A 72089-nucleotide genomic window follows, 5' to 3' on the forward strand; every position below is an offset into this window, starting at 1 on the left:
TGTAAGAAAAATAAAATAAAACTTATGTATATTCATCCCTACAATTTGGGCAGCCTAGGGATGGTTAGGGTTTGATGAATTTACTTGAAGTAAAGTGTTTATGAGCTGCCCATAGCATGAGATGAGTGATTGAACATATAAGAGTAAGTGAAATGCAAGTGTGATGCATGAATAAACCTTGAAAATGTGGACACTTGAACAACATTAGGGTTTGCTCATGTGATAGTTCATTAACCTTGTAATGGTCAATTAGTGACCATTTGAATGTGTATGATAAGGAATTGAAGTGAGTTGAGGCTTGGCATTTATGTATGGGTGAGCTGCCTTGGCTGACCTGCAGGACTGGGCATGAGTCTGGCAGGTTTGGGCAATTATAAATGGAGTTGTAGAGGTTCAATTGGTGTAAGACCAATTGGATATGAAACTAGACACATAATGGCACCACTTTCATGGAGAAACCCTTTCCAGAAAACTAAACTAAGTTGGCCTAAAAATTGCCCTAATCCGAGTGACTTGCATTCTACCTGGGCAAAATAACCAAATGAACAGTGTTTATTCATTTGGTCATAATGTAGCACCCTCATTGTAGCAATTACATACATTCTACTGTTCCTGTGACCGATGTCGGTCCGTACAGCTAGAACGTTTGGAAAAAATATTTAAACTAAAGTGAGGAACCATAAATAACTCAAATAATAATAAGAAAAATTTAGTAAAAATTTTAGAAATAAAATACAACCAAGTTAAACGAGCCGGTGCCCAAGCGATGGGTAACCAGAGGGAAGCTGCGGTTCTCGCAACGAGGAGCCCTAGACCTGGGAAAAAATTCATAAAATAATTTTTGGGACTCCAGAGAAGAGTCATTGAGGTTCCTATGGCATTAGAATGCCAAGAAAATATTTAGAAAAATTTTTCAATCGGTACAGACAATTTTGACCCGTTAAGCCAAACGGAGGGCATTTTTGTCATTTCGCCTTCAGAGGTAATTTTTGGCCGACTTGTCCAGTTGAGTAAATAATTAATATGATATAAAATATGAATAAACATTACTAAAAATTGAATTGAAAATGAGTAGAGAAAAGAAGAAAAGAAAATGAAGGAAAATGCTTAATTATGACATATGATGATGTCATTTAAAAGCCCCCTCCAATCACCATTTGACAAACCAATAAAAAGAGATAAAAATGACTTAAAATGAGAAAAAAAAACAAAGGAAACCAGCAGTTTCCTTCTTCATACGGGCTGGAATAAGAAAGAAAGAGAAAGAAAAAAACAAAGGGACCTCCATTGAAGCTCTTGTCTCAAGCTTGATTCCCTTCACTCCCCACCATAAAATCCCTTCTTCTCTTCATTAAAACTTGTCCACTCATCTTGGGAAAGTATTTGGCAGCCTAGAAAAGGAAAGAAAAAGAAGTTTGAGCTTGGGAAAATCTGCCCTACAAGAGGTTAGTGCACATATATACCTTAAACCCTTTATTTCTATGTTAGAAACTTGAAATAGGTAAGAATTTGTGAATTAAATGAACCAAATATATGTGTATGAATTTCGGCAGCCCTAAGGAAGGAACAATGATGGAGTGTTTTTTATGGTTTTAATGGACTTAAAATGAATTAGAGATTATGTTTAAGGTGTATGTACACATATAGAATGAATGAAAGTGCTTAACTAGGTGTATGGGTGAATTGAAAGGGAAAATTAGGGTTTTGGGAGTGAAAAATTGGACTTGGCTTATGAAATGATTAATGGACATTCTAATGGTCAATTAGTGACCATTTGAGGCAAGTTAATTATAATTTGAAGTGAACTAATGCATGGCAAAGTGAATGAGTATGCTGCCTAGTGAGTGCAGCAGGGTGGCTGAGATTTCAGCCCAATTAGACAGCCATAACTTTGGCTGTGTAGGTCCAATTGGTGTTTGGCCAATTGGACATGAAACTAGACTTATAATGGCACATTTTTACTGAAGAAACCATGCCCATAAGACCAAAGCAAGAGGACCAAAAGTTGGCCCCAATCCGGATACCCTACACCCAGAAACTGCAAAATGACCAAATGAATAGTAACTGTTCATTTGGCCATAACTCACTGTAGAAATGGTCAATTGACCTGAAATCTTTACAGCAATAAGTTAAGACATAGAAAAACAATTTTCATGAAGAAACCTACCCCATATTATGACCAGAACTTAATCAAAATGGCAGTCACTTTCACTGTTCATGGTACTGTAGATTTGGTAAATTCTGCAGAATTAAAATCCGGCCAGCTGTGGTTTTTAGACCATATCTGGAGCTACAAAACTCCAAATGGAATGATTCAAAAAAGGAAATTCAACTAGTCAAAATAAGGAACAACTTTCATGTTTACCATTTCCTTAAATTTCCACTGTAACAGTCCTTAATAGAACAGTAAACTTATGGTACAAAAATTGAAAATTCTGCCACTTAGTGTTAGGCTTAGAAATGGTAATGGTGATCACTTCCAACAAGTTTTAAATGCAAAATGTGGTATGTTTGGAGTGTCAAAACCAATGTACCTATTTTCTATCCAAAAGTCAACATTTTTGTTGACAAATGAGGTGAATAGTGACACCAAAACTTGAAATTCAAATGTGAAATTAGAAATGCATTTAGGGGACTTTAAATTGCAATTGGCAATTAATACTAGCAAATGTAAAACTCAAAATGTGGGATCTTAGTGTAATTAGAATTAATATATCCATTAAGTATAAAAAAGTCAACATTTTGGTTGACTAGTAAGGTGAATAGTAATCAAAATGATTAGTAAATTAAAATGAAGACCTATAACCAATTCTAGGCTTAAATGCTTAGAATTGTATGACAAATGTGGACTATGCATCCTAGTCAAAATTGTTAAAAAGAAATTAAGGCCATAAATTTGAAATCCATGAAATATTTATGGATTACTTGAAACATGAAAAATAAGTCACCTAATTGATATGAATAGATAGTTAGGGCTTATATGCCCATCACAAATGGAATTCATAAAATATTAATAACTCAACTTGAAATATAAAATTTGCAATTACATAAGTAGATTCTTGAATGTATAAATGAGAAAAGGAAAAATGTTTTGAATACAATGGTACATGTGAACCATATTAATGTATGAATGAGACATTAGTTCTCATTATTGTAGAAAGGAGAAGTATTTTGAGTACAATGGTATAAAAAGGATAATTGATGTGAATTGTGATCATATAAATGATCAAATAAATGTATGAATTATAATTGAAATTTATTATGAAATAATGAAGTCATAAAACACAATATATTAATGTTTAATGATATTATGTGCCCTTGTATTGCTTAGACATATGTGTCAGATTGGATAGTTTGGCATGCCAATAGGGTATTGTTTTAGCAATACTGCGAAAGGCTTTATGCCTGTATTCATGGCTTTATGCCCGTATTCATGGCTTTATGCCCGCATTCATGGCATTATGCCAACATTCATGGCTTCTACGCCCGATTATGTGTTATCATGGCTTTCTAGCCATACTGACTGCATACGTGGTTGACGTTCTGCGTCCTATGGTATGACGGCCCGAGGCACCAAGGTGTCCAGTGCCAACGATCCGTTATCCAGTTTAGTCAGCCTGTCATAGGTTACTTGGGCAGTGAAATTTATTAAGATAAGTTAAGAATATTAGCAATTTAAAATATTAGAAATTAAATAAAATAAATGAGTAAGATGACCTAAAATAAATTAGAATAGTTATTTATTAGAAAGAATCGAAATGAACTGGACAGATATTAAAATTTACTTATTATGAGATAATCTGAGACAACCTAGCAAGTATTGGGAAAATACTAAAAGATTAGCAAAGAAAATTATAAAATAAATAAATATTGCAAATGAGACTTATATAATAATATAAGCATAAATTTATTATTTTCAGATCATTTTTTTTTCTTGTACATTATTACTGTACATTGGCGAAATAAACACTTCCAAAGAAGACTAAATTAGGATAAAACATATTAAATTTTAGAAACCGCATGTGAAGTATAAATAGATCTTAATTATTTGAATGATGTTTTATTTCTATCTTTATTTGTATATTATTTCCTTGTTATATTATTGCACCACTAAGCAGCAATGCTTAGCGCGATGGAATTGTTTCCTCGCGCAGGTACTGAAGCTAGAAACCACTGGACGTTTGAATGGAAATTTTGAGAGTTCAGATCTGCAGAGTGACAAAGGTTGTCACCTCCTCAGCAATGTATGTAGATAGGGCTCACATTAAGCATATCATGTATTTTGTGTATGTTAATTATTTCTTATATTGTAATATAAATTAGCAAATTGTAATTAATTTGTATATCATGTAAATTATGAAATTTTGTAATTATTTTGTAAATTATGTAAATTAAGGAAATTTGAAAATTTTGCTTATGTAAATTGAGAATGTTTACATATGAATTAAGTACGAATGGAAATGTATGGAAATGATTATGAAATTGAGTTATATGAATGAGATGTGAATTATGAGATGAATGATTGAGAAATGAAATTGAAAAATGTTGAGATTTGATATTGGAGTTTGAGAGTGATGAGATATAAATATTGGAAGTGTTTTTCACAGGTTCCGAAGAACTGTTTTCTCCATTTTTAGCCAGTACTCCGCCGGATATTCTTTAAAATTTTCGGAACCTCAAATAAATAATAATTTTGATAAATGGCTTAAATAAATTATATTCCATAAACTATATTCAAAACTATGACAAAAAAAAAATAATTAAGGAAAAAAATAGAGTGTGCCGGTACACCGTGTGACATATCTTACCCGGATATACTGTAGACGGGTAAGGGGTGTCACATTTATTGGTATCAGAGCGCGGTTTAGGCTTTCCTAGGCATAGACAGATAGAATAAGATTGTGTGCATGACATGCATTGCATTCATATGAGTCGAGGTGACACTAATGCAGATCTATTTTCTTGGTTATTTTAGGTTAAGGTATGGACTCAGAATCGCAGAGGGCAATAGAAGAAGAAGTAGTAAGCCGTATCCCGACTGGGAGTGATATTGGAAATTGGGGAAATCCTGCTCCACCAGTGCAAGAGGTGCCTGTACAACCCCAACAGGCCTTGTTTGAGCAGATGACTGAATTCTTTCAACAGATGACTGGGGTTATTCCAGCACTGCCTCAGCGAAAATCACCTCTAGGAAAAATTAGGAAGTATGGAGCTGTAGATTTTAATGGTAGAAAGGAAGACGATTCTTCAGCTGCTGAGTATTGGTTAGAAAGAACTAGAAGAGTCTTGCAGCAGCTCCATTGCACACTAGAACAAAGTTTGGAGTGTGCAGTTTCATTGTTACAAGAAGCTGCATATCGGTGGTGGGATGTTGTAACCAAGGTAGTGCAACCAGCCGACGTAACTTGGGAATTCTTTCTGATAGAGTTCAGAAAGAAATATATTAGCTGTGTTCATAAAGAGGAACAAAAGAGGAGTGGTGATCAGCAAAAGAGGAAATTTGGACAATCTAGTAATAAGAGGCCGAGAGAACAGTTAAGTCAGACATCTGATCAAAGTAGGAGATCTAGACCTAGAAGAGATCAACCAGAAACACAAGTAGTGAGTGCGCCAAGATTAGCAAGAAAATGTGGCCATTGTAAAAAGTGGCATAAAGGTGAATGTAGGAGATTGATTGGAGCCTGTTATAGATGTGGGGCCATAGGCCATCGTCTGAAAGATTGTCCTAAGAAGAATTTACCACGGACCCAGACAGAGGTCGTGGAAGGACCAAGTACAACAGTAACACCACTTCCAAATGTTACCCAAGTCGGAGAGGAACAAGAAGCCCCAGATGTGAATTTGAGGTAAAGTATTTCCTTTATGATATGCCTAAGTGTATAATAATAGATTCAAAAAAAAAAAAAAACTAAATAGTACCATATATACAAAAGAAGTAGACAGATGGAGTAATAGAAAGGTAAAAGAATTATCTCAGAATCCAAAATACCCAGTAAATTTCGAGGACGAAATTTAAATTAGAGGGGAAGAATTGTAACACCCTCATTGTAGGAATTACGTACATTCTACTGTTCCGGTGACCGGTGTCGGTCCGGACAGCTAGAACATTTGGAAAAATATTTAAACTAAAGTGAGGAACCATAAATAACTCAAATATTAATAAGAAAAATTTAGTAAAAATTTTAGAAATAAAATACAACCAAGTTAAACGAGCCGGTGCCCAAGCGATGGGTAACGAGAGGGAAGTTGCGGTTCTCGCAACGAGGAGCCCTAGACCCAGGGAAAAATTCATAAAATAATTTTTGGGACTCCAGAGAAGAGTCATTGAGGTTCCTATGGCATTAGAATGCAAAGAAAATATTTAGAAAAATTTTTCAATCGGTACAGACAATTTTGACCCTTTAAGCCAAACGGAGGGCATTTTGGTCATTTCGTCTTCAGAGGTGATTTTTGGTCGACTTGTCCAGTTGAGTAAATAATTAATATGACATAAAATATGAATAAACATTACTAAAAATTGAATTGAAAATGAGTAGAGAAAAGAAGAAAAGAAAATGAAGGAAAATGCTTAATTATGACATATGATGATGTCATTTAAAAGCCCCCTCCAATCACCATTTGACAAACCAATAAAAAGAGATAAAAATGACTTAAAATGAGATAAAAAAACAAAGGAAACCAGCAGTTTCCTTCTTCATACGGGCTGGAATAAGAAAGAAAGAGAAAGAAAAAAACAAAGAGACCTCCATTGAAGCTCTTGTCTCAAGCTTGATTCCCTTCACTCCCCACCATAAAATCCCTTCTTCTCTTCATTAAAACTTGTCCACTCATCTTGGGAAAGTGTTTGGCAGCCTAGAAAAGGAAAGAAAAAGAAGTTTGAGCTTGGGAAAATCTGCCCTACAAGAGGTTAGTGCACATATATACCTTAAACCCTTTATTTCTATGTTAGAAACTTGAAATAGGTAAGAATTTGTGAATTAAATGAACCAAATATATGTGTATGTCCACCATGAATTTCGGCAGCCCGAAGGAAGGAACAATGATGGAGTGTTTTTTATGGTTTTAATGGACTTAAAATGAATTAGAGATTATGTTTAAGGTGTATGTACACATATAGAATGAATGAAAGTGCTTAACTAGGTGTATGGGTGAATTGAAAGGGAAAATTAGGGTTTTGGGAGTGAAAAAATTGGACTTGGCTTATGAAATGATTAATGGACATTCTAATGGTCAATTAGTGACCATTTGAGGCAAGTTAATTATAATTTGAAGTGAACTAATGCATGGCAAAGTGAATGAGTATGCTGCCTAGTGAGTGCAGCAGGGTGGCTGAGATTTCAGCCCACTTAGACAGCCATAACTTTGGCTGTGTAGGTCCAATTGGTGTTTGGCCAATTGGACATGAAATTAGACTTATAATGGCACATTTTTTCTGAAGAAACCATGCCCAAAAGACCAAAGCAAGAGGACCAAAAGTTGGCCCCAATCCGGATACGACCCGAAGCGCAAAATGACCAAATGAAGCGATCGCTCATTTGGCCATAACTCGCTGTAGAAATGGTCAATTGACCTAAAATTTTTACAAAAAAAATTTAAGACATAGAAAAACAACTTTCATGAAGAAACCTACCCCAAATTATGACCAGAACTTAATCAAAATGGCAGTCACTGTCATTGTTCATGGTACTGTAGATTTGGTAAATTCTGCAGAACTGAAATCCGGCCAACTGTGGTTTTTGGACCATATCTGGAGCTACAAAACTCCAAATGGAGTGATTCAAAAAAGGAAATTCAACTAGTCAAAATAAGGAACAACTTTCATGTTTACCATTTCCTCAAATTTCCACTGTAACAGTCCCTAATAGAACAGTAAACTTATGGTACAAAAACTGAAAATTCTGCCACTTAGTGTTAGGCTTAGAAATGGTAATGGTGATCACTTCCAACAAGTTTTAAATGCAAAATGTGGTATGTTTGGAGTGTCAAAACCAATGTACCTATTTTCTATCCAAAAGTCAATATTTTTGTTGACCAATGAGGTGAATAGTGACACCAAAACTTGAAATTCAAATGTGAAATTAAAAATGCATTTAGGGGACTTTAAATTGCAATTGGCAATTAATACTAGCAAATGTAAAACTCAAAATATGGGATCTTGGTGTAATTAGAATTAATATATCCATTAAGTATAAAAAGTCAACATTTTGGTTGACTAGTAAGGTGAATAGTAATCAAAATGATTAGTAAATTAAGATGAAGACCTAGAACCAATTTTAAGCTTAAATGCTTAGAATTGTATGACAAATGTGACTATGCATCCTAGTCAAAATTGTTAAAAAGAAATTAAGGCCATAAATTTGAAATCCATGAAATATTTATGGATTACTTGAAACATGAAAAATAAGTCACCTAATTGATATGAATAGATAGTTAGGGCTTATTGCCCATCACAAATGGAATTCATAAAATATTAATAACTCAACTTGAAATATAAAATTTGCAATTACATAAGTAGATTCTTGAATGTATAAATGAGAAAAGGAAAAATGTTTTGAATACAATGGTACATGTGAACCATATTAATGTATGAATGAGACATTAGTTCTCATTATTGTAGAAAGGAGAAGTATTTTGAGTACAATGGTATAAAAAGGATAATTGATGTGAATTGTAATCATATAAATGATCAAATGAATGTATGAATTATAATTGAAATTTATTATGAAATAATGAAGTCATAAAACACAATATATTAATGTTTAATGATATTATGTGCCCTTGTATTGCCTAGACATGTGTGTCAGATTGGATAGTTTGGCATGCCAATAGAGTATTGTTTTAGCAGTACTGCGAAAGGCTTTATGCCTGTATTCATGGCTTTATGCCCGTATTCATGGCTTTATGCCCGCATTCATGGCATCATGCCAACATTCATGGCTTCTACGCCCGATTATGTGTTATCATGGCTTTCTAGCCATACTGACTGCATACGTGGTTGACGTTCAGCGTCCCATGGTATGATGGCCCGAGGCACCAAGGTATCCAGTGCCAACGACCCGTTATCCAGTTTAGTCAGCCTGTCATAGGTTACTTGGGCAGTGAAATTTATTGAGATAAGTTAAGAATATTAGCAATTTAAAAGATTAGAAATTAAATAAAATAAATGAGTAAGATGACCTAAAATAAATTAGAATAGTTATTTATTAGAAAGAATCGAAATGAACTGGACAGATATTAAAATTTACTTATTATGAGATAATCTGAGACAACCTAGCAAGTATTGGAAAAATGCTAAAAGATTAGCAAAGAAAATTATAAAATAAATAAATATTGCAAATGAGACTTATATAATAATATAAGCATAAATTTATTATTTTCAGATCATTTTTTTTTCTTGTACATTATTACTGTATATTGGCGAAATAAACGCTTCCAAAGAAGACTAAATTAGGATAAAACATATTAAATTTTAGAAACCACATTTGAAGTATAAATAGATCTTAATTATTTGAATGATGTTTTATTTCTATCTTTATTTGTATATTATTTTCTTGTTCTATTATTGCACCACTAAGCAGCAATGCTTAGCGCGATGGAATTGTTTCCTCGCGCAGGTACTGAAGCTAGAACCCACTGGACTTTTGACTAGAAATTTTGAGAGTTCAGATCTGCAGAGTGTCAAAGGTTGTCACCTCCTCAGCAATGCATGTAGATAGGGCTCACATTAAGCATATCATGTATTTTGTGTATGTTAATTATTTCTTATATTGTAATATAAATTAGCAAATTGTAATTAATTTATATATCATGTAAATTTTGAAATTTTGAAATTATTTTGTAAATTATGTAAATTAAGGAAATTTGAAAATTTTGCTTATGTAAATTGAGAATGTTTACATATGAATCGAGTACGAATGGAAATGTATGGAAATGATTATGAAATTAAGTTATATGAATGAGATGTGAATTTTGAGATGAATGATTGAGAAATGAAATTGAAAAATGTTGAGATTTGATATTGGAGTTTGAGAGTGATGAGATATAAATATTGGAAGTGTTTTTCACAGGTTCCGAAGAACTGTTTTCTCCATTTTTAGCCGGTACTACGCCGGATTTTCTTTAAAATTTTCGGAACCTCAAATAAATAATAATTTTGATAAATGGCTTAAATAAATTATATTCCATAAACTATATTCAAAACTATGACAAAAAAAAATTAATTAAGGAAAAAAATAGAGTGTGCCGGTACACCGTGTGACATATCTTACCCGGATATACTGTAGACGGGTAAGGGGTGTCACACATAACTCAATGTATAAAGGTACAATTGACCTGAAATTTTACCAGCATAAAGCTAAGACATAGACCTACAACTTTCATGAAGAACACAAATCCAAATTCTAATCATAACCTAGTCAAATTTCCAACAAACTTAGGTTACCAAATCTGGCAGAACCAGTTTTGCCCAAAATTTTGGATTCTATCCAATCCGGCCAGTTATGGTGTTTAGGCCATAACTTGAGCTACAAAACTCCAAATGGAGTGATTCAAAAAAGGAAATGTAACTAGACAAAATAAGGAACATCTTTCATCAAGACAATTTTGCCAAATTCCTACTGTATAAATGACCAATGGAACAGTAAATATGAGGCTTGAAATCTGAAAATTTTGAATAACTAACACTAAGCTTAGAAATGGTATTGGCAACCCATACCAACAATTTTAGAATGCAAAATGTGGTATGTTGGGAGTATTAGAACCAATGTACCTATTGTCTATGCAAAAGTCAACATTTTAGTTGACTAATGAAATGAATACTAACACCTAAACTTAAATTTCAAGAATTGTACAATTTAAAAGTGTAACATGCCCTAGTACACCTAGAAAGATTGGTTTGGATAGGTTGGCATGCTAATTGGGTTCAGTTAGCAGTACTGCATATGGCATTATTCCATTCTATGATTTTATGGCTTTTAGCCATTCTGACATTGTGTTGAGACTTGGCCTTGTGCCTAATGTTATTACAGCTTATTAGCTGTTCTGTTGCACACCGCGAGACACATATGTGACCGATGGTGTAACGACCCGAGGTACTAGGTACCCAGTGCTAGTAAATCCATTTATTCAGTCTGGTCAGTGTATAGGCTACACGGGTAGTTAATTTAAGCACTATTAAATTCAAGTAGCTAAATTCAGTTTACTGACATACAGCACCACCAAAATTAGTAAAAATGAATTGTTAGCAAATAAAAGTAGAAACAACAACTGCAAAGAATATCGATGTCATAAATTCATAAACAATTCATTTATTTTATTTTAGTGTATATTTCTTTATAATTGGCACCACTAAGCAGAATTGCTTAGCGCATTGCTTTTGCTACGCATAGGTATTGGAGACACAGCTGGGGAGCCCAGCAGACCTATGACCGGGTGAGACATTAGATCTGCACAGGAGTCCAGAGTCATCTGCACTATACTGCATACATGGTAGGACTTAGGATCTTGTGTAATAACTATCAGTTGTATTTTGATATTTTGTTATGTAATTTGTATATTCTAAAATTTTAAGGTTTGTAATAAATTGTACATATTAAACTCCTATGGAGAGTGTTTGAATGAATATAAATTATGATGAACTGTATTTTGAAACTGTGAAATATTAAGACTGCAAAATAGTTGAGATTTTGATAATATTATATTGAACTATTTTTAACAGGTGAAAAAGACTGTTTGTCCAAATTACATACGACACTTTGCCAGATTATGGTTAAAAATTTTTCAACACCAAATTTTATTAAAAGATACAAATATAACCAACATGATATGAATTTTACATAAAGGCTTCTTAAACCAAATTGAGTATTCTGAAAATAAGATAATCACAGACTAGGTGCTCTGGCAAGCAGTGTAGCACACCTTCCTTGGCGACACTGTAGATAGTTGAGGGGTGTTACATTTAGTGGTATCAAAGCATGGTTTAGGCATTTCTGGACCTAGATAGATTGCATATCATGCATTGCATTGTAAGTGTTAAGATGACTCTAATACAGATCTTTTGATTTGTTATTTTGATCAGAATATGGACTCCACATCACAGAGAGTGGTCGAGGAGGAGGTGGAGAGTCATTCTCCATCTATGACTGAGCCTGGAGATAGGAGAGAACCTGCTCCACCAGTACCAGAGGCACCAGCCACATTTCAGCAAATGGCTGAGTTCTTTAGACAGATGGCAGGAGTTATGCCACCACGACCACCTCCACATCAAAAATCCCATTTGGAGAAACTCAGGAAGTTTGGAGTAGTGGATTTTCTAGGCAAAAGGGAAGATGATTACATCACGGTGAAGCTGGTTGAAACCAGCAGGAAGAGTTTTGAAACAACTCCACTGTACTCCAGAGCAGAATCTAGAAGCTGCTGCATCACTACTGCAAGATGATGCATACCAATGGTGGGATACAGTGACTAGTAAGGTGCCACCAGAACAAATAACTTGGGATTTCTTTCTCACTTAGTTCAAAAAGAAGTATGTGGTGTGACACCCCTTACCCGTCTACAGTATATCCGAGTAAGATATGTCACATAGTGTACCGGAACACTCTATTTTATCTCAATCATTTTTATTCTTCCTTAATTTATTTTTATCATAGTTTTGAATATAATTTGTGAAATATAATTCATTTAAGTCATTTATTGAAATTATAATTTATTTGAGGTTTCGAAAATTTTATAGAAAATCCGGCAGAGTACCGGCTAAAAATGGAGAAAACAGTTCTTCAGAACCTATGAAAAACACTTCCAATAATCATTTCCAATCATTCTCAAACTCCAATAATCATCAAAATCTCAATATTTTTCAACAACATTTCCATTTCTCAATCATTCATTTCTCATGGTATTCATATATAAGCAATAAATAAATACTCAATTTTCCATTCATAAACACAATTTCCACTATTTACATTAATATCAAAATACATTACATAAGTCTCAATTACACAAGAGAAAATAAAAGTTAGTTATAAAATACCAAAATGAAACCTAGTGTCCTACCAATGCATTGAAGATGGTGAGGTGACACGGACACTATGCAGAGCTACAGGAGGTCTCACCCAGTCTGTGGTCTACTAGGCTCTTGGTCAGTATCTCCAGAACCTACGCGTGGCAAAAGCAACGCGCTAAGCAATAATGCTTAGTGGTGCCAATAATAAAATAAAAAGAAATAACAGAAAATAAATATGCAGTGAATGTATTGATGTCTCATTTCAAATAAATTTTCGATGAGTATTTGTAGTCGTATTTATTTTGTACTGGTTATATTCATTATTTCATTAAATTTATCCACTTTCATTTTTGGTTGCAAGTAACCTATACTGGACGACTGGACTGGATAAACGGGTAAACTGGCACTGGGTAACAAGTATCTCGGGCCGTTACACCATCGGTCACATATGTGTCTCCCGGTGTGCAACAAAACAGCTAATAAGCTGTAATAACATTAGGCACAAGGCCAAGTATTAACATAATTTCAGAATGGCTAGAAGCCATGAAATCACAGAATGGTATAATGCCATGTGCAGTACTGCTAACTGAATCCTATTGGTATGCCAAGCTATCCAAACCAATTTTGTTAGGTATACTAGCGCATTTTACACTTTTGAGTTTTACAATTTTTTTTTTGAATTTTAAGTTTTGATGTTACTATTCACTTCATTAGTCAACCAAAATGTTGACTTTTGCATAGACAATAGATATATTGGTTTTAATACTCCCAACATACCACATTTTGCATTCAAAATTTGTTGGTATTGGTTGCCAATACCATTTCTAAGCTTAAAGTTAATTGAGCAGAATTTTTAGTTTTCATACCTTATATTTACTGTTCCATTGGTCATTTTTGCAGTGGGAATTTGGCAAAATGATCAACATGAAAGTTGTTCCTTATTTTGTCTAGTTGAATTTCCTTTTCTGAATCACTCCATTTAGAGTTTTATAGCTCAAGTTATGGTCCAAAAACCACAATTGGCCGGATTGAAATTTTTCTGGACTGACCATATCTACAGTACAGTGAATAGTGAATGCAACTCACTTGTTGGATAGATTATGATCATAATTTGGGTTATATTTCTTCATGAAAGTTGTTGGTCTATATCTCAGCTTGTTGCTGGTAAAATTTCAGGTCAATTGGACCATTCTACACTGAGTTATGGCCAAATGACCAAACACTTATCATTTGGTCATTATGCAGAAATAGACTGCAGGTCACCCGGATTGGGGCAAGCTTTTGGTCCACTTGGTTTGGTCTTATGGGCATGGTTTCTTCACCAAAGTTGTGCCATTATGTGTCTAGTTTCATGTCTAATTGGTTTTACACCAATTGAATCTCTACAATTCAAGTTATGGCTGCCCAAACTTGCTGGACTCATGTCCAATTCTGCAAGTCACCTAGGGCAGCCACACTAAACCTAAATCCCATCACTAAACACACTTCATTTCTTGTTTACCAATAACCAAATGGTCACTAATTGACCATTAAAATGTTCCTACACCAACATAGGAGCTAAACTCCAATTTGCTCAAAACCCTAAATTCTCAATTTCTCTACTCTTCCATTAACCTACAATTCAATGTGCTAAATATTAAGTTCATATCAAGGGCAGCTTATATACTCATTTAATCCAAAGAAATCATCAAAACTCTAATAAATCCATGGCTGCCAAAAATATAAAGTGAGTACATCAAAGGTTTTCATTTGAATTTCTTATAAATTTCAAGTTAAATCAACTTTCTAGTCATGAATTTAAAGAGAGAGGAAGATATTGGACACTAACCTTATTAAAGCTCCCACTTGAGCTTGTCAATCTTCAAGATTTCTCCCTCTAATGGCTGTCTAAATATGATTTAGGGTGTGAGGATAAATTTTAGTGAAGTGAGAATGAGGTTTTATGGTGTAAAGAGTGAGATTTTAGCAAGAAAAAGAGAAAGTTTTAATGGAGATAGTGAGGGAAAGAGAGGCTGCCGAAAATTAAAGGAGATGAGCAGAAATTTTTTTCAATTTTTAACTTCTTTTTGTCCTTTTTAATTGATTTAAAGGTGCTTATAAAAAGATGATTGGTGGAGCTCTTTTTAAAGATATCATATGATGTCATAATTAAGTATTTTCTTTTATTTTCTTTTCTTCTTTTCTCAACTCATTTTCAATTCAATTTTTAGCAATATTTATTTACATTTTATATTATAATAATTATTTACTTAACTGGACAAGTCGGCCCAGTGTTACCCATCGTTAGGGCACCGGCTCATTTAACTTGGTTGTATTTTATTTCTCAAATTTTTTTCTAAATTTTTCTTATTAATATTTGAGTTAATTATGGTTCCTCACTTTAGTTTAAATATTTTTCCGGATGTTCTAACTGTCAGGATCGACACTGGTCACCGAAACAGTAGAATGTACGGAGTTGCTACAGGGAGGGTGTTACAACTCTTCCCCTCTAATTTAAATTTCATCCTTGAAATTTACCTGATGCAAACAGTTGAGGGAACTGTTGCCTCATCGTCTCTTCACTTTCCCAAGTTGCCTCCTCGGTGTTGTGGTGCCTCCAAAGCACTTTGACTAGTGGAATCAGCTTATTTCTCAACTCTTTCACTTCCCGAGCCAGGATCCGTGTGGGTTCTTCTTCATATGTCAAATCCGGTTGTGCTTCACTTTCTTTCATGGAGATGACATGTGAAGGATCTGAGCGGTATCTTCTTAACATAGATACATGGAACACATTGTGAATCTTGTCCAGCTCTGGAGGTAAAGCTAGCCTATAGGCCACTGGACCCACACGTTCAATAACTTCATATGGGCCAATGAACCTACGGCTTAACTTACCTTTTCTTCCAAACCTTAGTACCTTCTTCCACGGTGACACCTTGAGGAACACTTTATCGCCAACCACATATTCTATTTCTTTTCTCTTCAGGTCGGCATAAGATTTCTGTCTATCTGAGGCAACCTTCAGATTGGCTTTGATTAGTTTTACTTTCTCCTCAGTCTGTTTCACCAGGTCTGGCCCTACTAGTTTGTCTTCGCCCAATTCAGTTCAGCACACTGGCATTCTACATTTCCTCCCATACAGTGCTTCATACTTGGCCATTTGGATGCTAGCTTGGTAGCTATTGTTGTATGCAAATTCTGCCAGTGGAAGATATCTATCCCAACTTCCCTCAAACTCAATGACACAACTCCTCAGCATATCCTCAAGGACCTAACATATATTTCACATTATTATTACCATTTCAGTTCAATATGTGTATTCGTTTAATTGGTTTCAATTGTTTACCTGGATTACTCTTTCTGATTGCCCATCCGTCTGAGGATGGAAAGCTATGCTGAAGTGGAGTTGTGTACCCAAGGACTCATGCAACTTCTTCTAGAATCTTGATGTAAACCTTGGGTCTCGATCAGATATGATGGAAAGTGGAATTCCATGCAGTCTAACTATCTCACTGATATACAATTCTGCTAACTTCTCGAGTGAGTAGTCAGTCCTAACTGGCAGAAAGTGTGCTGACTTTGTCAATCTATCTACTATCACCCATACTACATTATGCTTCTTCTGGGTGAGAGGTAGACCACTTACAAAATCCATGGTGACCCGATCCCATTTCCATTCAGGTATGCGTATAGGCTGTAGCAAACCGGATGGAACTTGATGTTCTGCCTTAACTTACTGACATGTCAAGCATTTAGTCACATAGTCAGCTATATTCTTTTTCATACCAAGCCACTAATATTGAAGCTTCAAATCATGATATATTTTGTACTTTCTAGGTGCATAGCATAAACACTGGAATGTGCCTCTTTCAGAATACTGGCTTTCAATTCCCCATTATCTGGTACACATACTCTTCCTTTATAGTATAGACATCCATCTGCTTTCACCTCATAGTCAGTTGCTTTTCCCTCTGAGATTTTTCTCATAATAGCCATTAACTTTTCATCTGCCTTTTGCCCATCTAAAATCTACTGTAGCAGGTTTGGCCTCACTTGCAACTCAGCCAAAATAGCTCCATCTCGAGCCGAAGATAGACGGGCATTCAATGATCTCAAAGCTGTGATGGATTTTCTGCTTAAAACATCAGCAACTACATTTGCCTTCCCAGGATGGTAGTCAATCACACAATCATAGTCCTTCAGGAACTCAATCCATCGCCTCTGTCTAAGGTTGAGCTCCTTTTGGGTTGGCAAGTATTTCAGGCTTTTGTGGTCTGTGCAAATGTAGCACTTTTTACCATACAAGTAATGCCTCCATATCTTCAGTGTGAAGAGAATTGCTGCAAGTTCTAAATCATGGGTAGGGTAATTCTGTTCATGTGGCCTTAGCTGCTTGGAAGCAGAAGTGACCACCTTTCCCTCTTGCATCAATACACACCCTAACCCATTATGAGAGGCATCACTGTAGACCACAAAGTCCTTTCCTGACACTGGCTGTGTTAACACTGGTGCCTCTGTCAACATAGCCTTTAACTTCTCAAAACTAGTATGACACTTGTCATTCCAGTCAAATCTGACATTCTTATGTAACAATTTGGTCATTGGAGCAGCTATTAAGGAAAATCCCTTCACAAATCTCCTGTAATACCCAGCTAGCCCCAAGAAGCTTCTGACCTCAGTTGTATTTCTGGGAGGCTTCCATTCCATCACTGCTTCTATTTTCTTGGGATCCACCCTAATCCCATCAGCTGACACTATGTGTCCAAGGAATGCAATCTCATTCAACCAAAAGTCACACTTGGAGAACTTAGCATACAGCTTCTTTTCTCTCAGGGTTTGCAGAACAATCCTTAAATGCTCATCATGTTCTTCACTGGTCTTGGAATACACCAAAATATCATCAATAAAGACCACTACGAACTGATCTAGGTATGGATGGAAGATACGGTTCATAAGGTCCATGAATGTTGCTGGTGCATTTGTTAGGCCAAAGGGCATCACCAAAAACTCATAATGCCCATACCGAGTCCTGAATGCAGTCTTTGGCACATCTGCATCTTTCACCCTCAACTGATGATACCCTGATCAGAGATCAATTTTGGAAAATACTCCTGCTCCCTTCAACTAATCAAACAGATCATCAATTCTAGGTAATGGATACTTATTCTTCACAGTCACTTTATTCAACTGCCGGTAATCAATGCATAACCTCAAAGTCCCATCCTTCTTTTTCACAAACAGCACTGGAGCTCCCTATGGTGACACACTGGGGCGTATGAACCCCTTATCCAGCAACTCCTGTAACTGGATTTTCAGTTTCTTCAATTCTGTGGGCGCCATCCTATAAGGAGCAATAGAGATTGGTGTTGTACCCGGCAGTATCTCAATAGCAAATTCAACTTCCCTTTCTGGTGGTAAACCAGGCAATTCTTCAGGGAACACATCTGGGAAGTCTTTGACTGTGGGTATGTCACACAGATCTGGCTTAGCTTGCCTAGTATCCACCACATGTACTAGGTAGGCTTCACAGCCTTTTCTCATTAGTTTTTTTGCAACTGTGACTGAGATGACATTGGACAAGAAATCTGTCCTTTCTCCCATAACTGTAATCTCATTACCCTCAGGAGTTTTCAAAGAAATTATCTTCAATTTACAATCAACTATTGCCTGATGACGTGATAACCAGTCCATTCCCAAAATCACGTCAAACTCATGGAAAGGCAACTCAATCAGGTCTGCCAAGAATTCATACCTGTGAATCCTTAACGGGCAACCTTTGTACACTTTGTTCACCACTACATTGTGGCCCAATGGATTAGTGACTAGAATGTCTTGGTCACTCTCTCCTACTAATATCCCCCTCTCTATGGGTAGGTTGATGCAGATGTATGAATGAGTGGATCCTGGATCCACCAATGCATGCACAGATGTATTGTAAAGGGAGAACATACCCCTGATGATGTCTGGGGCATCTTGCTCCTCCTGATCTCTCATGGCATAGGCTCTGGCAGGTGGTCTGCCCTCAAGCCTCTCTGCTGGCTCAGATGCAGGCCTCTGTGATGGTTCCACTGCCTCAGATTTGCCAGATTTCCTACCCCTTTGTGGTGCAGGAGCAGGTCTATCTGCTTGTGTTGGAGCAGCTATAATAGTTCTGCATGGACATGGTTCACAGTGATGCTCACGACCCCACACCTTAAGGAGACTCTCCAACACTCCCCCTTATGCCATTTCGGACAATGTGGACATCTGAGAAGATCTTTGGGCTGGTCCCTAAAACCCGTCCACGAGAGGCGCCTTGATGGTGTGGATCGTGACACCCTTACCCGTCTACGTATAGCCGAGCAAGAAGTACCACATTCGGTTGGAGCACCCTATCTTGTTTTATCTTATCTATTGTAAACTTTTTTTGTCATTTATTTCATGTATTCTATGTGTAGAATTTTTTTTTTTTTTTATCTTATTTACGTGGAGACCGATGAGCCTCCCTTATTTATTAGCATCGCGGATTCCACTAATCATCATTAACATGTTCATATTCATTTTACACATTTCCATATCATATTCTCATGTATCATATCATTTACAATTATTTATGAGATCTCAAAATGAAGTATTATCTATTGCATTCATATAGAAATTCATAGATAATAAATTACAAGTTTTCATTTCAATCTCAAAGTTTAATTACAAGTCCAAAATGAAATACATCATAAACTAGTAATTATATCATGACTAAACATAATGAACCAAAATACTAGTCTATACATGGGCCCTACCAAAATACAACAGACCGGTGAGGTGACTCTGGACAATGGCAGATCTGATCAAAGCTCTGTCAGTGTACTCTTAGTCTTTGCTGCTTCTTTGGTGATCTCCAGTACCTACGCGATGGAAAACCAACGCGCTAAGCATAACGCTTAGTGGTGCATAATTTATAATAACAATAATTTAATAATTTGAAACTTTGAAAACTAGGGTTTGTGTAAATGTTGAGGACTTTGTGTAAGATGTTGAAATTGATCTATTGGGATGAGATTGTTGCTTATAGAAGTGTATTGCATGCAAATTGAAGTAAGGAAGTTGGAGGAGATTGAGTTTTGGAAGTGTCAATTTTCTGCAGGTTGTGTTTGTTGAGGGCAGTGTACATTTTAGGCCATAAATAAAATTGTGTGACCCCAATTGGTATGAGGCCAATTGGAGGTGAAACTAGACCCAAAATAGCCCATTTTCCATGAAGAAACCATGCCCCAATTCTGTCCAAAACTTGACCTAAATACTGCCCAAATTCGGATTTCCCTGCAACCCAACCCAGAAAATGACCAAATGAACAGTACGTGTTCATTTGGTCATAACTCTCTCTATACTGGTCCAAAAATCCTAAAATTTTAACCATGGAAAGTTTAGACATAGGGCTACACTTTTCATGAAGACCACTTAACCCAGTTTTGCCTTTAACCAAATCAAGAGCGAGGAGACGATGAGGCAGCAGTTCCCTCAGCTCTTCACATTAGGTAAATTTCGAGGACGAAATTTCTATTAGAGGGGAAGAATTGTAACGCCCTCACCATAGGTAGTCCGTACAATTTACTGTTCCGACGACTCATATCTATTCGGACAGTCAAAATGTCTAGAACTACACTTAAATTATAGTAAAGAGGCATAAATTAATGAAATAAATAAAAAAAAATATAGGAAAAATTTTGAGAAAAATAAATTAAAGTTTAGAGAATTTATAAATTGGTATAAAATAATAAAAATAACCCGATGAGTACCATGAAAGGCATTTTGATCATTTTACCCCTAGAGGTGAATTTTGACTTAAATGTCAAATTAAAATTTGGAAATAGAATAATTAACATAAATTAATTTTATGAATTTGAATTTGGAAAATGGAAACGGGAAGAAAAGATTTGGGCCATATATGTGGGAGTCTTCCTCACCTGGTCAGCGCGCTTTTGGGAATGAAACCTCCCAAGGGACAAATCCGTGAGGCCCATGGACCAAAATGGACAATACTAACTGGAGAAGGATCGGGCTGTTACAGACTGACCTCTCTTAGGGGTGAATTGTGGCCTGGGCCCCTGAGACTGACCCTGACCTTGTGGTTGAACTGAACTCTGTGCAGGTGGACCTTTGAACTTCTTCCTAAGTGCAAGAGATGAACTAGACTGACCCAGGCCCCTCTTCTGCTGTCTCTCTCTTCTGGTCTGCTCACTTATTCTAACCCTTTTAACTTTTATTGTAGCTTCCACTAACTTGGTGAAGTCGGTGATTCCCAAGGCAGTAATCATGATCTTTATGTTGTCATTTAATCCCTCTTCAAATCTCTTACACCTTTCAGCCTCATTAGGGACTATCTCCCTTCCATAGCGGCTCAATCTGATAAATTCCTTTTCATACTCGGCCACTGTCAGCTGTCTCTGCCTCAGGTTAATGAACTCTCTTCTTCTCTCTTCTAGGTATATACTACCCACATATTTTTTCTTGAATTCTGAGAGGAAGAAGTCTCAAGTTGTTACTTCTGGTTGCACTTCACTAGACATCGTATCCCACCATTCATATGCATCGTCTTGCAACAGAGATATGGTAGCTTCTAGGTTTTGCTCTGGAGTGCAGTGGATTTGCTTTAAAACCCTTCCTGTTCTGTTCAACGAATTTTCAGCTGCAACAGAATCATTTTCTCTCTTGCCAAAGAAATCCACTGCTCCAAATTTTCTTAGTATTTCCAGGTGTGATTTCTGCTGTGGAGGTGGTGGTGGTGGTGGCAATACCCCAGCCATTTGTGAACACGACCTGTGGAGGCTGACCAGGCTCTGCTGGAGTTGGTGGAGCAGGTTCTCCCCTACCCCCAGTCTCAGCTACTGCAGGTGGAGCATGACTCTCCACTTCCTCCTCAACTGCCCTCTGAGATGTGGGGTCCATATCCTAATCAAAATAACAAAGACAAACAGATCTGCATTAGTGTCACCTCGGCTCTTACAAATGCAATGCATGGTATGGACTCAATCTAGGCCCAGAAATGCCTAAACCGTGCTCTGATACTACTAAATGTGACACCCCTTACCCGTCTACAGTATATCCGAGTAAGATATGTCACACAGTGTACCGGAACACTCTATTTTATCTCAATCATTTTTATTCTTCCTTAATTTATTTTTATCGTAGTTTTGAATATAATTTGTAAAATATGCAGAAATAACAGAAAATAAATATGCAGTGAATGTATTGATGTCTCATTTCAAATAAATTTTCGATGAGTATTTATAGCCGTACTTATTTTGTACTGGTTATATTCATTATTTCATTAAATTTATCCACTTTCATTTTTGGTTGCCCAAGTAACCTATCTTTGACGATCGATCGATAAACGGGTAAACCGCACCGGGTATCAAGTACCTCGGGCGTCACACCATCGGTCACATATGTGTCTCCCAGATGCAATAGACGACTAATAAGTCAGATAACATTAGGCACAAGGCCAAGTATCAACATAATGTCAGAATGGCTAAAAGCCATGAAATCACAGAATGGCATAATGCCATGTGCAGTACTACTAACTGAACCCTATTGGCATGCCAAGCTATCCAAACCAATCTTGTTAGGTATACTAGGGCATTTTACACTTTTGAGTTTTACAAATTTTTTTTTTTTTGAATTTTAAGTTTTGATGTTACTATTCACTTAATTAGTCAACCAAAATGTTGACTTTTGCATAGACAATAGGTATATTGGTTTTAATACTCCCAACATACCACATTTTGCATTCAAAATTTGTTGGTATTGGTTGCCAATATCATTTCTAAGCTTAAAGTTAATTGAGCAGAATTTTTAGTTTTCATACCTTATTTTTACTGTTCCATTGGTCATTTTTATAGTGGGAATTTGACAAAATAATCAACATGAAAGTTGTTCCTTATTTTGTCTAGTTGAATTTCCTTTTTTGAATCACTCTATTTGGAGTTTTGTAGCTCAAGTTATGGTCCAAAAACCACAACTGGCTGGATTGAAATTTTTCTGGACTGACCATATCTATAGTGTAGTGAATAGTGACTAAAACTCACTTGTTGGATAGGTTATGATCATAATTTGGGTTAGGTTTCTTCATGAAAGTTGTTGGTCAATATCTCAAATTGTTTCTGGTAAAATTTCAGGTCAATTGGACCATTCCGCACTGAGTTATGGCCAAATGACCAAACACTGTTCATTTGGTCATTCTACAGAAATAGACTGCAGGTCACCCGGATTGGGGCAAGTTTTTGGTCCACTTGGTTTGATCTTATGGGCATAGTTTCTTGACCAAAGTTGTGCCATTATGTGTCTAGTTTCATGTCCAATTGGCCTTATACCAATTGAACCTCTACAATTCAAGTTATGGCTGCCCAAACCTGCTGGACTCATGTCTAATTCTGTAGGTCACCTAGGGCAGCCACACTAAACCTAAATCCCATCACTAAATATACTTCATTTCTTGTTTACCAATAACCAAATGGTCACTAATTGACCATTAAAATGTTCCTACACCAATATAAGAGCTAAACTCTAATTTGCTCAAAACCCTAAATTCTCAATTTCTCTACTCTTCCATTAACCTACAATTCAATGTGCTAAATGTTAAGTTCATATCAAGGGCAGCTTATATACTCATTTAATCCAAAGAAATCATCAAAACTCTAATAAATCCATGGCTACCAAAAATATAAAGTGAGTACATCAAAGGTTTTCATTTGAATTTCTTATAAATTTCAAGTTAAATCAACTTTCTAGTCATGAATTTAAAGAGAGAGGAAGATATTGGACACTAACCTTATTAAAGCTCCCACTTGAGCTTGTCAATCTTTAAGATTTCTCCCTCTAATGGCTGTCTAAATATGATTTACGGTGTGAGGATAACTTTTAGTGAAGTGAGGATGAGGTTTTATGGTGTAAAGGGTGAGGTTTTAGCAAGAAAAAGAGAAAGCTTTAATGGAGATAGTGAGGGAAAGAGAGGCTGCCGGAAATTGAAGGAGATGAGCAGAAATTTTTTTCAATTTTTAACTCCTTTTTGTCCTTTTTAATTGATTTAAAGGTGCTTGTTAAAAGATGATTGGTGGAGCTCTTTTAAAAGACATCATATGATGTCATAATTAAGTATTTTGTTTCATTTTCTTTTCTTCTTTTCTCAACTCATTTTCAATTCAATTTCTAGCAATATTTATTCACATTTTATATTATAATAATTATTTACTTAACTGGACAAGTCGGCCAAAAATCACCTTTGAAGGCGAAATGACCAAAATGCCCTCCGTTTGGCTTAACAGACTAAAATTGTCTGTACCGATTGAAAAATTTTTCTAAGTATTTTCTTCGCATTCTAATGCTATAAAAACCTCAATGACCCTTCTCTAGAGTCCCAAAAATTATTTTATGAATTTTTCCCTAGGTCTAGGCCTCCTAGTTGCGAGAACCGTAACTTCTCACTAGGTTACTCATCGTTAGGGCACCGACTCATTTAACTTGGTTGTATTTTATTTCTAAAATTTTTCCTAAATTTTTCTTATTAATATTTGAGTTAATTATGGTTCCTCAGTTTAGTTTAAATATCTTTCCGGACGTTCTAACTATCCGGACCGACACTGGTCATCGGAACAGTAGAATGTACGGAGTTGCTACAGGGAAGGTGTTACATGTGGGCAGTGTATACGTGGAAGAGAGGAGAAGGGAATTTATTACCCTATGCTAGAGACAGCTGACAGTGGCTGAATATGAAAGAGAATTTGTCAGACTAAGCCACTATGAGCAGAAAATAGTCCCTAATGAGGCCGAGAGATGCAAGAGATTTGAGGAAGGACTCAATGATAACATTAAAGTAATGATCACAGCATTGGGGATTACAGAGTTTGTCAAGTTAGTGGAAGCCGCACTAAAGGTCGAAAAAGTTAGAATAAATGAGCAGAGCAGAAGGGACAGACAACAGAAAAGAGGTCAGGGTCAGATTAGTACATCTTCTACCCCTAGTAAGAAATTTAGAGGTTTGCCTACTGAGAGTTTCAGTAGAGCACCAAGTCAGGGTCAGTCACAGAGGCCTAAATCTCAGTTTACACCGAGGAGAGGCCAGTCCACGCCTTCAGTGGCTAGCTCTTCAGGAACAGGGTTCAGGGGACCAGCCCCAATAGTATCTGTTGCTTGCCCACATTGCCAAAAATGGCATAAGTGAGAATGTTGGAGAATGATAGGTGTTTGTTTACGGTGTGGGTTTATAGACCACCTAATCCGAGATTGTCTGCGCAGAACTGCTACATCTACTTTGGTATCAACTGTTAGGCCTGGCCCTCTAGCTCCAAAGGGTAGAAAGCCGGGTAAGGTTGAGGCAGCCGGTACTTCATAGAGACCTGTATCAGAGTCTATGGAGAGAGCAAAAGGTAGAATACTAGCTAGAGCCTATGCTATGAGGGCACAGGAGGAACAGGATGCTCCAGATGTCATCAAGGGTACGTTCCTCCTCTACAATACTTCTGTGCATGTATTAGTGGATCCTGGATCTACTCATTCATATATTTGTATTAAGCTGCCCGTAGAAAAGGGAATACCAGTAGAGGAAAGTGAGTAAGACATCCTGGTCACAAATCTGCTATGCCACAATGTGGTAGTAAACAAGGTATATAAGGGCTGTCCATTGATAATTCAAGGGAAAGAGTTTTCGGCAGACTTAATCTAACTGCCTTTCCATGAGTTTGATGAGATTTTTGGAATAGACTGGTTATCCCATCATCAGGCAATGGTAGATTGTAAATTAAAGAGAATCTCTCTGAAAACTACTGAGAATGAAGAAATAACAGTTGTGGGTGAAAGGACAGATTTCTTGTCCAATGTCATCTCAGCTACAGTTGCAAAGAGATGGATGAAAAAAGGGTGTGAAGCCTATCTGGCACACTTGGTTGACACAAGGCAGGGTAAATTTGACTTGTTTGACATACCCACAATAAGGGATTTTTCTAAGGTATTTCTTGAGGAATTGCCTAGTTTACCACCAGAAAGGAAAGTTGAATTTGCTATTGAGATTATGCAGGGTACAGCTCCGATTTCTATTGCTTCGTATAGGATGGCACCTGCTGAATTGAAAGAGTTAAAAATCCAGCTGCAAAAATTACTAGACAAGGGGTTCATACTCCTCAGTGTGTCACCGTGGGAAGCTTCGGTACTATTTGTAAAAAAGAAAGATGGGACACTGAGATTATGTTTTGACTACTGGCGATTAAATAAAGTAACAGTGAAGAACAAGTATTCGTTGTTTAGAATTGACAATCTGTTTGATCAGTTGAAGGAAGCTGGTGTGTTTTCTAAGATTGATCTCAGATCAGGGTATCATCAGCTAAGGGTTAAGGATGCAGATGTGCCTAAGACTGCATTCAGAACTCGGTATGGGCCTTATAAATTCCTGGTGATGCCATTTGGGTTAAGAAACGCTCTAGCAGCATTCATGGACCTTATGAACCGTATCTTCCATCCATACTTAGATCAGTTCGTAGTGGTCTTCATTGATGACATCCTGGTGTATTCTAAGGATAAAGCAGAACATGATGAGCATTTGAGAATTGTTCTACAGACTCTAAAAGAGAAGAAACTGTATGCTAAATTGTCCAAGTGTGAGTTCTGGTTGAATGAGATTGCATTCTTTAGACATGTAGTATCAGCAGAAGGGATTAGAGTGGATCCCAAGAAGATTGAAGCAGTGATGGAATGGAAGCCTTCCAGAAATACAACTGAGATCATAAGTTTCTTGGGGTTAGCTGGATATTATAGAAGATTTATGAAGGGATTTTCCCTGATAGCTACTCCAATGACCAAATTACTACACAAGAATATGAAATATGACTAGAATGACAAGTGTCAAGCCAGTTTTGAGAGGCTAAAGGCTATGTTGATAGAGGCACCAGTGTTAACACAGCTAGTGTCAGGAAAAGACTTCGTAATCTACAGTGATGCCTCACAAAATGGGTTAGGGTGTGTACTCATACAAGAAGGGAAAGTGATCGCATATGCTTCTAGGCAGTTAAGGCCACATGAAAAGAATTAGCCTACTCATGATTTGGAGTTAGCAGCAATTATCTTTGCATTGAAGATATGGAGGCATTACTTGTATGGAGAAAAATGCTATATATACACAGACCATAAAGAGTCTGAAGTATCTGCCAACCTAGAAGGAACTTAATTTGAGACAGAGGTGATGGATTGAATTCCTGAAAAATTATGATTGTGTGATTGACTACCACCCTGGGAAGGCAAACGTAGTCGCTAATGCGTTAAGCAAAAAATCTATTGTAGCATTAAGATCTCTGAATGCCCAATTATCCTTAACTCATAACGGAGTTATTTTGGCTGAGTTACAAGTGAAGCCAAATCTGTTACAACAGATACAGGATGGGCAGAAGACAGATGAGAAATTAATGGCTGTTATGGGCAAAATCACTGAGAGAAAGGAAACTGAATATGAAGTAAAAGAAAATGGGTGCCTGTACTATAAAGAAAGAGTGTGTGTACCAGATGATAAAGAGTTGAAAACTAGTATTCTCAGAGAAGCACATAATAGTGTGTATGCTATGCACTCAGGAAGCAGAAAAATATACCATGACTTGAAACTTCGATACTGGTGGCTGGGTATGAAGAAGGACATAGCTGACTATGTAACTAGATGCTTGACATATCAGCAAGTCAAAGCAGAACATCAAGTTCCATCAGGTTTGTTACAGCCTATAAACATACCTGAATGGAAATGGGGCCGAGTCACTATGGACTTTGTTAGTGGTCTACCTCTCACTCAGAAAAAGCATGATGCAGTATGGGTGATTGTGGATAGGTTGACCAAATCAGCACATTTTCTACCAGTCAAAATTGACTACTCACTGGAAAAGCTAGCAGAGTTGTACATCAGTGAGATAGTTAAACTACATGGAATTCCGCTTTCCATTATATCTGATAGAGACCCGAGGTTTACATCTAGATTTTGGAGGAAATTACAAGAATCCTTGGGCACACAACTCCATTTTAGTATGGCTTTTCATCCTCAGACGGATGGACAATCAGAAAGAATAATCCAAGTAAATTTTGAAACTCATTGAGTTATTGCAAACAATAAATTGAACTGATAATGATGATAATAACCGAACATATGTGATAGGTCCTTGAGGATATGTTGAGGAGTTGTGTTATTGAGTTTGAGGGAAGCTGGGACAAATACCTTCCACTGGTAGAATTTGCATACAACAATAGCTATGAAGCTAGCATACAAATGGCACCCTATGAAGCACTGTATGGGAGAAAATGCAGAACACCTGTACGTTGGATTGAATTGGGTGAAGATAAGTTAGTGGGACCAGACCTGGTAAAATAGATAAAGGAAAAGGTGAAACTGATAAAGGCCAATTTGAAAGTTGAGTATCTGTCACACCCTACTCCCCTGTAAGATGTAACATGATCCCGTAGTACACCTAATGAATTACCGTCGTTCGCCTACCGATAATCCATTAAATATACTACAAGGGATTTTAAAACAATTTTCATGAATTTAAATCATCGATTAAAATCTAGTGTTATAAAATTTTTTTCAAAATTTCGGCAAAGTGCTGGTTGTATTTTGAGAAAACAGTTCTTCAAAACCTGCAAAGAACACACTCCCAATATGTTTTCTCAATTACAACTTCAATAACTTCATTTGAACCCATAATTCAAATCTCAATAATCAAATCAATCTCCTCATAAAAGAAACATTTCATTGATTACAAGACTCAAAATTAATATTACAAAACTATTCAGATAAATGAAATCCCAAATTTACCTTTACAATAATTTACATTTAATTACATACCAAAATATTTTACAAGAGTTTTTATACAACTGCTCAAATAATTTACATACATATTATTACATGCATACATCAAAACTTGTGTACATGGGTATACCTATGATATACCTGGAGCTGATCTGAACGTGTCTTCAAAGAAACTTACTCACTGCTCTATGCTCTTCTTACCTGCGACAGCATACAAAGCTATCGCTCAGTGGTGAACTCAGTGGTGCACAACTATAATTTAAAACATAGTACAATATACATTGACAAATTTTACAGCAAAAAATTTGGAAATCTGAATACTCATCAAATTCCAAAACTCAAAATATTCATTGCCAATAATGGAAATCATTTGTATGAAATGACTTTGATAACGAAATTCAATTTATCAAATCATGACTAACCATTTAAGGTAGTTCCAACAAAATCAAATATACACAAATCATAACTGAAATCACAATTCTTTACTATTCAAAAACATTATGTATCTCAAAAACCATGCTGTATCTCAAAAACCATGCTGTATCTTAAAAATCATGCTGTATCTCAAAAATCATGCTGTATCTCAAAAATCATTCTTTATCTCACTAACTATGCAAGACTAATCCGAAAGGGCCATATTCGAAGTGATTCTAACTCCCTATGGTCGGGGAGGTCGAATCAGATTCTAACTCCCTATGGTCGGGGAGGTCGAATATTCGTGCACAGTACACATCACAATAATGAATCTTCCGCTAGGGCCATAATGATAAAAAAACTTAGATCTAACCTCAAATCAGAGGAAAATCTAAGCCTGTGCACGTACCATGGTAATCAAAACACAACTAACTCCATTGTCTTCTCAACAAATGAGAGAGACGGGTAATAACCTAGTCAAGCATCTATAGTGAGACATAAAATAATATCACAATCCTTTTAGTGAGCATAAATCACAATATAATTCGATTCAAATTCAATTCTAATATCCAATAATTTTTATGCTCATCACAATTCAAATCATAAATTTGCATTTTTCCATGAAAATTACCATCACAATTCAAAACATGTTCTATCACAATTTTCCAAAACATAATTTATTCAATCCATAACAATGCTTAATACTTGTGGAAATACCATTTCACAAAGCTAAATTCATACATACTATAACAATTTCAATAATCATTGAATTAAATCCAATGCTTGTTAAACATAATACATAAGAAAAATATGTCATTTAATCATATGAAATATTCAAAACAAAATCAGTTAAAAACTAGTTATGCACAAACCTCTGATAACTGTCTCTTGGCTCTGACTCAGTGTTTTCTTCCCCATCCCTGAGTCTTTGCTAACTGAGAAACACAATTTGAAGTGTTTCAGTACTCATTTAAACAGTCTCTAACGATAATGCTTGATAATTAATTCACTGAATTTTATTATTTGCTTAGTCAACCTAATATGTCGACTCTCGATGCATTCTAGGTAAATTAGGTTTTAATGTTACTAATATGTCACATTTGTAGCCTTTTAAGGTTGGTACATATTACCAAATTTATTTCCATGTATTTTGCGTTTTATTGCAATTTGCTGGATTCCAGGATACTAGTTTGACCTAGCCGGACGACCTAGTTCCCTCAGTTTTCGGGTTTCGGTCAAAACTACAAACTTGTAGATCTATGTCTTATTGCATGCGGGGTAAAATTTCAGGTCATTCTAAGTTATGTAGACCAAGTTATGGTCATTTTACTATTGCTGGTCAAAATGCATCAAAATTGGTCACTTTAGGTCATTTTAGGTCATTTTAGGTTCGGCCAGTTTTTGGACCCGAACTTGTGCAAGCCTTTTGACTTGCTTATGGTCATTTCTAGGCTTTGGTGTCTTCATAAGACTTGTAGATATATGTCTTAACTATTCATGGTAAAAAATTCAGGTCAATTGGACCTGTTTTGAGTGAGTTATGGCTAAAATACTAACTGCTGCCCAAATGGTCAATTTTCAGGCCTTAAATGCACTAATCCGGATTTGCTCACTTTTCAAGTTACCTTACAAGTAGAATTTTGGTAAGCTTCCTTCATGAAAGTTGGCACATTTTGTGCCTAGTTTCACCTACAATTGGTCTCATACCAATTGGAGCCACACACTTAAGGTTCTAGGCCCATAACATAAACTGCCCTATTGCATTTTATTCATTACTCATCAAAGGGCACTTTTAACACTTACCAAACTACACATTCATGCCAATTCTGGTTTGTACCATAACCTAAACACATTTCACAACATATTGTTGATCATTTTGGTAGCTTATAATCACACTCAATATGCACCATATAGTACAGAATTTTTCAAGCTCAAATTACAACAATTCAATTACCTAACCTAGCTCATTTACATGTCTAACCTCACACCATCATACATATACACAATCTGCCATAACAAGTGCCACAATTCAACATTAATATTCCATAAACCAAACATGAAATAACATCTTTATGGTTCACCAAACCAAGCTGCCGATTCATACATTACAGTCCATTAATTTCCAAGCTTCCAAATTCAAGTACACATTCACATATACTAAGTATACATCACCCAAATTAATTCGTACACACATAAACATTTAATCAACCCTTTAATCTACCATTTACAAGCAAGAATAAACTGTCCTTATGGAGTTTCCATGGCTGCCAAAAATAAACATCTCCCTTAATACATCAATCTCCAAAAATCTTTCCACAATTCATCTACCCATAACATCCACACAGACTTTAATGAAGCAAGCATTAAAAATACCTACTTACCACTTTTGAAACTCTTTAAAACTTCACCAAAACTTAATCTTCTTGCTGGCTATCTACTGCCCAAGTGGCGTAGAACAACTTTAGTGAAGGAATCAAGTGGAAAAATGGCTTGGAGATGAGAGAATGGAGCTTGCATGGAGCTTGGAAGCTTTGGCCATGGAGGATTCTTTCAAGAGCATTTCGGCTGGACTTTGGGAGGTTGAAGAAGATGGACTATTTCTGTCCAAAATGAAGGTTAATGGTCCACTTAAGGGAGCTAGTAGACCACTAAGTGAAGTTTAATATTTATTTAATCTTAAATTCCCAAATTCCCACATTTAACCCCTTACTTTTGCTATTTAATTAATGTACCACCAATTTAATTTTTCATGACATTTTCCAAGTGTAATATCATGTATTTTTAATGGACATTAAGGTCAAAAGACAACTCTAGGTGTCAAATGACCACAATGCCCCTGTTCCGGTTGCATTCCCGATTTTTCGGTAACACCGGGTTTTGTCCGTTTTTCAATTTCTCACTTTTCTTTGTACTAATTAATTAATTTTTCTTTAATATTTATAATAGTATTTATACTTCAATAGGTGTCTATCTAAGTCCTAAAAATAATTTTCAGGGTTCCCCGCAGTCCAGGGCTAGTCAACAGTCCATGCCGTGACTTCCCGGTGCAGTCACCCATCGCTAGGGTTCTCGACTCGCTTAACTTGGTTATATTTCTTTGCTATTATTTTTCCTTTGTTTTTCTTGTATTTTATTTTCTTGTATTTCATTATTTTATGTCTCCTCACTCATATCGAAGTGTAGTTCTAGGCATCCTAGCTGTCCGGACAACACTGGTCACTAGAATAGTAGAACGCACTACCGAACTTCGGGGCGTTACAGTTCTCCCCCCCTTAAAATAAATTTCGTCTCGAAATTTTACCTGGCATTAGTTTCTAAACAGCTGTGGGTGCTGTCTCCTCATATCCTCTTCACGTTCCCAAGTAGCTTCCTGGCCTGAATGATGGTTCCACAGCACTTTAACCAGGTATATCTGTTTGTTTCTCAGCTGCTTCACTTCATAAGTCAAAATTTCTATGGGTTCTTCCTCATAGGAGAGGTCTGGATTTACCTCAATCTCTTCAACTGATAGTACATGAGATGGGTCTGATCTGTACCTCCTTAACATGGACACATGGAAGACACTGTGTATCCTTGCTAACTCCGGAGGTAATGCCAACCGATATGCCAAAGGACCCACTCTTTCTAGAATCTCATATGGTCCGATGAAACGAGGACTCAGTTTCCCCTTTCTGCTAAATCTCATAATCCTCTTCCAAGGAGAAACTTTGAGGAATACCTTATCACCCACTGCATATTCAATATCTCTCCTCTTCAGACCAACATAGGACTTCTGATGGTCTGATGCAGCCTTGAGTCTATCTCTGATCAATCTGATCTTTTCCTTTGTCTGCTGAACAATTTTTAGCCCAATCATCTTCCTTTCACCTACTTCATCCCAACATAGGGGAGTTCTGCACTTTCTGCCATACAAAGCTTCATATGGAGGCATCCCAATGCTTGATCGGTAGCTGTTGTTATAAGCAAACTCAATCAAAGGCAAGTGTGTATCCCAACTACCTTCAAACTCAATCACACAAGCCCATAGCATATCCTCCAATATCTGAAGTATCCTCTCAGATTGGCCATCTGTCTGTGGGTGGAATGTTGTGCTGAAGTTCAATCTAGTTCCTAGGGCTCTCTGAAGACTACCCCAGAATCTAGAAGTGAACCTAGGATCTCTTCCTGATACAATCAATACTGGCACTCCATGCAGTTTTACAATCTCATTTATGTACAATCTGGCCAATCTTCCCAGGCTATAGTCCATCTGGACTGGCAAAAAGTGAGCAGACTTGGTTAGTCTATCAACTATAACCCATACTGCATTGTGACTATTCTGTGTCCTTGGAAGTCTCATCACAAAATCCATAGTTATCTGTTCCCTTACAATGTTTCATAGGGTGCCACCTGTATGCTAGCTTGACACTTATTAATGTATACAAATTCTGTTAGTGGGATGTATCTGTCCCATCTCCCCTCGGATTCAACAACACAAGTTCTCAGTATATTCTTGAGGGCTTATCACATATTACAAGTTATTATTATCATTTCATTTCATTATTTATAGAAACTCAATGAGTTTCAAAATTTACCTGAATCACTTGTTTCGACTGTCCATCCGTCTGAGGATGATAAGTCGTACTGATATCTTTAAGCTTATAGCAATTACTATGGTACAGGTAATTCACATTAATGTAACCGAGTCATTGACTCTAGCTACCTTACAAGTGTAGTCGTTTGATAGGCTAGTTCTAAAGTTTTAAATTTCTGACTAAAATTTTCACATTTATTTCCAGTAATAGTACTTTATTCGGGTGCAACTATATCAATTTATAGATTATTTACAAATATTCTTAATTTATTGTATCACGAGGAAGCACGTAGCTCTACACAATAATCCCGTGTCGGTACTGTAATCTGTAGCTTACAATACAAACATCAAGAACATTGCATACTCACTACGTTTTAACCTCATGGACTAGGTTTTCTAACATCTTATCTTTCTCGAATCCACTAATATCCTAAATCGATTCTGATTACAATTTCCTTTGACAATTACTAACAGTAACTTCTTTGCCCTCATCTAGAGCAATTCCATTACTATAACTTACTTTTAGGTCCTCTTGCCTTACATTAAGTAGGCACACCAATTAGCTTTATAATTTATGGTGTTTTAGAAAATACTTTTAGCTAACAATTCTTCCAAAATTAATGTCAATCATACTTGTTATTATAATTTTTATCCTAAAAAAAACTAGTCACTAACGCATCAAAATTTATTCCCCTGTAAAGTAATAGTAACAAAACATAGAATTCTAACACTAACATATAAATAAGTAGTACTGGGATCAAATAATAACTCATTGTTTCTTTCAAAAATTAAGAACTTACCAGCAGCTACACCCGAAGTTTCTGCTCTTTCTCCTTGGCGCTTAGCGGACGCTCTGACTGGTGCGCTACTATATTCGGGGTGATTCACTGTGTTATAGTGGTAAGGAGTACCAACTCTATTTCTATCTCGACTCTGACTGACGGTCTGTGGACTCTGGAGAGCAGATCGAGGTGCTCTGGTACAATCTTTAGCAAAGTGTCCAAGTTTTCCACAATTGTAGCAGGCTCCAGAGGCCTTACGACAAATACCTCCCTGTAGCTTACCACAAACATAGCAGAAATGGGAAGAATAGGAACTTCTGGTTGTTCGATAACTAGATCTTGGTGTTCTCTGCCCTAATGATCTGCCTCTGTCATATCTCTGAGCTCGGGGTTCCTCAAATTCTTTTCTCTTCCCTAAATTACTGCTCGAGTTCTGACCTGTAGATTTCTCCCTCTTCTCTATTTCACACTGCCCTTGTGGGGGTTAGGTCTGTACTTGGGCTTGGGCTGACAGATTATCAGCCATTTGTTGGAAGAAAGTGGTCATTTGTTGGGCCATTTGTGCAGTAATTTGTATTGGTAAAACTAGTATAGTCCGGCCTTCGACACTTTGTGGAGTTGGGGCCTCAACTTGTACTTATGCCATCACGAACTGTTCTATTGTCTCATTCTTTTCTTCCATATCTTTTCACAAGATTTTCTATTCCTGTACAACCAATATAAGGAGATTCCTCTCCATTAGTTCATATTTATGATGTAAATATACCATATGTATCAAACATTTGAGCAGTTGTAGTTACCGACAAAAAGATTTAAAATTCACAGTTTGAAATTTACTTTAAAACCATTGCTCTGATACCACAAAACATGTCACACCCTACTCCCCTGTAAGATGTAACATGATCCCGTAGTACACCTAATGAATTACCGTACTTCGCCTACCGATAATCCATTAAATATACTACAAGGGATTTTAAAACAATTTTCATGAATTTAAATCATCAATTAAAATCTGGTGTTATAAAATTTTTTTCAAAATTTCGGCAAAGTGCCGGTTGTATTTTGAGAAAACAGTTCTTCAAAACCTACAAAGAACACACTCCCAATATCTTTTCTCAATTACAACTTCAATAACTTCATTTGAACCCATAATTCAAATCTCAATAATCAAATCAATCTCCTCATAAAAGAAACATTTCATTGATTACAAGACTCAAAATTAATATTACAAAACTATTCAGATAAATGAAATCCCAAATTTACCTTTACAATAATTTACATTTAATTACATACCAAAATATTTTACAAGAGTTTTTATACAACTGCTCAAATAATTTACATACATATTATTATATGCATACATTAAAACTTATGTACATGGGTATACCTATGATATACCTGGAGCTGATCTGAACGTGTCTTCAAAGAAACTTACTCACTGCTCTATGCTCTTCTTACCTGCGACAGCATACAAAGCTATCGCTCAGTGGTGAACTCAGTGGTGCACAACTATAATTTAAAACATAGTACAATATACATTGACAAATTTTACAGCAAATAATTTAGAAATCTGAATACTCATCAAATTCCAAGACTCAAAATATTCATTGCCAATAATGTAAATCATTTGTATGAAATGAATTCAATTTATCAAATCATTACTAACCATTTAAGGTAGTTCCAACAAAATCAATTATACACAAATCATAACTGAAATCACAATTCTTTACTATTCAAAAACATTCTGTATCTCAAAAACCATTCTGTATCTCAAAAACCATGCTGTATCTTAAAAATCATGCTGTATCTCAAAAATCATGCTGTATCTAAAAACTCATTCTTTATCTCACTAACTATGCAAGACTAATCCAAAAGGGCCATATTCGAAGTGATTCTAACTCCCTATGGTCGGGGAGGTCGAATCAGATTCTAACTCCCTATGGTCGGGGAGGTCGAATCATTGTGTACAGTACACATCACAATAATGAATCTTTAGCAAGGGCCATAATGATAAAAAAACTTAGATCTAACCTCAAATCAGAGGAAAATCTAAGCCTGTGCACGTACCATGGTAATCAAAACACAACTAACTCCATTGTCTTCTCAACAAATGAGAGAGACGGGTAATAACCTAGTCAAGCATCTATAGTGAGATATAAAATAATATCACAATCCTTTTAGTGAGCATAAATCACAATATAATTCGATTCAAATTCAATTCCAATATCCAATAATTTTTATGCTCATCACAATTCAAATCATAAATTTGCATTTTTCCATGAAAATTACCATCACAATTCAAAACATGTTCTATCACAATTTTCCAAAACATAATTTATTCAATTCATAACAATGCTTAATACTTGTGGAAATACCATTTCACAAAGCTAAATTCATACATACTATAACAATTTCAATAATCATTGAATTAAATCCAATGCTTGTTAAACATAATACATAAGAAAAATATGTCATTTAATCATATGAAATATTCAAAACAGAATCAGTTAAAAACTAGTTGTGCACAAACCTCTGATAACTATCTCTTGGCTATGACTCAGTATTTCCTTCCCCATCCCTGAGTCTTTGCTAACTGAGAAACACAATTTGAAGTGTTTCAGTACTTATTTAAACTGTCTCTAACGATAATGCTTGATAATTAATTCACTGAATTCTATTATTTGCTTAGTCAACCTAATATGTCGACCCTCGATACATTCTAGGTAAATTAGGTTTTAATGTTACTAATATGTCACATTTGTAGCCTTTTAAGGTTGGTACATATTACCAAATTTATTTCCATGTATTTTGCATTTTATTGCAATTTGCTGGATTCCAGGATACTAGTTTGACCTAGTCGGACGACCTAGTTTCCTCGGTTTTCGGGTTTCGATCAAAACTAAAAACTTGTAGATCTATGTCTTATTGCACGCGGGGTAAAATTTCAAGTCATTCTGAAATATGTAGACCAAGTTATGGTCATTTTACTATTGCTGGTCAAAATGCATCAAAATTGATCACTTCAGGTCATTTTAGGTCATTTTAGGTTCGGCCAGTTTTTGGACCCGAACTTGTGCAGGCTTTTTGGCTTGCTTGTGGTCATTTCTGGGCATTGGTCTCTTCATAAGACTTGTAGATATTTGTCTTAACTATTCTTGGTCAAAATTTCAGGTCAATTGGACCTGTTTTGAGTGAGTTATGGCTAAAATACTAACTGCTGCCCAAATGGTCAATTTTCAGGCCTTAAATGCACTAATCCGGATTTGCTCACTTTTCAAGTTACCTTACAAGTAGAATTTTGGTAAGCTTCCTTCATGAAAGTTGGCACATTTTGTGCCTAGTTTCACCTACAATTGGTCTCATACCAATTGGAGCCACACACTTAAGGTTCTAGGCCCATAACATAAACTGCCCTATTGCATTTTATTCATTACTCATCAAAGGGCACTTTTAACACTTACCAAACTACACATTCATGCCAATTCTGGTTTGTACCATAAACTAAACACATTTCACAACATATTGTTGGTCATTTTGGCAGCTTATAATCACACTCAATATGCACCATATAGTACATAATTTTTCAAGCTCAAATTACAATAATTCAATCACCTAACCTAGCTCATTTACATGTCCAACCTTACACCATCATACATATACACAATCTGCCATAACAAGTGCCACAATTCAACATTAATATTCCATAAACCAAACATGAAATAACATCTTTATGGTTCACCAAACCAAGCTGCCGATTCATACATTACAGTCCATTAATTTCCAAGCTTCCAAATTCAAGTACACATTCACATATACTAAGTATACATCACCCAAATTAATTCCTACACACATAAACATTTAATCAACCCTTTAATCTACCATTTACAAGCAAGAATAAACTATCCTCAAGGAGTTTCCATGGCTGCCAAAAATAAACATCTCCCTTAATACATCAATCTCCAAAAATCTTTCCACAATTCAACTACCCATAACATCCACACAAACTTTAATGAAGCAAGCATAAAAAAATACCTACTTACCACTTTTGAAACTCTTTAAAACTTCACCAAAACTTAATCTTCTTGCTGCCTATCTATTGCCCAAGTGGTGTAGAACAACTTTAGTGAAGGAATCAAGTGGAAAAATGGCTTGGAGATGAGAGAATGGAGCTTGCATGGAGCTTGGAAGCTTTGGCCATGGAGGATTCTTTCAAGAGCATTTCGGCTGGACTTTGGGAGGTTGAAGAAGATGGAATATTTCTGTCCAAAATGAAGGTTAATGGTCCACTTATGGGAGTTAGTGGACCACTAAGTGAAGTTTAATATTTATTTAATCTTAAATTCCCAAATTTCCACATTTAAACCCCTTACTTTTGCTATTTAATTAATGTACCACCAATTTAATTTTTCATGACATTTTCCAAGTGTAATATCATGTAATTTTAATGGACATTAAGGTCAAAAGATAACTCTAGGTGTCAAATGACCACAATGCCCTGTTCTGGTTGCATTCCCGATTTTTCGGTAACACCGGGTTTTGTCCATTTTTCGATTTTTCACTTTTCTTTGTACTAATTAATTAATTTTTCTTTGATATTTATAATGGTATTTATACTTAAATAGGTGTCTATCTAAGTCCTAAAAATATTTTTTAGGGTTCCCCGCGGTCCAGGGCTAGTCTACGGTCCATGCCGTGACTTCCCGGTGCAGTCACCCATCGCTAGGGTTCTCGACTCGCTTAACTTGGTTACATTTCTTTGCTATTATTTTTCCTTTGTTTTTCTTGTATTTTCTTTTCTTGTATTTCATTATTTTATGTCTCCTCACTCATATCGAAGTGTAGTTCTAGGCATCCTAGCTGTCCGGACAACATTGGTCACTGGAACAGTAGAATGCACTACCGAACTTCGGGGCGTTACAGTATCAACATGGAAAAAAGTGTTGAGATTCGGGAAGAAGAGAAAATTAAGCCCTAGGTTCATTGGCCCATATGAAGTTATTGAACGTGTAGGACTAGTGGCCTATAGACTAGCCTTACCACCTAAGCTGGACAAGATTCATAATGTGTTCCATGTCTTGATGCTCAGAAGATACAGATTAGATCCTTCACATGTCATCTCAGCAGAAAAAATTGTTGTACAACTTGACCTGACATATGAAGAAGAACCGATTAAAATCTTGGCACAAGAGGTAAAGGAGCTCAGAAACAAGACAATTTCACTAGTGAAAATCCTATGGAGGCATCACAACACGGAAGAGGCAACATGGAAGAGCGAGGAGACAATGAGGCAACAGTACCCTCAGCTCTTCACACTAGGTAAATTTCGAGGACGGAATTTTTATTTAGAGGGAAAGAGTTGTAACATCCTCATTGTATGTAGTCTGTACATTCTGCTACTCTGGTTACCTATTGTCTGTCCAGACAAGTCAGGATGTCTAGAACTACATTCCAGTGACAGTAAACAGACATATAATGATGAAATAAATAAAAAAGAAAATACAAGAAAAATTTAAGAAAAATAAAAGAGAGAAAATGAAACTAGGTTAAACGAGCCGGCACCGTAGCGATGGGTGACCGCACCGGGAAGTTATGGCGAAGGTAATTGCTAACCCCAAGACTGCGGGAAACCCTCAAAATTAAATTTTGAGACATAATTAAAGGTTTATTGAGGTGTAATTAACACTAGAAATATCAAAGAAAAATTAATAAATTAGTATAAAGAAAAATAAAAAATCGAGAAACAGACAAAAATTGGTGTTACCAAAAAAATTGGGAATACAACCCGAAGAGGGGCATTTTTGTCAATTGACACCTAGAGTTACTTTTTGACCTCAATGTCCATTAAAAATAAATGATATTACACTTTGAAAATATCACGAAAATTAAAATGAGGTACATTATATTAATAATGAAAGAAATGAGGCATAAAATGTAAATTATGAAACTTTGAATAATTAAACAATAAAAGTAACCTAAGTGCTCTACTAACTCATGAATTGGGACACATATATGAGACTTTGGAACAACAGATTCGACTAACCTCATCTTCTTCTTCATTCTTCTTCTTGCCGAAATGAAGCTCTCAAACAAAATCATCCATGGCCGAACCATGCATGAAGCTTTCTCTCTCCGTCATCAAGCCATAATTTTTACAATTGTTCTTCATTACAGTTGATCTACACATCTTGGGAAACCTATAGGCAGCAAAAAGTAGAGAAAATTCCAAGGTTTTATCAAGGTCAAGTTGAGGTAAGTGTCCATTTCTTCTTCCTTTTTTTAGTAAACTTGATTATTAGGTTGAGGTAAGTTGAATGGTTAAGAGAATGGAAGGATTTGTTGAGTTATTGAATTATTCAATTTAGGTAGCTATGAGAACATAAGTTGCTTGAGTTTTTTTTTACCTCTAATGGATGGAAATTAATGTTGATTTAGTCAATCTAAAGTGTAGTAAATTAGTTTCCATGTATATATATTTTGAGTACTTGAATTTAAGGGTTTGGAAAGCAAATTGAATACCTTAGCAAACTGCCACTTTTGGCAGCCTTTAAATTCATGAATTAATGTTTGGTTTCATGAATTTCTTTGATGAATTGTGGTGAAGATGAACTGAGGGCAGTGTATATGAAGTAATGGTTGGGAAGTATATGTAATAATTAAGTGATTTCATGTATATGTTATGTTGAATTTAACTTTGTGAATTAGGGTTGTATAATGTACATGGAGCACTTGTATATTTTTCCCAAATGGACATGATTGAGATATGATGAATGGTATAGAAGTGTTATGAATGTATAAATGTAGTTTTGGGAAGAGGAGAAATGCCAATTGGGAGTGTTCTTTTATATGTAGGTTGTGTGTGTTGAAGGCAGTAGGTAAATTGAACCATAAGTGAAAATTGGTGACCCTAATTGGTATGAGGCCAATGGGTGGTGAAACTAGACACAAAATAGGCCAACTTTTATGTAGAAATGTTGCCAAAATTCTGCCTAGAAACTGACCTTAAAAATGACCTAATCCAGAATTGGTAATGTGCAAACCCAGATTTTTGACTATATGAACAGTAGTCACTAAAATGACCATAACTCTCTCAAAACAGGTCCAAATGACCTCAAATTTATACCATGGAAAGCTTAGACATATAAATACAATTCTTGTGAAGACACCAAAGCCCAGAAATGACCAGAACCAAGTCAAATTGCTTGCCCAAGTTAGGATACCAAAACTGCCAGAACTGAATTTAACCTAAAATTGACCAAATTTTGCACTAAAGATGCAATCTGTCCAGTTTTAGTAAATTGACCATATCTTGGTCTATACAACCCAGAATGACTTGAAATTTGTGCTAAAAGTTCAATAAGACATAGAGCTACAATTTTGCTTCTTTGACCAGAAGTTAGAAACCAAGAGAAATAGGACATTAAGCTAGACCAATCTAGTATACTAAAACTGAAAATTTGACATTAACATACAATGAAGCCTTGAAGTAATTTGGCAATAAATGCCAACTTGTGAGAATTGTAAATTGCACTATATTGGTAGCATATTGAAATGCAAATTGTGACATGTTGATACTAGAATCAACTTATCCATGATGTCTAAAAAGGTTAACATTTTCATTGACTTGTGAATTGCATAATAACTAGTAAACCCTAAAAATAAAGAATTAAACAATCAATTTGTAATATGCCCTAGTTTGCCTAGTTGACTAGTTTGGATAGGTTGGCATGCCAATAGGATTCTGACAGCTGTTCTGTAAATGGCTTTATGCCATATTGTGTTTATACGGCTTATTATGCCGCACTGTGATTTTAATAGCTTACGGCTATATGAATTTTATTATTATACTTGGCTTATTGCCTGATTGATTATATGGCTTTTTAGCCACACCATTTGCACACCGGGAGATACTTTGTGACCGATGGTGTGACAGCCTGAGGTACTAGGTACCCAGTGCTAGTAAATCTATTTATCCAGTCTGGTCAGTGTATAGGCTACACGGGCAGTTAATTTAAGCACTATTAAATTCAAATAGCTAAATTCAGTTTATTGACATATAGCACCACCAAAATTAGCAAAAATAAAATGTTAGCAAATAAAAGTAGAAACATCAACTGCAAAGAATATCGATGTCATAAATTCATAAACAATTCATTTATTTTATTTTAGTGTATATTTCTTTATAATTGGCACCACTAAGCAGAATTGCTTAGCGCGTTGCTTTTGCTACGCGTAAGTATTGGAGACACAACTGGAGAGCCTAGCAGACCTACGACCGGGTGAGACATCAGATCTACATAGGAGTCCAGAGTCATCTGCACTACACTGTATATATGGTAGGACTTAGGATCTTGTGTAATGACTATCAGTTGTATTTTGATATTTTGTTATGTAATTTGTATATTCTAAAACTTTAAGGTTTGTAATAAATTGTACATATTAAACTTCTATGGGGAGTGTTTGAATGAATGTAAATTATGATGAACTGTATTTTGAAACTGTGAAATATTGAGACTGTGAAATAGTTGAGATTTTGAGAATATTATATTGAACTATTTTTAACAGGTGAAAAAGGACTGTTTGTCCAAATTACAGACGGAACTTTGCCGGATTATGGTTAAAAATTTTTCAATACCAAATTTTATTACAAGATACAAATATAACCAACATGATATGAATTTTACATAAAGGCTTCTTAAACCAAATTGAGCATTCTGAAAATAAGATAGTCACAGACTAGGTGCTCCGGCACATCATGTAGCACGCCTTGCTCGGCTACACTGTAGACGGGTGAGGGGTGTTACTTTTTGGGTTCTGGTCAAAATTTCAATATTGTAGGTTTATGTCTTATTGAACTTTTGACACTGATTTTAGGTCATTCTGAGTTATATAGACCAAGATATGGTCAATTTACTAAAGATGGACAGATTGCATTTTTAATGCAATTTTAGATCATTTTTAGGTCAAGTTCAATTCTAGCAGGTTTGGTATCCTAACTTGGGCAAGCAATTTGACTTGGTTCTTCTCATTTCTGGTGTAACACCCTCCCGGTAGCAACTCTGTACATTCTACTGTTCCGGTGACCGATGTCGGTCCGGACAGCTAGAACGTCCGGAAGTTGGGTTTTATTTTCTCATATGTAATTTGGGATTATGTAATGTATTTTGAGGTTCATGTAAATAATAAAGATTTATGGTTATGTATGGAAGTAATTTGAGCTTTTAATTGTTATTTATATATATATGAGAACCCTGAGAAATGGATGTTTGAGAAATGAAAAGGCTATTGAGAACTGAAATTGAGAAATATTGTTGAGTTTTTGATATTGAGACTTTGTTGATGAATTGAAGTTGGGTTTGTTTAAAAATTATTGGAAGTGTTTTCACAGGTTCCGAAGAACGGTTTTCTCCATTTTTAGCCGGTGCTCCGCCGGATTTTCTTTAAAATTTTCGAAACCTTAAATGAATAATACTTTTGATAAATGGCTTAAATAAATTGTATTTCATAAATTATATGCAAAAGCATGATATAAATTAATTGAGGAATATTAGAGTGTGTCGGTACACCGTGTGGCATTACTTACTCGGGTATACTGTACATGGGTAAGGGGTGTCACATTTAGTGGTATCAGAGCACGGTTTAGGCGTTTCTGGTCCTAGATCGAGTCCATACCATGCATTGCATTTGTAAGAGTCGAGGTGACACTAATGCAGATCTGTTTGTTTTTCTTATTTTGAATAGGATATGGACCCTTCATCTCAGAGGGCCGTTGAGGAGGAAGTGGAGAGTCATGCTCCACCTGCAGCAGCTGAGACTGGGGGTAGGGGAGAACCTACTCCGCCAGCTCAAGCAGAGCCTGCTCAGCCTCCACAGGCCGTGTTTCAACAAATGGTCGACTTCTTTAGACAAATGGCCGGAGTAATGCCAGCACCACCACCACCACCAGCTCCACAGCAGAAATCACACCTGGAAAGGTTAAGAAAGTTTGGGGCAGTGGATTTCTATGGTAAGAGAGAAGATGACTCTGTTGCAGCCGAGAATTGGTTGAACAGAACAGGCAGAGTCCTAAAACAACTCCACTGCACCCCTGAGCAAAACTTAGAAGCTGTCATATCTTTGCTGCATGACGATGCATATGAGTGGTGGGACACTGTGTCCAGTGAAGTGCAGCCTGAAGCTGTAACTTGGGACTTCTTCCTCTCCAAATTCAAGAAGAAATATGTGGGTACTGTATACCTAGAAGAGAGAAGAAGAGAGTTCATTAATCTGAGGCAGAGGCAGTTGACAGTGGCCGTATATGAGAAGAAATTTGTTCGATTAAGCCGCTACGGAAGGGAGATAGTCCCTAATGAAGCTAAAAGGTGCAAGAGATTTGAAGAGGGATTGAATGACAATATCAAGATACAGCTCACTGCCTTGGGAATCACAGAATTTAGCAAGCTAGTGGAAGCAGCAATAAGGGTTGAAAAAGTGAGAATCAATGAGCAGACCAGAAGGGAGAGACAGCAGAAGAGGGGACCCGGTCAGTCTAGCTCAGCTCCTGCATTTGGGAAGAAGTTAAGGGTCCTCCTGCACAGAGTTCAGCTCAGCCACATGGTCGTGGTCACTCGGGGCCCAGCCACGCTCACCCCTAGGAGAGGTCACCCACACCATTGGTGGCGCCTCTCGAGGATGGGGTTCAGGGGACCAGGCCCAGCATCTTCTGCGTGTCCACATTGCCTGAAATGGCACAAGGGGGAATGTTGGAGAGTAACTGGTGCCTGCTTGAGATGTGGGTCAACAGAGCATCAGCTGAGGAACTGTCCACGTAGAACCACTACAGCTGCTCCAACACAAGCAGCATGCACTGCTCCCGCACTACGTAGAGGTAGAAAATCGATAAACTGAGGTGTTGGACCATCACAGAGGCTCGCATCTGAGCCACAGAGAGGCCCGACAGCACCACCAAAGAAGAAATTATGCCCTGAGAGCTCAGGAGGAGCAAGATGCCCCGGACGTCATCAGGGGTACGTTCTCCCTCTACACTACACCTGTGCATGCATTGGTGGATCCAGGATCCACTCATTCCTACATTTGCATCAACTTACCCGTAGAAAGGGGGATACTAGTAGGGGAGAGTGACCAAGACATTCTGGTCACTAATCCATTGGGCCACAGTGTGGTAGTGAACAAAGTATACAAGGGTTGCCCGTTAAGGATTCAGGGGTATGAATTCTTGGCAGACCTAATTGAGTTGCCCTTCCATGAGTTTGACGTGATATTGGGAATGGACCGTTGTCACGTCATCGTGCAATAGTTGATTGCAAATTGAAGAGAATTTCTCTAAAAACTTTAGAGGGTAATGAGATCACGCTTGTGGGGAAAGGATGATTTCTTGTCCAATGTCATCTCAGCCACCGTTGCAAGAAGAATGATGAGAAAAGGCTGTGAAGCCTACCTAGCACATGTGGTGGATACTAGGCAGGCTAAGCCAAACCTGAGTAATATACCCACAGTGAGAGACTTCCCAGAGGTATTTCCCGAAGAGTTACCTGGTTTGCCACCAGAAAGGGAAGTTGAATTTGCTATTGAGACACTGCCGGGTACAGCACCCATTTCCATTGCTCCTTATAGGATGGCACACACTGAATTGAGGGAGTTGAAAACTCAGTTGCAAGAGTTGCTTGATAAGGGGTTCATACGCCCCAGTGTGTCACCATGGGGAGCTCCAGTGCTGTTTGTGAAAAAGAAGGATGGGACTTTGAGGCTATGCATCGATTCATCGCGATTGAATAAAGTGACAAAGTGAAGAACAAATATCCGTTGCCTAGAATTGATGATCTGCTTGATCGGTTGAAAGGAGCAGAGTATTTTCTAAGATTGATCTCAGATTAGGGTATCATCAGTTGAGGGTAAAGGATGTAGATGTGCCCAAGACTGCATTCAGGACCCGGTATGGGCATTATGAGTTTCTGGTGATGCCCTTTGTCCTAACAAATGCACCAGCAGCATTTATGGACCTTATGAATCGTATCTTCCATCATACCTGGATCGGTTCGTAGTGGTCTTTATTGATGATATTCGTGTATTCCAAGACCAAGGAAGAACATGATGAGCATTTGAGGATTGTTCGCAAACCCCGAGAGAAAAGAAAGCGTATGCTAAGTTGTCCAAGTGTGACTTTTGGTGAATGAGATTGCATTCCTTGGACACATAGTGTCACCGATGGGATTAGGTGGATCCCAAGAAAATAGAAGCGATGATGGAATGGAAGCCTCCCGTAAATACAACCGAGGTCGAAGCTTCTTGGGGCTAGCTGGGTATTACTGAAGATTTGTGAAGGGATTTTCCTAATAGCCGCTCCAATGACTAAGTTGTTACACAAGAATGTCGATTTGACTGAATGACAAGTGTCGCACCAGCTTTGAGAAGTTGAAGGCTATGTTGACAGAGGCACTGTGTTAACACAACAAGATCGTGAAAGGACTTCGTGGTCTACAGTGATGCCTCTCATAATGGGTTAGGGTGTGTATTGATGCAAGAAGGGAAGGTGATCGCTTATGCTTCCAGACAGCTAAGACCACATGAACAGAACTACCCTAGCCATGATCTAGAACTTGCAGCAATTATCTTCGTACTGAAGATATGGAGGCATTACTTGTATGGTGAAAAGTGCTACATTTACACAGACCACAAAAGCCTGAAATATTTGCCAACCCAGAAGGAGCTCAACCTTAGACAGAGGCAATGGATTGAGTTCCTGAAGGATTATGACTGTGTAATTGACTACCATCCTGGGAAGGCAAATGTAGTTGCTGATGCTTTGAGCAGAAAGTCCATCACAGCTTTGAGATCATTGAATGCCCGTCTAACCTTGATTCGAGATGGAGCTATTTTGGCTGAGTTGCAAGTGAGGCCAAACCTGCTACAGCAGATACTAGATGGGCAGAAGGTAGATGAGAAGCTAATGGCTATTATGAGCAAAATCCCGAGGGAAAAGTAGCTGACTATGAGGTGAAAGCAGACGGGTGTCTGCACTACAAAGGAAGACTGTGTGTACCAGATAACGGGGAATTGAAAGCCAGTATTCTAAAAGAGACACACACTAGTGTATATGCTATTCACCCAGGAAGTACAAAGATGTATCATGATCTGAAGCTCCAATATTGGTGGCCTGGTATGAAGAAGGACATAGCTGACTACGTGACTAAATGCTTGACATGTCAGCAAGTCAAGGCAGAATATCAAGTTCCATCAGGTTTGCTACAGCCTATACGCATACCTGAATGGAAATGGGATCGGGTCACCATGGATTTTGTAAGTGGGCTACCTCTCACCCGGAAGAAACATGATGCAGCATGGGTGATAGTTGATAGATTGACGAAGTCAGCACACTTTCTGCCAGTTAGGACTGACTACTCACTAGAGAGGTTAGCAGAATTGTACATCAGTGAGATAGTTAGACTGCATGGAATTCCACTTTCCATCATATCTAATCGAGACCCAAGGTTTACATCGAGATTTTGGAAGAAGTTGCATGAATCCTTGGGTACACAACTCCATTTCAGCACAGCTTTCCATCCTCAGACGGATGGGCAATCTGAAAGAGTAATCCAGGTCCTTGAGGATATGCTGAGGAGTTGTGTCATTGAGTTTGAGGGAAGCTGGGATAGATACCTCCCACTGGCAGAATTTGCATACAACAATAGCTACCAAGCTAGTATCCAAATGGCCCCGTATGAAGCACTGTATGGGAGAAAATGTAGAACTCCAGTGTGCTGGACTGAATTGGGCGAAGACAAACTAGTAGGGCCAGACCTGGTGAAACAGGCTGAGGAGAAGGTGAAATCAATCAAAGCCAACTTAAAGGTTGCCTCAGACAGACAAAAATCTTATGCCGACCTGAAGAGGAAAGAAATAGAATATGGGGTTGGCGACAAAGTGTTCCTCAAGGTGTCACCATGGAAGAAGGTATTGAGGTTTGGAAGGAAAGGTAAGTTGAGCCCTAGGTTCATTGGCCCATATGAAATCATCGAACGTGTGGGTCCAGTGGCCTATAGGCTAGCTTTACCACCAGAGCTGGACAAGATCCACAATGTGTTCCATATGTCTATGCTCAGAAGATACCGCTCAGACCCTTCACATGTCATCTCTAGAGAAGAAATTGAAATACAACGGGATTTAACATATGAAGAAGAACCTCTACGAATCTTGGCTCGGGAAGTGAAAGAGTTGAGGAACAAACAGATTCCACTGGTGAAAGTGCTTTGGAGGCACCACAACACCGAGGAGGCAACTTGGGAAAGTGAAGAGACGATGAGGCAACAGTTCCCTCAACTGTTTGCATCAGGTAAATTTCGAGGACGAAATTTAAATTAGAGGGGAAGAGTTGTAACACCCTCCCGTAACAACTCCGTACATTCTCATCGCTCCAAAGGACTTGTCGGTCTGGACAGCTAGAACGTCCGGAAAAATAATTAAACTTAAGTGAAGGACCAAAATTAACTCAAATATTAATAAGAAAAATTTAGTAAAAATTTTAGAAATAAAATACAACCAAGTTAAACGAGCCGGTGCCCTAGCGATGGGTAACCAGAGGAAAGTTGCGGTTCTCGCAACGAGGAGCCCTAGACTCGGGGGAAAAATTATAAAATAATTTTCGGGACTCCAGAGAAGGGTTATTGAGGTTCCTATGGCATTAGAATGCCAAGAAAATACCTAGAAAAATTTTTCAATCGGTACAGACAATTTTGACCCGTTAAGCCAAACGGAGGGCATTTTGGTCATTTCGCCTTCAGAGGTGATTTTTGGCCGACTTGTCCAGTTAAGTAAATAATTAATATGACATAAAATATGAAGAAATATTACTAGAAATTAAATTGAAATTGAGTAGTGATGAAAAGAAAAGAAAAATCAAGAAAAGCTCATTTATGACATCTTGATGATGTCATTTATAAACTATGACCAATCACAATTAATCTACCATTTGAATAAACTATTAAAAGACATAAAAGAAGACCAAAATAAGAAAGAAATTGCAGCAGCCACCCTCCCCAAAAGACCAGCCGAAACTCACCTCCATAGCCACCTCCATTCAAGCTTTTTCAAGCTTTAGATCTCCATCATTTCCACCATATTTCCCTAACCCCTCTTCATTAAAACTTTACCCCACACCTTAAACAAGCTCTTGGCAGCCAACAAGAGGAAGGAAATTGAAGTTTGGGGCTTGGAAAATTCTGCCACTTGAGGTTAGTGCACCTATATTCATTAAACTCTTTATTTTCATGGTTTGGGACTTGAAACTTAGTGAGAATTGTGATTTAAATGAACATAAACCTATGTGTTTGAGCTTGTGAATTTTGGCTGCCCTAGCTATGGAATAGGAGGGAGTGTTGTTATGAGCTTGAAGTGAATTAGAGTTATGTTGGAAGTTTATAAATACAAGAACAATGATTAAAAAGCTAACTAAGACATATTGTATAAAAACATGGATTTGAATTAGGGTTTTGTGAGCAAAATGTAAACTTGGTTTAGGAAATTATTAGAGAGCATTTTAATGGTCAATTAGTGACCATTTTAGGTAATTTGACCAACAAATGGACTGAAGAATGGGATTCCAAAGTGAGGTTGCAAGCTGCCCTAGGACAAGAAAGATAGGGACTGAAATTTCAGTCCACTTGCACTGCCATAACTTGGGCTGTGTTAGTCCAATTGGTGTTTGGCCAATTGGACATGAAATTAGGCTTATAATGGCACATTTTTGCTGAAGAAACCATGCCCAAAAGACCAAAGCAAGAGGACCAAAACTTGGCCCCAATCCGGATACCCTGCAACTGGTTCTGCAGAATTGACCAAATGAACAGTAACTGTTCATTTGGCCATAACTCACTGTAGATATGGTCAATTGACCTGAAATGTTTACAGCAATAAGTTAAGACATAGAAAAACAACTTTCATGAAGGAACCTACCCCAAATTATGGCCAGAACCTAACCCAAATGGTAGTGGAAGTTACTGTTCAAGTATCAGTAGATATGGTATTTTCTGCAGAATGGGAATCCGGCCAGCTGTGGTTTTTGGACCATATCTGGAGCTACAAAACTCCAAATGGAGTGATTCAAAAAAGGAAATTCAACTATACAAAATAAGGAACAACTTTCATGTTTTACATTTCTTCAAATTCCCACAGTAACAGTGTCCAATGGAACAGTGAAGTTGACTCACCAAAACTGAAAATTCTGTTTGTGTTGGGTTACACTTTGAAATGGTATTAACACTTAATGCCAACAAGTTTTAAACACCAAATGTGGTATGTTGGGAGTGCCAAAGTCAATGAACATATTTTCTATCCAAAAGTCAACATTTTTGTTGACCAATGAGGTGAATAGTAACACCAAAACATGAAATTTACAAATTGAAGAATTTAAAAGTTTCAAATGCCCTAGTATACCTAACAAGATTGGTTTGGATAGTTTGACATGCCAATAGGGTTCAGTTAGCAGTACTGCACATGGCAAAAATGCCATTCTATGATTTCATGGCTTTTAGCCATTCTGACTTTGCATTGAGACTTGGCCTTGTGCCTGAGATTATTTACAGCTTGGTAGCTGTTCTGTTGCACACCGGGTGATGCATATGCGACCGATGGTGTGACGGCCCGAGGTATTAGATACCCAGTGCCAGTTTACCCGTTATCCAGTCCAGTCGTCTAGTGTAGGTTACTTGGGGCAACCAAATGAATAAAGGTGAACAAAGTTAATGAAATAATGAATATACCAATACCAAACAAAGAAAGCCTACACATTCTATACACATTTATTTTCTTGCTATTTTCTTTTATTATATTATTGCACCACTAAGCATTATTGCTTAGCGCGTTGCTTTTGCCACGCGTAGGTACTGGAGATCCTGATCGTGAGCCCAGTAGACCACAGACTGGGTGAGTCTGTTCTGCAGTTCTGCACTGTGTCCTCGTCACCTCGTCACCTGCAGTGCATTGGTAGGGCACTAGGTGTCATTTTGTCATTTTGTAATTAAATTTTTATTTTCTCATATGTATTTGGGATTATGTAATGTATTTTGAGGTTCATGTAAATAATAAAGATTTATGGTTATGTATGGAAGTAATTTGAGCTTTTAATTGTTATTTATATATATATGAGAACCCTGAGAAATGGATGTTTGAGAAATAAAAAGGCTATTGAGAACTGAAATTGAGAAATATTGTTGAGTTTTTGATATTGAGACTTTGTTGATGAATTGAAGTTGGGTTTGTTTAAAAATTATTGGAAGTGTTTTCACAGGTTCCGAAGAATGGTTTTCTCCATTTTTAGCCGGTGCTCCGCCGGATTTTCTTTAAAATTTTCAGAACCTTAAATGAATAATACTTTTGATAAATGGCTTAAATAAATTGTATTTCATAAATTATATGCAAAAGCATGATATAAATTAATTGAGGAATATTAGAGTGTGCCGGTACACCGTGTGGCATTACTTACTCGGGTATACTGTACACGGGTAAGGGGTGTCACATCTGGGTTCTGTGTTCTTCACCAAAATTGTAGCCCTATGTCTAAGCTTTCCATCGGTATAAAATTCAGGTCATTTGGAGTTGTGTAGACCAAGATATGGTCATTTTACTATGGTTGGTCAAGTTGTACTTATATTTCACTATTAGGTCATTTTTAAGTCAAAGTCAATTCGGCCAGTTTTTGTAACCTAATTTGGGCAATCAATTTGACTTGCTTAATGGCATTTCTGGACTTGGTGGTCTCTACCAAAGTTGTAGCCCTATGTCTAAGCTTTCCAATGATATAAATTTCAAATCATTTGAACCTGTTTTGAGTGAGTTATGGCCAAAATACTGGCTACTGTTCATATGGTTAAATTCTGGATTTGCCAAGTTACCTATTCCGGATTAGGTCACTTTTTGAGTCACTTTTTGGACAGATTTTTGGTAAGGCTTCTACATGAAAGTTAGTTCATTATATGTCTAATTTTACTTTCAATTGGCCTCATACCAATTGGGGCCACACAATTAGGGTTATAGCTCCACAAGCATACTGTCCTCAATACAGTCCTCAAATAACAATCAATTTACATATTCAACTTGCTATACTTTAACTTCCTATGCATAAATTCTAGACTCCTAATGTTCTAACATCATTCATCACATCTCATTAAGGTCATTTTGAACAGTATATACAAATTCTCAATGTACAATATACAACCCTAAATCACAAAGTTCAAAATCAACATAATATACATATGAATACACCTAATTATTACATATAATTTCAACATTAATTTACATACACTTCCATTAATCTCTTAGTACCACAATTCTTCAAATAACTTCATGAATTCAAGCACTCTTCAATGAATCATAAGGCTACCGAATTGCCCAAAAATGCATAGATCTTCCACAATTCCTTCAACTCCAAATTCAAATGCTCAAATATACATTCATATGGAAATTAACTTACTAGCACCTTAAATTACCTTAATCAACATTAAATCCCAACAAATACATGTAAGAATAATTCAATAACCATGCACTTCCATGGTTGCCAAATTCATGCTCCATCAAATACTCATATTTTTCTTCAAATTTCTCAACAATTACACTCATCACAACCTTAAATCAAAGATTAATTAAGGGAGGAAGGAAATTTAACACTAACCTTATTTTGAGCTTTGTAAAACCTTACCCAAACTTCTTCTTTTTACTGCCTATGAGTTGCCCATGATGTGTAGACTAACTTTAATGAAGGAGCTTGAGAAAACTATGGCTTATTTATGGTGGATATGAAGCTCTTGCTTAGGACGTTAATGGTGGTTTTTGGGAGGAATTTGTATTCGGCCAAGAAATGGATTGAAGGAAGAAGATGCTGAATAGTTATACACATGTCCATTAGTGAGTTTATGTAATCCCATAGTGCTCCACAATCCTTATTAACATTATAATAATCAACTTTAGTTAATTTCAATTACACTCCTTAATTTCTTCCTAATTACCTTTTATACATAATTTCATTTTTTATTGCATTTTCAAAATTTAACACTACTAATTTTTCATGAAATTTAGGTCAAAAGTCCACTCTAAGCATTAATTGACCAAAATACCCCTCTTCGGGTTGCATTTTGAATTTTTCGGCGCTACCGATTAAGTCCTTGATCTGTCAATTTCTTTAATTTTCATTTTTCGTTTATACTGACTTACTAATTTTTCTTTGACATTTTCAATGTCAATTACACCTCAGTAAACCTTTAATTATGTCTCAAAAATATTTCTCAGGGTTCCCCGCAGTCTAAGGCTAGTCAACGGTCCTCGCCATAACTTTTCGGTGCGGTCACCCATCGCTACGGGTTTGGCTCGTTTAACTTAGTCACATTTTATCTCTTTTATTTTTTTTTAATTTTTCTCATCACATATTTCATTAGTTTATGCTTCCTCACTGTCAATTAAGTGTAGTTCCAGACATTTTGACTTTCCGGGGCAGACATCAGTCGCCGAAATAGTGAAATATATGGACTACGTAAAGTGAGAATGTTACACACTGGTACAGTCTTTAGCAAAATGTCCCATGTCCCAGCAATTAAACAGGCACCTGAAGCCCTGTAACATATCCCACCATGGGTCTTGCCACATGTCTCACAAGGGCGGGGAGGGTAAGAACATTTGGTTGTCTGTTGACTAGATCGAGGGGGTCTCTTTCCAGAAAATCTTCCCCTTCTAGACTTTTTACCATTGTTTTGTCCCCCAAAGTTCTTTCTCTTTCCAGTATTGCCACTGGAACTTTGATCCACTGACTTTTCACTTTTTTCTTTTTTTGTCTTCTCTATTTTCTCTTTCATTGGTGCCCCTTCTGCTTCAATTCTTTCTAGCTCAAGTGTTTGGGAAATGAATTCAAAGAAGTTATCATGTTGAAATCCGACCACTTGCATCCTCAAACTAGGCTTTAAGCCAGTCTCAAACCTTTTACATCTCTCTCTGCTCGTAGCAAGTAAGTTCCTGACATAATGGCTCCGGCGGAAGAACTCCCTTTCATACTTAACCACTATTTTACTTCCTTGTTTCAGACTTAAAAACTCTTGTAGCTTCATATCCACATAAGCATCTGGGACATATTTCTGTCTGAACTATCGGAGGAAGTCATCCCAGGTCAGCACTAGAGGTTCCACCAAACTATGGGGGATGGTTTTTCACCAATTAGATGCATCCCCCTACAGAAGTGACACTGAGTATTCAAAATTTAGCTCGTCTGTGTAGTGCAGGTTCTTAAAAACTCTTTCCATCCTCTCTAACCACTGCTCTGCCTCTAACAGATCCACTGTTCCCTTGAACTCAGTAGCACCATGCTTAATCAACTTGTCATACTGCCTAACTGGAGGCTATGATTGCACTACAGGTGCCTAAAGTGGGGCTTGGGTAGGCATGCTTTCCAGCCATTTGTTGGAACATCGCAGCCATCTGCTGGGCAAATTGAGTAGGAAACTGCGGCATTGGAGGAGCTGGTGCAACTGATCCACTCACATTTTGAAGGGCTAGGGCTTCTCCTTGTGCCTTAGCCTCTACTGATTGTTCAATAGAACGGTCCCCTTCTTCCATTTCAATTAGAGAGTATTATATCTCCTGAACAAATAACACAAGAAGATTTCCCTCCGTTAGTTCATATTTATAATGTAATGCACTGTATGTATCAAATAATGACATTGAGCAGTTGTACTTATCAAAGAAAGTATGCGAATTCACAGATCAAAACATACTTTAAAAACTTACTCTGATACCACTAAAACATGTCACACCTTACGCCTCCGCAAGGAATGACATGATCCCATAGTTTTTCTAATGGATTACCAAACTTTGTCTACCGCCTAACCCATTAAATACATTACAATGGATTTTAAACAAATTCTCATCCCTTTTTAAAGTGGTGAGCACTTTTAATAGGTGTTAAAAACTTTTAATTGAAGTTAAATCACATATCAAATTTTCAATTAATCTAAAATTTCTGCAAATTTTATAAAAATTTCGGTAGAGTGCCTTTTATAATTGAGAAAAACAGCTCTTCAAAAACCTGTGAAAACACTTCCAATATGTACATTTTCAACCTCAACCTCCAATATAATTCAACACAACTCAATTTCACAATCTCAATTCAATTTCAATTCATTAAAACAATCTCAAAATAAAGAAAATAATTGAGCGTTCATAAATTAAAATAAGAGGTTTATATTACAACATTTTTACAGAACAAAATAATTTACAACATTACCGTACAACTGCTCAAGACCAAATATAATGCATACATACAGTCATATGCATTAAACTAAAAATTTACAAAGGGGTACAATTCAAATACCCAACAAAATCCAACAGTATAGTACTTCTAGTCACAAGTAACCTACTCTGCTACTTTATCTGTCTCTTTACCTGCGACAGCAATGAAAAGCCATCGCTGAGTAAAAATACTCAGTGGTGCACAACATAAAAGAAATACCAATTTATGCCATAATAAATCACAAATTTTCCAAATACAACAGTTAAAATGTTAAACAGGTACAAATAATATTTTAAAATTGAAGTCAAAGAAATTCTCATAATTACATTAATTTTCACTTCATAAATCACAAAATAACTTTTGTAAAATCACACAGTCATATCATGACACCAATATACATTTCATCCCACTAGCCAAAGGCTAATGAGGAATACCAAGGCTAGCTAGCAAAAATCTATGGGTACCCATTCAAATTCTTCCTCTACTGGCACACACCTCAACACTTTAGCCAGAGAGTGAATACAAAACTATTTTTTTCCACTAGGCAAGCTATTGAGGAATTCAAACATCTTGTCATGACAATTGTGGTTTCAAACTATTTTAACAATTTTCTAAACATTAAAATGCCATCAATTCACATACAATTTACTTTCCCAACAATTTGGGTCAATAGCACATATTTCTTTTAAATGGAAATATTCGATACAATTCAAGTCATCAATTAATCTCTACAAAGCATTCAACTCAAAGTTCAAAAGAATTTCAAAAAAGAATTATATGTTGTGCACAAACCTCTTATGAGTCGCTCCTTGGCCTTGACTCACTGTTTTTTTCTCCTTTCTAGTGTTTTTTTCCAATTGAAACACACAATTTACAGTGTTTTGGTATCAAGTCTCATAATTAATCTAATAAATAATTTCATGCCTATTTAATTGCACCCCTAAAATTGCTTAAAACATAATTCTTTAGACTTTGCATTTTTGGGTTACTATTCATTGCACTATTCAAGTCAAAATATTGACTTTTTCATGTTTCATAGGTATGTTAATTCTAAATGCACTCACATACCACATTTTGAGTGTCTAATTTGTGGGCATTGGTTGCCATTTAAATTTCTAAGCTTCCTAAGAGAAATTGGAAAAATTCAGTTTTGGGTCACTGTATTCTACTGTTCTATTGGTCTGGTTACTGTAGGAATTTGGCTAAATGTTCTTCATCAAAGTTGTTTCTTATTATGTCTAGTTTATTTATCTTTTTGAATCACTTAATTTAGAGTTTTTTAGCTAAAGTTATGGCCATTTTTCAAAGGCTGGCTGGATTGGTTACAACCCAGAAATTCTGGGCACTTTTTTGGTTTTGGCAGTTTTGGTGACCCAATTTTGGGTGGCAAATTGACTTGGTTATGTGCAGAATTTGGGTTTGTATTCTTCATGAAAGTTGTAGTACTATGTCATAGCTTTCTATTGATTCAAAAATTAGGTCATTTTGACCTGTCTAGGCCAAGTTATAACCAAATGAACAAACACTGTTCATTTGCTCATTTTTGTACGGTGGCAGTGTGCCAATTCCGGGTTTGACCTAATTGTTCACTAACTTAAAGTCATTTTTAGGGTAGGGTTTCGACATGAAAAATTGTGGCATTATGTGTTTAATTTCATATCTAATTAGCCTCACACCAATTGAAGTGGCAGAATTATAGTTTTGGTCCTTGAAGTGGACCTTGGTCTGAATGTCCAGAATTAGACCACTACCATTCCGAATTTCATTTCACTTCTCATCACTCCAACACACTCCAATTGGCCCCAATTGACCAAATTGAGTCTCAATTAGGTCAATTTGCCTCAATTTCAAAAACCCCTAAATTTTCCCATAATTTCGCTAAGTCAAGAACCCTAAGTTTTCTACTTGGTTCAATTGATGTAATTAAAGTGTATAAACATTATCTACACACTTAAGTAAACTTAATTACACTTTTAATTCCCTCTAAATCCATCAAACCCTAACATTTCTAATGTCGGACAAAATTCCCTAATTGTCCCTTACGTTTGATTTTGGTTGATTTTTACACAATTTCTAAGTTAACTCATGTTTATGAGCATGAATTTAATGAGAGAAATTAAAGTTTATTACCAACCTCTTTCTCCAGTATCTCAAGCTCTGTAACACCCTTACTTTAGCAAGTTCGTACATTCTACTGTTCCAGTGATCGGTGTCGGTCCGGACAACTAGAACGCCTGTAAAAATATTTAGACTAGAGTGAGGAATCATAAATAACACAAATAATAATAAGAAAAATTAAGGAAAAATTTTAGAAATAAAATACAACCAAATTAAATGAGCCGGTGCCCTAGCGATGGGTAACCTAGTGGGAAGTTGCGGCCCTCACAGCTAGAAGCCCTAAACCCAGGGAAAAATTCATGAAATAATTTTTGAGACTCCAGAGAAGAGTCATTGAGATTTCTATGGCATTAGAATGCCAAGAAAAGGCTTAGAAAATTTTTTTGATTCGTACAGACGATTTTGGCTCAATAAGTCAAACGAAGGGCATTTTGGTCATTTCGTCTAATTTTTGATCGACTTGTCCAGTTAAGTAAATAATTATTATGAAATAAAATATGAATAAATATTGCTACAAATTAAATTGAAATTGAGTAGAAAAGAAAAGAAAAGAAAAGAAATTAAAATTGCAATTTTGACATCACATGATGTCATTAAACCACTTCCACCCAATCACCTTGCAACACACACTTTAAAACTAATAAAAAGAGATAAATGAGACAAATTGATAAACAAATCAGCATCTTCACCATGGGTAGCCAGAAATAAGAGAAAAAGAGAAAGAGAGAAGAGAGAAACCTCCATTGGAGCACACTTCAAGCTTGTGCTCTATCCCCAAAACCACCTCAAAACCCTAGCTTCCCTTCACAAAAACTAATCCTCACACCTAGAGCAAGCTTTGGACAGCAAAAATAAAGGAAGAAAGTGAAGTTTTGAAGTCTTAGAAGTGACTCCATTCAAGGTTAGTGCTAAATCTCTTACTTTTCTCCTTATATTTTTGATTTGAACTTTGAGTTAAGTTAGAAAATGGAGAAAATTTGAAGAAAATATGCATGTTAGGAACATTCTAATTTTTGGCAGCCTTGGGGGAAGGTTGAGAATTGTTGATTTGATTGAATTAAGCTGCTTGGGAATGATGTTTGATAACTATATTAGAGTTAGATGTTAATTTGTGTATGTTAGATGAAATGATGGATTGTTAGGGTTAGGGTTTGTGATGAATTAAGGGTTATTTTATTTTAATGTTAAGTGAAGTTTTAATGGTCAATTATTGACCATTTGGCTGAGTATAATGAGGAATTAAAGTTAATTGTAGCTTTGGATTTGAGGTTGGGTGTGCTCCCTTGAGTGCCCTGAGGTCTGGATGTGAGTCCAGCATGTTTGGGCAGCCATAACTTGAGTTTTGAAGGTTTAATTGGTGCAACGCTAATTGGACATGAAATTAGCCAGATAATGGCACAACTTTGATGAAGGAATCCTATCCAAAAACCAAACTTAGGATGCCTTAAAAATTGACCAAATCCAGGTAACACACATTCTCCCTGGGCAAAATGACCAAATGAACAGTGTTCATTCATTTGGTCATAACTCACTGTAGAAATGTCCAATTAACCTGAAATTTATATCAATAGAAAGCTTAGACAATTTAGGAAAACTTTTATGAAGGACACAACTCCAAATTTTAATTAGAACTTAATGAAATTGCCCACCAAACTCAGGACACCAAAACTGCCATAATGGATTCAGCCTAGAAATTCTGGGTACTGCCCTATCCGGCCAGTTATTATATTTAGGCCATAACTTGAGCTACAAAACTCCAATTGGAGTGATTCAAAAAGGGAATTAAAGAAGACACAATAAGGAATAACTTTGACGAAGAAAAGTTAGCCCAGTGTTTACTGTAGAATTGTCCAATGGAACATTAAACTTAGGTAATCAAAACTAAAAATTTAGAAATGCATCTAGGGGACTTTAAATTGCAATTGACAATTAACACTAACAAACTCAAAATGTGGGATCTTGGTGTAATTAGAATTAACATCTCCATTAAGTATGAAAAAGTCAATATTTTGGTTGACTAGTAAGGTGAATAGTAATCAAAATGGTTAATATATAGATAATATAAATAGTTGATTTAAATTTTTGGAATTGAGTGACACTAGGATTTAAGGAAACTTAGCTAAATTTGGAATCCATGAAACATTCATGGACTACTTGAAATATAAATGATAATGCACCTAAATCGTGAAAAAAAATAGATAGTTAGGGCTTATGCGTCTTTTTGTAGCTAAAGATTTATACTTTGCATAATTAATGGCATATGAGAAACAAAAAGAATGTTTTGAGTACAATGGTACATGAACACTATTGTTGTAAATTGAGATCAAGAATGAATGATGTAAGGAATGTATGAATTATGATGAATGCAAATACTATATAGAATTGTGATTTAGAAATTTATACTTCTTCTAAGAACAAAATTAAAACATTATAAATTATAATTAGAACTTATAATGGAATAATGGAATAAGAAGACATATTAATATTTAATGGTATGTGCCCATGTATTGCCTAGACACGTATGTCAGTTTGGATAGATTGGCATGCTAATAGGGTATTATTTTAGTAGTACTGCGAATGGCTTTATGCCTATATTCATGGCTTTATGCCGCACTCATGGCTATATGCTCGCACCCATGGCTTTTATGCTCAATTATGTTTCATCATGGCTTTTTAGTCATTCTGACTGCATACTTGGTTAACGTTTTGCGTCCCATGGTATGACGACCCGAGGCACCGCGGTGTCCAGAGCCAATGACCTATTATCTAGTTTAGTCAGCCTGTCATAGGTTACTTCGACAGTGAAATTTGTTAAGAATAATGTGAATTAAATGAATGAATAAGAAAGAAATTAGAATTAGTTTTAAAATTTTATTTACTATAAAATGATCCAAACACCTAGGAAATGTTGAGTGAAAGGATAAAAAGATTAGCAAAACAGATATCATTTAAATAAATAATTACAACTGCATCTTCTGAAATAACATGAATAGAAATGTAATGTACTAATACATTTTGTATTTTGTATATCATTACAGTAAATTTATGAAACAAGCGATTCCAAAGAATAATATAATATGACAAAAGATAATTAATATTAGGAATTCCATATGAAATGAAAATAATTCTTGATTATGCAAATTAGGTTTTTAATTCCATTTGTATTTTGTATATATTATTTTCTTGTTATATTATTGCACCACTAAGCAGAAATGCTTAGAGCGATGGATTTGTTTCCTTCGCGCAGGTACTGAAGGTAAAGCCCAATGAATATTAAACAGAGATTTTAGACTTCTGATCTGCAGAAGTATTTGAAGTATTCAAGGTTGTCATCTCTTCAGTAATGCATGTAGATAGAGCTCACATTAGTCATTTTATGTATTTTGTATAGTATAAATATTTCTTATGTTGAAATGTAAACTAAGAATTGTAAACTAGAAAATTGTAATTAATATTTACGTGTTGTAAATTAATGGAGATAGAAAATTTTTACATATCAATTGAGTATGAATGGAAATGTAAGGATGAGATTTGAAATATGAGAAAATAATGAGAATGATTGATGAGATAACTATGATTAGCATGGATAAGATTTTATTTTGAAAATATTGTTGAATTTCAAACAGGTGAATATTGAAATACGCCAAACGATAATAAAATAGGGGAAACTCCGCTGGTTTCTCTATAGAAAGATAATTGATATTAAAAGATAATAACTTGAAAATGATTAAAGAAATAAAGTAAGATAAGTTTGGGTACTTCAGCACCGAATGTAGCACGCCTTGCTCGGCTACACTGTAGTCAAGTGAGGAGTGTTACATTTATTGGTATCAGAGCACGGTTTAAGTATTCCTAAGCATCGATAGATAGAATAAGATAGTGTGCATAACATGCATTGCATTCATATGAGTCGAGTGACACTAATGTAGATCTGTTTTCTCTTGTAAGGTGAAGAAATAAGGAAGTAGCAACTCTTCAACTATTTACACCGGGTAAATTTCGAGGACGAAATTTTTGTTAGAGGGGAAGAATTGTAACACCCTCACTTTAGCAAGTCCATACATTCTACTGTTCCAGTGATTGGTGTCGGTCCGGACAGCTAGAACGTTTAGAAAAATATTTAGACTAGAGTGAGAAATAATAAAGAACTCAAATAATAATAAGAAAAATTAAGAAAAAATTTTAGAAATAAAATACAACCAAATTAAATGAGCCGGTGCCCTAGCGATGGGTAACTCAGTGGGAAGTTGCGGCCCTCGTAGCTATAAGCCCTAAACCCAGGGAAATATTCATGAAATAATTTTTGAGACTCCAGAGAAGAGTTATTGAGGTTTCTATGGCATTATAATGCCAAGAAAAGGCTTAGAAAAATTTTTCGATTAGTACAGACGATTTTGGCTCAATAAGCCAAACGGAGGGCATTTTGGTCATTTCGTCTTCGGAGATGATTTTTGACCCACTTGTGAAGTTAAGTAAATAATTATTATGACATAAAATATGAATAAATATTGCCATAAATTAAATTGAAATTGAGTAGAAAAGAAAATAAAATAAATTAAAATTGTAATTTTGACATCACATGATGTCATTAAACCACTTCTACCCAATGACCTTGCAACACACACTTTAAAACTAATAAAAAGGAGATAAATGAGACAAATTGACAAACAAATCTACATCTTCAGCATGGGCAGCCAGAAACAAGAGAAAAAGAGAAAGAGAGAAGAGAGAAACCTCCATTGGAGCACACTTCAAGCTTGTGTTCTACCCCCAAAACCACCTCAAAACGCTAGCTTCCCTTCACAAAAACTTATCCTCACAACTAGAGCAAGCTTTGGATAGCAAAAAGAAAGGAAGAAAGTGAAATTTTGAAGTTTTAAAAGTGACTCCATTCAAGGTTAGTGTTAAATCTCTTACTTTTCTCATATTTTTGATTTGAACTTTGAGTTAAGTTAGAAAATGGAGAAAATTTGAAGAAAATATGCATGTTAGGAATATTCTAATTTTTGGCAGCTATAGGGGAAGGTTGAGAATTGTTGATTTGATTGAATTAAGCTGCTTGGGAATTATGTTTGATAACAATATTAGAGTTAGATGTTGATTTGTGTATGTTGGATGAAGTGATGGATTGTTAGGGTTAGGGTTTGTGATGAATTAAGGGTTATTGTATTTTAATGTTAAGTGGAGTTTTAATGGTCAATTAGTGACCATTTGGCTGAGTATAATGAGAAATTGAAGTGAATTGTAGCTTTGGATTTGAGGTTGGGTGTGCTGCCTTGAGTGCCCTACAGGTCTGGATGTGAGTCTAGCATGTTTGGGTAGCTATAACATGAGTTGTGTAGGTTCAATTGGTGCAAGGCTAATTGGACATGAAATTAGACACATAATGGAACAACTTTGATGAAGGAACCCTATCCAGAAACTAAACTTAGGATGCCCTAAAAATTGACCAAATCCGGGTAACACACATTCTACCTGGGCAAAATGACTAAATAACCAGTTTTCATTCATTTGGTCATAAATCACTGTAGAAATGTCCAGTTAACCTGAAATTTATATCAATAGAAAGCTTAGACAATTTAGGATAACTTTCATGAAGGACATAACTCCAAATTTTGATTAGAACTTAATGAAATTGCCCACCAAACTTAGGACACCAAAACTGCCTGAATGGATTCTGCCCAGAAATTCTGAGTACTGCCCTATCCGACTAGTTATGGTATTTAGACCATAACTTGAGCTACAAAACTCCAATTGGAGTTATTAAAAAATGGAATTAAAGAAGACACAATAAGGAACTTTGATGAAGAAAAGTTTAGCCCAGTTTTCACTGTAGAATTGTCCAATGGAATAGTAAACTTAGGTAATCAAAATTGAAAATTTAGAAATTCATCTAGGGGACTTCAAATTGCAATTGACAATTAATACTAACAAATGTAAAACTCAAAATGTGGGATTTTGGTTTAATTAGAGTTAACATATCTATTAAGTATGAAAAATTCAATATTTTGGTTGACTAGTAAGGTGAATAGTAATCAAAATAGTTAATATATAAATAATATAAATAGTTGATTTAAATTTTTGGAATTGAGTGACACTAGGATTTAAGGAAACTTAGATAAATTTGAAATCCATGAAACATTCATGGACTACTTAAAATATGAATGATAATGTACCTAAATCATGAAAAAAAAAATAGATAGTTTGGGCTTATGCCTCTTTTTGTAGCTAAAGATTTATACTTTGCATAATTAATGGCATATGAGAAACAAAAAGAATGTTTTAAGTACAATGGTACATGAACACCATTGTTGTGAATTGAGATTAAGAATGAATGATGTAAGGAATGTATGAATTATGATGAATGCAAAAACTATATAGAATTGTGATTTAGAAATTTATACTTCTGCTAAGAAAAAAATTAAAACGTTATAAATTATAATTGGAACTTATAATGAAATAATGAAATAAGAAGACATATTAATATTTAATGGTACTTATGTAACATCCTCCCGATAGCAACTCCGTACATTCTTCTGTTCCGGTGACCGGTGTCGGTCCGGACAGCTAGAATGTCCGGAAAAATATTTAAACTAAAGTCATGAACCATAATTAACTCAAATATTAGTAAGAAAAATTTAGTAAAAATTTTAGAAATAAAATACAACCAAGTTAAACGAGCCGGTGCCCTAGCGAGGGTAACTCAGAGGGAAGTTGCGGTTCTCGCAACGAGGAGCCCTAGACCCGGGGGAAAAATTATAAAATAATTTTTGGGACTCCAGAGAAGGGTCATTGAGGTTCCTATGGCATTAGAATGCCAAGAAAATATTTAGAAAAATTTTTCAATCCAGATGCACAATTTTGACCCGTTAAGCCAAACGGAGGGCATTTTGGTCATTTCGCCCTTGAGGTGATTTTTGGCCGACTTGTCCAGTTAAGTAAATAATTATAATGATCTAAAATATGAATAAATATTGCTAAAAATTGAATTGAAAATGAGTAGAGAAAAGAAGAAAAGAAAATGAAGGAAAATGCTTAATTATGACATATGGTGAAGTCATTTAAAAGCCCCCCTCCAATCACCATTTGACAAACCAATAAAAAGAGACAAAAATGACTTAAAATGAGATAAAAAAACAAAGGAAACCAGCAGTTTCCTTCTTCATAAGGGCTGGAATAAGAGAGAAAGAGAGAGAAAAGGAAAAGAAAGAAAGAAAGGAAGAAGGAGAGGAGATGAACAGTAGCAGAAAAAGGGGTTCAGCAGGGCAGCATGTTTCTCTTCCGTCCAGGTGAGTTTGGCTCAACATCTATGGCTGAGTTTTTGATATGTTTGAGGTATGTATGTGTGGAAGTTATGGTTAAAATTTGGTGATTGTTCAACGGTTGGATTTGGAGAAATATATTGTTGAACACGGGCTGTCTGTAGGTTGAATTCTGAATTTTGGCTACTGAAATTTGAGAAAAATAAATAGTTAGAATGCTTATAAAATTATGAAATTTGGTACAAATGATATTTGGGATGTTGAGGCTACTGGGTTAAAATTTGGTGAATTTTAGACTTGTGGTTTATGAGATATAAATTGTTTTGCATGAGCTGTCTGAGTAAGACTGATTTCTGCAACAATTCAAATTTTGAAGGGTTGAATGAATGTTTTGATATCTCATGATATAGAGATTATTGGTGCTAAAATTTTTACTGGTATTGTATAGGTATGTCTAGAATATATGGTTAAAATTTGGGATTTATCTAACGGTTAGATCATTATATATAAATTTGAATGCACAAGCTGCCAGATTGGGTATTAATGGGTGGTTGTGGATTTAAGATTTATGATAGGAGTTTAGTCCAATTTAAGGGGAAATGCTGTTGAATTTTTATTGGATATTTAATTTAGGAAAGTGACGTTATAATTGATTATGATTATTATGATTCTAGGGGAAATCTTGAAGAATAACAAGCTCAAGGTTTGTTTCAAAAAGGTTAGTGCCTAATTCCACTTATATCTCTATTATTCTATGTTAATGACTTAAAATAAGTATGAATTTGTGAACCAAATGAATAAAAGCTAAGTGTATGTAGCCCATGGATTTCAGCTGCCTTAAGGAAGGAGTAGGATTGAGTGATTTTGATGGACTTGAAGTGAACTAAAGATTAGGTTTAAAGTATGTGAATATAAGGATAATGAACTAGTAGTTAATTAAGGTTTGTGGTGAAAACTCATAATGGAAACTAGGGTTTTGGAGAGTGAAATTTGGTTTTGGCTTATGAAGTGGTAAGTGAACATTATAAGGGTCAATTAGTGACCATTTGAGGTAAGTTGACCATATTATGGACTGAAAAATAGGATTGCAAAGTGAAGTTGTAGGCTGTCCTAGGATAGCAGCAGAGGGACTGAAAATTCAGTCCACTTGCACTGCCATAACTTTGGCTGTGTAGGTCCAATTGGTGTTTGGCCAATTGGACATGAAACTAGGCTTATAATGACACATTTTTGCTGAAGAAACCATGCCCAAAAGACCAAAGCAAGAGGACCAAAACTTGGCCCCAATCCGGATCCCCTGCAACAGCACCTGCAGAAATGACCAAATGAACAGTAACTGTTCATTTGGCCATAACTCACTGTAGATTTGGTCAATTGACCTGAAATTTTTACAGAAACAAGTTAAGACATAGACAAACAACTTTCATGAAGAAACCTACCCCAAATTATGACCAGAGCCTAACCCAAATGGCAGTCACAGTTACTGTTCAAACCTGCAACTCTGCAGATTTTCATTTGAGCAATAATGTTTGGATGGCTATAACTCTCTCTAGAAAACTCGGATTTAGGCTATTCTTGAACCGATGGAAACCTAAGGTATGGTAGAACATGTCATATGAAGAAAGTTAGACCAAATTATGAACTTAACTTTGTCAAATTACTGACCAAAGTTGGACCAAAATCTGTCAAAACCCAAAAGTGCAGCATGAACAGTACACGTGAACAGTAAACTTATTTTGGCCATAACTTGAGCTACAAAACTCCAAATGGAGTGATTCAAAAAAGGAAATTCAACTAGACAAAATAAGGAACAACTTTCATGTTTACCATTTCCTCAAATTCCCACTCCAACAATGCTTAATGGAATAGTAAAGTTAAGTTTCAAAAACCGAAAATTGGCAATTTTGCCAAATGACCTAAGCTTTGAGGAAGTGACCAAAACTAACAAGTTTTAAATGCAAAATGTGGTATGTTGGGAATGCCAAAACCAATGTACATAATTTCTACCTAAAAGTCAACATTTTTATTGACCAAAGAGGTGAATAGTGACACCAAAACTTAAAATTCAAAATTTGAAATTAGAAATGCATCTAGGGGACTTTAAATTACAATTGGCAATTAATACTAGCAAATGTAAAACTCAAAATGTGGGATCTTGGTGTAATTAGAATTAACATATCCCTTAAGTATGAAAAAGTCAATATTTTGGTTGACTAGTAAGGTGAATAGTAATCAAAATAATTAGCAAATTAAGATGAAGACCTAGAACCAATTCTAAGCTTAAATGCTTAGAATGGTATGACAAATGTGGACTATGCATCTTAGTCAAAATTGTTAAAAAGAAATTTAGGCCATAAATTTGAAATCCATGAAATTTTCATGGATTACTTGAAACATGAAGAATAAGTCACCAAATTGATGTAAATAGATAGTTAAGACTTATATGCCCATCACAAATGGAATTCATAAAATATTAGTAACTCAACTTGAAATATAAAATTTGTAATTACATAAGTAGATTCTTGAATGTATAAATGAGAAAGGAAAAACGTTTTGAATACAATGGTACATGTGAACCATTGTTTAGAATTGTGATCAATATGAATAACATAATGAATGGACAAATAAACCGTATTAATGTATGAATGAGACATTAGTTCTCATTATTGTAAAGAGGAGAAGTATTTTGAATACAATGGTATAAAAGGATAATTGATGTGAATTGTGATCATATAAATGATCAAATGAATGTATGAATTATGATTGAAATTTATCATGAAATAATGAAGTCATAAAGCACAATATATTAATATTTTAAAATATTAATTGCCCTAGTATACCTAACAAGATTGGTTTGGATAGTTTGGCATGCCAATAGGGTATTGTTTTAGCAGTACTGCGAAAGGCTTTAGGCCTGTATTTATGGCTTTATGCCCGTATTCATGGCTTTTATGCCCGTATTCATGGCTTTTATGCTAATTATGTGATATCATGGCTTTTTAGCCATACTGACTGCATACGTGGTTGACGTTCTGCGTCCCATGGTATGACGGCCCGAGGCATCGCGGTGTCCAGTGCCAACGACCCGTTATCCAGTCCAGTCGTCTAGTATAGGTTACTTGGGCAGTCAATTAAAGTATTATTCAATTCAGGCAGCTAAGTTAAGTTAAGATCCAGTACAATTAAATTAAGTATTGAATGAATAAGCAAAAGAGATTAGCAAAAGAAACATAACAAAAATATAAATTGCAGAACCGTACAGACTTAAAATACAATACAGATAGAATAAATTATATACCTGCTAGTATTACTGAAAAGTTATAAACTAAGCACTTCCAAAGAGGAACAAACTAGTATATAAGATCGTTAATACTAGAAATACCATACCAAATTAAATTGATTCTTGAGTATCTGAATTATCATTTATTTCTTTCTTTACTTGTATATATTATTTCTGGTTATATTATTGCACCACTAAGCAGAAATGCTTAGCGCGATGGAATTGCTTCCTCGCGCATGTAATCAAGGTAAAACCAGAGATCGTCGATCGAGATTTTTGGAGTCCAGATCTGCGAAGTGTCGAAGAGTTCAAGATTGTCACCTCAAAGAATGCATGTAGATAGGGCTCATTTTATACATGTTATGTATATTGTTCATTCCTAGCACATTGTAAATTATTTGTATATCTTGTACAAAATAAACTCATGTAATTAACCTATGAATTATGGAAGCTATTCAAAGTAAGTATTTTAGTATGTGAATTGAATTTGAGTTATAATGAGATTATACTTGTGAATATTGAGATATTGAATATCTAATGAGATTTCTCGAGAAACTGGATAATCAGTATTGAGATACATTATGTTTGAAAATTTTTGAGACTATTAAGTTTGAGAAATTGAGTATATATTGAAATTGTCTTTGGCAGTTCGGAAGAATCAAGTAGTCCAAATTACAAATGACACTTTGTCGGATTATCGTTAAAATTTTTGAAATTTCCAATTTAGTTAGATTTTGATAAAAGTAAAAATAGCCTAAATCTTCAATAAAGTTTTTGAATAAATAAATCAAGAACTGTAATGAAATCAGATAAAATAGAGTGCTCCGGCACACTGAGTGGCATAACTTGCTCGGCTACACTGTAGTCGGGTAAGGGGTGTCACATTTAGTGGTATCAGAGCGCGGTTTATGAGTTCGACCTAGATAGATTGCATATCATGCATTGCATTCATAAGAGTCGAGGTGACACTATTGCAGATCTGTATTTCCTGTTTATTTTAGGTTAAGGTATGGAATAAGAAAGTGAAGAGACAATGAGATAGCGAATTGAGATGAGAAGCAGACTGTATTTAAGATGAAAAGGGATGAGTACAGAACTGTTTAATGATAGGATTGAGACTAAGGAGAAAGTAAAGTATGATAACACGGAAAGGTGTAGAAGTAAAGAGGTAGCAGTTCGTCGTTTGCTTATATCAGGTAAATTTGGAGGACGAAATTTTTATAAGAGGGGAAGAGTTGTAACATCCTCCCGATAGCAACTCCGTACATTCTTCTGTTCCGGTGACCGGTGTCGGTCCGGACAGCTAGAACGTCCGGAAAAATATTTAAACTAAAGTCATGAACCATAATTAACTCAAATATTAGTAAGAAAAATTTAGTAAAAATTTTAGAAATAAAATACAACCAAGTTAAACGAGCCGATGCCCTAGCGAGGGGTAACTCAGAGGGAAGTTGCGGTTCTCGCAACGAGGAGCCCTAGACCCGGGGGAAAAATTATAAAATAATTTTTGGGACTCCAGAGAAGGGTCATTGAGGTTCCTATGGCATTAGAATGCCAAGAAAATATTTAGAAAAATTTTTCAATCGGTACAGACAATTTTGACCCGTTAAGCCAAACGGAGGGCATTTTGGTCATTTCGCCTTCAGAGGTGATTTTTGGCCAACTTGTCCAGTTAAGTAAATAATTATAATGATCTAAAATATGAATAAATATTGCTAAAAATTGAATTGAAAATGAGTAGAGAAAAGAAGAAAAGAAAATGAAGGAAAATGCTTAATTATGACATATGGTGAAGTCATTAAAAAGCCCCCCTCCAATCACCATTTGACAAACCAATAAAAAGAGATAAAAATGACTTAAAATGAGATAAAAAAACAAAGGAAACCAGCAGTTTCCTTCTTCATACAGGCTGGAATAAGAGAGAAAGAGAGAGAAAAGGAAAAGAAAGAAAGAAAGGAAGAAGGAGAGGAGATGAACAGTAGCAGAAAAAGGGGTTCAGCAGGGCAGCATGTTTCTCTTCCGTCCAGGTGAGTTTGGCTCAACATCTATGGCTGATTTTTTGATATGTTTGAGGTATGTATGTTTGGAAGTTATGGTTAAAATTTGGTGATTGTTCAACGGTTGGATTTGGAGAAATATATTGTTGAACACGGGCTGTCTGTAGGTTGAATTCTGAATTTTGGCTACTGAAATTTGAGAAAAATAAATGGTTAGAATGCTTATAAAATTATGAAATTTGGTACAAATGATACTTGGGATGTTGAGGCTGCTGGGTTAGAATTTGGTGAATTTTAGACTTGTGGTTTATGAGATATAAATTGTTTTGCATGAGCTGTCTGAGTAAGACTGATTTCTGCAACAATTCAAATTTTGAAGGGTTGAATGAATGTTTTGATATCTCATGATATAGAGATTATTTGATGCTAAAATTTTTACTGGTATTGTATAGGTATGTCTAGAATATATGGTTAAAATTTGGGATTTATCTAACGGTTAGATCATTATATATAAATTTGAATGCACAAGCTGCCAGATTGGGTATTAATGGGTGGTTGTGGATTTAAGATTTATGATAGGAGTTTAGTCCAATTTAAGGGGAAATGCTGTTGAATTTTTATTGGATATTTAATTTAGGAAAGTGAAGTTATAATTGATTATGATTATTATGATTCTAGGGGAAATCTTGAAGAATAACAAGCTCAAGGTTTGTTTCAAAAAGGTTAGTGCCTAATTCCACTTATATCTCTATTATTCTATGTTAATGACTTAAAATAAGTATGAATTTGTGAACCAAATGAATAAAAGCTAAGTGTATGTAGCCCATGGATTTCAGCTGCCTTAAGGAAGGAGTAGGATTGAGTGATTTTGATGGACTTGAAGTGAACTAAAGATTAGGTTTAAAGTATGTGAATATAAGGATAATGAACTAGTAGTTAATTAAGGTTTGTGGTGAAAACTCATAATGGAAACTAGGGTTTTGGAGAGTGAAATTTGGTTTTGGCTTATGAAGTGGTAAGTGAACATTATAAGGGTCAATTAGTGACCATTTGAGGTAAGTTGACCATATTATGGACTGAAAAATAGGATTGCAAAGTGAAGTTGTAGGCTGTCCTAGGACAGCAGCAGAGAGACTGAAAATTCAGTCCACTTGCACTGCCATAACTTTGGCTGTGTAGGTCCAATTGGTGTTTGGCCAATTGGACATGAAACTAGGCTTATAATGACACATTTTTGCTGAAGAAACCATGCCCAAAAGACCAAAGCAAGAGGATCAAAACTTGGCCCCAATCCGGATCCCCTGCAACAGCACCTGCAGAAATGACCAAATGAACAGTAACTGTTCATTTGGCCATAACTCACTGTAGATTTGATCAATTGACCTGAAATTTTTACAGAAACAAGTTAAGACTTAGACAAACAACTTTCATGAAGAAACCTACCCCAAATTATGACCAGAACCTAACCCAAATGGCAGTCACAGTTACTATTCAAACCTGCAACTCTGCAGATTTTCATTTGAGCAATAATGTTTGGATGGCTATAACTCTCTCTAGAAAACTCGGATTTAGGCGATTCTTGAACCGATGGAAACCTAAGGTATGGTAGAACATGTCATA

The sequence above is a fragment of the Hevea brasiliensis genome, chromosome 6 (assembly GCF_030052815.1).
Source record: "Hevea brasiliensis isolate MT/VB/25A 57/8 chromosome 6, ASM3005281v1, whole genome shotgun sequence".
Taxonomy (NCBI): domain Eukaryota; kingdom Viridiplantae; phylum Streptophyta; class Magnoliopsida; order Malpighiales; family Euphorbiaceae; genus Hevea; species Hevea brasiliensis.